Genomic DNA, 72,089 nt, shown 5'->3' on the forward strand with positions numbered 1-72,089 from the left:
AAATCACATTGGTGAATGGGAAAGGATAATTCTTTCATGGTAAAGCTTCTCGATTTAATTCTAGATAAGTTGGATGGATTAAATATCCATTGAGAAAAACATAAAAGTTGTGCGGGAGAGAAAGGAAATCTTCTATGAGGAAAATCCTCATGGGAGAGAAAGGTGAGCTTTTATGAGATAAGCCTACGCAAATGGATAAAAAGATCCATAAAAGCGAGACACCGCTAATGGAAACCATATCATGAAAGAAGGTATTAAATACCCATTGCATAGGTCAATTGGAGGCGGTTGATCCATGGCAAGAACCTCGACTTGGTGGTGAACTGAAGAGTCATTTCTAGGTTGGGTAGCGGTGCTCTGTTTTCCAAGTGTCGTTCTCTCTTTTGATCTAGTTTGACTCACTTGCGTGGATTGTTCTGTATGTTGGTTTCTTACCCTCTATGTTATAAATTCCTTAGCATATGAGAGAATTTGCTTGAGTTTTAAATGCACTGCATGTGGCGTTAATGAGATGATTTTATGGATGCACATAAATGAAATTCTAATTACAGTCACAGTATGTGGATCTTATGTAGAATTGGTGTTAACCTATCTTTTGTTAAGATAGTGAATAGTCGTGCTTGAGCCGCTATGCAAATTTGTTAACTGTGGTTAAGGCTCGACTGTATAAACTATGGTACAATTTATTTGTGCTATGCATCCAATGCTGCGCTTCTGATTAATTGTGCATAATCCCTAAGATACACATGTTAACGTGTCATGCAACTGTGGCAGACGGATTATTGATTATGTATGATAAATGATTTTGTTTTGAAACGGTAGAGCCTATGGTTCGGGTTATCTAATATATGCATTATGCATTATAGGATGAATTGCATCCATTGAGGCGTTCTAATTATTTATTCGTATTGCGTAAGATATATGTCGGTGGTACTTTCGGCCATGACAATAGGAATATGAACATGCTATATGGCAAATCTAGTTATTGTAAATGGATGACCTGATCTCCATAAATGTTGGATTGAATCCTCAAAGGAGGGATACTCGAATGCGGGATATTGAATAATATTGATTGATTCCTCCTCTGTGATGTGATGTAGGCATGGGTAGAAGTGCTTGTGTTAGCTTTGTTATGAGGTAGTTGTATATGAACGCGTGTGACAACCATTACATCTAAATTTATTACAAGCTAAAATTAGTAAAGGAAACCAATATGTTGCCTTTAATACTGTGGCTAGGAGGTGTCTACTAAAAGAGGACCCAAAGTTGATCATAATTCATGGAACAAGGTACCAATCAACCTTAAGCACAATGCAAGAATAGAATGAAAACCTTAAGCATGACCACCAACTCATCGAATGGCCTTGAGGCTGCAATATGCAAGAAGAGGATGAAAAACATTGACTTTGAAAGCTTTTACAACCAGAGAACCTTAAAACCCCAACTCCCTCCTTAGGACAAGTGTATTTGAGTTTACCAAGAGTTGGCTTCCAACACACCCAACGCTCAATTCCAAACATGACATGGTACACTAAAACACAAAGACCGTAAAACCTTTCAACATATCGACAAAGTACACATTCTTCCTTGAAATACACATTCTAAGGAAACCCACAAATGACTTCTCCTCATTTTGAGGATGGTACCTAAGTTAAATTGGATTGCATAGGGATTTCTTAACACAGGGTTCAAAATTATTACAACAATATACTCATTAATCACTAAATATGTCATTTGTAGGAATTGCAGTTAGGTGGGGAGGATAACACTCCTATCGATTTTTAAAGCTACACCCAATTAATAAGTTCTCCATGTGCCACAATAAATGCAATTTTTATGACTATAGTGACACATCCCTCGAGATTTCCTTCCACACCAACACTTTTATCCATGAACTAAAGAGTGACTATTTCATTATTATATTATACATACATGTTAATATAAGCATTAAAATTTGTATTCCTTTGTAAAAAATGCTAGTCCAAGAGATACATTTGATCACCTTGTCTTGTATGCAATATCCAATGTTGACCCCTATATCCTTAGATCTAGAGTGAAGGTTTCATTTCTAATGTTGTGTTTGAGCTTAAATTCTAATTAAATATTTGGGTTAGCCAAGGTCATTACTTAACTTAATGGCTTTGCAATATACAATGTATCATATTTTTTTTAAGTTCAATTGGTGAGATATGTCTGGGGGATTGAACTTTCGATCACTTGGATACACAAGGGCTTGCCAACATGCTTTTTTCCAATTGTGCTACTACCCTCAGAAAATATACAATGTATCATATTAACATCCACTTAAACCAAATTGACTTTTGGGACACATGTCTCTTTGATGATGAAGGGAATCCAATTATGTGATGTCAAACACATTCCCTCACAAACACTCACAAAGACCCTACACTTTTTAGGGTTCGAACCTAGGTTGTCTGTTATGAAACCAACTCACAAAAAGATAGAAAAGATAGATAAACAACTTAGAAATCAGCCTCTTCGAGGGGGCAACCTCCTTTACATTACACAAAAGAACAATTATTGGATGATACAAATGACAAAGCCACATTTCTATATATAGGAGTCTAAGGGGTCACAATATAGTCAAAGTCAACATAACAATAATAATATAAGGGCACAAAAATAACAATAGTGGGCTTCTATGGGGCACAATAATAACAATATGGGGACAATAAGGGCACAACAATAACAGTAAGGGCCATAATGACACTAGTAATGGGGGAATCACTAGTGTTATAGGGACCTAACATTGTCTATATGGAAACACTGTATAATTTTGAATTTATTTATTGTAGATTTGTACATAGATGGATATTCCTTTCTTTGCATTTATCCTTTAGAATTCTTGCTTTCACCAATTGATTTAGAGCTTATGGAGTCTCAAGTAGCACCAATCCCCTTGCTTCTATTGGATTGAATAACATGATTTCTCTTTTGAAATCCATAATATCTCATTCACATGCTTCCTATTTCTCCGATAAGACTTTAGCACAGACTCCATGATCATGTTTGTGTCCCTCTTAATAACGCACTCCTTGGAAGGGGCCATAAAATCTTTTATTAGGACTAAACTTTGATGTCTCTTCTTTCTTGCCCTTTGATTCTTCATTCAATCATACCACCCATCAACTTGTTATTTTTCCATTTTTCTTATAATGACCTTTGTTGTTGGGAAGGTGCCTTTCAAGTATTTTGTCTTTGCATATAGATACACATAAAGTATCATTATTTTAATCTAATGGACGTGGTTGTTAAAATCACCAATATTTAATTAAATATGCATTGTTATACCTTTGCTCAAGTCAACTTCAATTCAAATTCTAACACGTGTGTATACCCTTCCTTGCTTAGTTTGTATATTGTTGTAAGTCCCCAATATATTTATGTTGGCTTTTGAAAGATCATCTCATCCCAAAATAAGTAGGGGGGATTCAATATTCAAATCTGGCAGAGTGGGGTTGAAGAAATGGATATTGAAGATGGATTCAATTATAGAAACTATCTTTTGAAAAAAGGTTAGTTTTGCCCCAAAAAGAAAGTCCCTCCTTTGAGACCTTGCCACAACTTCCATAGTTGTGAAATTTTACAATAATAGAACCTCTAGAGTAGAGGTTTACCATATACTTAGAACTTAGGTTGGAATTGATTTGATTCTTGAACTCTTTAGATGATGACTAGAGATCATTAAATACATAGTTTGAAGTGTTTGCTTGTAGTTATTAATGAACTTGTTAACCATCCATAGATGAATACTTCCCTTGCACATGTGCTTGATTTTGTCAATAATGAAAGAATCCTACTATGTTTTTGGTATATTCGACAAGACTACATCTTTAAAATAAAGAAGATTCAATTCTTAATGCTTTGCAATCCTGTAAGACGGAGGGACAATCGAAGTCACGCAGGAGGAGGTATTCCCTTTGTTTAGCGAAACTCTACAGAGATAAAGCACTAAATGCAAGATTAGCCCCTTGTTTATGTGATAATTAGGGAATGTATATCTATTCTCTCAAAGATTAGTCTTATATATTCAAAAAGAATTTCTCATTTATTCTAAATAACACTTAACACTGTTTATAGAATAATTTCTCACCATTACAATCACAATAATCATTTTTCAAGGAAAAAACTACATCAAAACTTTTTGAATATGCAAGTAGATAATCTCCACAAATGAAGATGAAAACATATTTTGAGCATGTTTAAAGTGGATTAAAATATAATAATAAAAGACACAACAAAAATCTTGATACAATAATAGCTCAAATAATTATCTTTAACAAAAATCTATTAAAAATTACTATAAAATTATAAAATGAAATTAACATTAATAAATAATCAATTAATTTATATAAAATCCCAATTTAATAATGAATAATTACTTAATTCTTTAAGTTCCACTTCAAAGAAAGCATTGACACATCAGCTAGAGAAGGGTGCATTATTGTTTTGGAGTAAGAGAAGGGTGCATTATTGTTTCGGAGTTCTATGTCCGTCGCATCAATATTTTATTTGATGTGCCCAATTATTTTTCCAAAGTAAAACTACTATTCAGCTTAAATAATAGAATGTATAATATTTCAAATTCTATAAAATGTATAATATTTCAAATTCTTTGAAAATTTGTTTTACTGAAACACAAATATATGGCCGTCGATGACATGATCGGACGGTAGATATTCTATCCCGCCTTTAAATTCAAATCCTCTTGGTAGTTTGGCGCCATTGCGCGTATCCCTCTCAACGAGTTCAGTAGCTCGCATATGAACAATCATGGTTTGCAATAGCATAAACATTGCCCCAGAATCGATCCACGAGCCACCAGATCTCTCTCTGCACGACTTCCAACAGTTCATCTGTGTTTCTTCGTGGTCAAAACGATTTCAGAAAAGGTATTTTTCTGCAAGAGAGTGCTAAAATTGCAAAGCGCCATTATTTTCTTGTCGTCGTCATGAATCCTCTACGACTTGTCCTAATGAAATTATTTAGAGTTCTTGATTGGAAAAAATTTCCATATTTCAACTTTCTGGAAATATTTCATTAAATAAGCTACCATATTATCTAAAATAAATCTGAAGAAAGAGGCCATGCTCAAAATAATGTTTTAAGCAGCAAATTTCACAAGGGTTATTTCTGGTTCAGTTATTCTGAGCTTTCAATGGAAAATTTTGACTCTATTTTGGCTTACAGGCAAGATTTCATAAACTAACGCTCTCTATAAATGGACTAGACAAGGTTGTGCTCAAAATTTTGTTTAAAAAATGGCAGAGTTTGGGAAGAAGTTCTTCAAGTTAATGGATCAGCATTCAGATGCATTTCGAGTGGATTGATTGAATGATTTCTGTCTCAGTTCCGCACATTTAAAAGTTTTGGAGAATGGGAATTGATAATTCTGGTATTTGATGGTGTTCTATTCAAATTACACAGAAGAAGATAGAAAGCTAGGGCTTTTAGAGGCTAAGCGTACACAATAGCACAATCTTTACAGGTTTTCGTGAGATTTTTAAGACAGGAAAATAGGATAGAAAATTAGGGATTTCACTAAGCCAAGAAAGCTAATGCTACATTCTTTACAAATTTACTTCAGAGTTTTGAGATTGAACATTTTTGATGTTCAAGTGGTTCGTAGATATCTTCATGCAGTTTCTATTTCCATGGAACCAAGAATTTGATACCTCAACATGAAATACTGTGCTCCGAAGGGTTTTCCCTTCCAGCTCATCTTTGTGTAATGGAATAGAATCGTTAATGCTCTTTAGTGTCTGGAGAAGTCAAAACTAATGGATCAGGAAGCAGGGGCTATTGGAACGGTTAGTAATTGAGGGAAACACTATCCTTCACAATATAACAACGTAGAGGAAAACTCATGGTACACTTTGTAGTTTTGGTTAGATTAGGCCATCCAAGCACGCCGTTAGAGATTTCAGAGAGAAGCTCTTTGTTTTCTTTAGCACCGGCTGAAGGGGAGAACTTTTGCCACATTCCGGGGTCATCTCTGTTCATTATAGAAGGAGGTCTTGTAACCTGCTCCAAACTGCCAGTTTCTCTCTTTGAAAGTTTGTATTGAAAACCAGTGCTGGGTCGAAGGTTTACTCATATGAAGGATGCAGAAAATGAGAGTCCTTTAGTGAGTCCATGAAAAAGGCTTGGCGAAGATTTGGGGCAAAATGATACCTGCAGCAGATCCAACAAAGTTCCAAAATTAGAGCCAACCTCACCAATTAAAATCTGCAAACAACCTGGAATCCTATCTTTAGGACGAGATTGTTTGAAGCACCCCGAAAACTCAAGTATGTTATTACTATGCTACCTTTCTATAGACTGGAATTATTTCTTTTATTGCTGCAATATCCGTGATATAGTCCTGGTTCAAGCAATTGAAAGATAGACTTGATTTTTCTTCTAGTTGATTATGAGACTCTGTACTCAAGGTCATAAGAAAAAAAAATCCAAAACTTTTTAGCTAGTGAAGTATAAGTTCCTGAAAGTTAAATAGTAACTATCTCTATCCAATTACCCACTGTGTAGGCAGGCATATCATTGATTTTAGCAAGCCTTAACATTTTCCTGTCTACCTGGATAAGGAAGCAAAATACAAACGAATAACTATCTTATCCCTGGTTGAACAAGACAGGTAAAAACCATTGTTTCCTTAAATTAGTTTCATCTTTTACCCCTATAATAAGTTATTGTGTCAGGTTTCTGAACTCTCCCCTGACCCACATGAAAGTCACATGCAGTTTGAACAATGGTATTGATAAATTATAACAAATTCTTGTACAAGAACATTCTTATAGTCGTTGCCTCTTAATGCCAAGCAGATGTTGCAATGAGAATTTTGTCCAACCATCCAAAATAGTAAATACATAGTTTTTCCTTCTTCCTTAGTCTTATAGCTATTGCAATATGATTAATAGAGCAAAGATTTAACCGTGTCCTTAACATTAGCACTGAGATGATATACACTAAATCCTGCCATAGTCACTCTAGCTCTCCATTTTCCTGTAACTTCATACCTCTCAATCCTTTCTTCTCCCTCACAAGCAATTATGTTCACTGTGTTGAACTCGAATGAGGCATCCTCTCAAGAGGGGTTATTGGCCCACATAACAAAGGCACACACAGCAAGAGGGTTATTGAGCCTACACAATGAGGGCATACAACACAAGAAGGTTATTGAACCTATATATCAAGTTTTCCTAGGTTGGAATTAACCACAAACCTAGTTTCAAATAAATCAAATTAAATATGGCCTTACCCATAATTACACGTATGATACCTACAAATGATTTGGGGCCACATGTATAGATACACCAATAAATTTCAACCACAAACCTGTAAATTTCATTTTCCTTCACACCTGTAAAATTGTTGAATGCCTTTCCTCCATAACAACTGAACAACTCTAGCATAACAAGTGAAACAACTCTTTAACAAAATGGAGAGGGGAGGTGCAAGTAAAACAACTCTTTCAAAAAATGGAAGCTCTCTCAAATCGGGCAATGATGACTCCAAGGACTGCCTTTTGAGTTCTTTAATTTCCTTTGAACTCTCCTCTCCTTTTAGCAGACATTTCAAGGGCAAAGATAATTGCATTTCTAGCCTTCCCATTTTTTGTTCCTTTCTTGTGGTGGTTTTCCCAACAATTTCCACCCTAAGTAGCATTGTTTTGGACGAAGTTTACTATTTTCTTATAAATGACATTTTGCTCCTTCCTTCGAATGTTTCGAACAGCTTTAGGTACCATTGTTTCCTTTAGAAATGACGGTTCCATGTTTAATTCGTTGTTTCGTTATGATGTCCTCTCTTTAACCGTGGTGATCTACGTTGCGTTGTATTTGGTATAATGGTGTCTCCTAAAAATTGTACCTATCTCAGTTGTATCGACTCTGAAGGTCTGGGAAGTATTTGATTTGCTTGAAATTTCTGCTATATTTCAGTCTCACTCTCTCAAGCAACAATTGTCTTGAAAACAAGTTAGCAATTCTTTTGGCAGCTTTATACGGTTCAGTTTACAATCCCCTGCCATACTTCTCAGAGTACCAAGATAATTTATATGTTCTATTTTTTGTTTTAACTGTCTTCTGTGTCTGTTGATGTATGACTAAATATAATAATATAGTTGAACTACTCATATTTTAATGTTCTCATGTAGTTTTTACTACACGATAGAGTTGAGGTCTCTCGGGTTTCCCCGTAATCTTACCCTTGGTAGTCTACCGACATCTTTGAGGTCTGTTCATAGGTTCCAACCAAATCATGTTACAAACCACACATGATCAAAGTGACATGTTGACTAGCTAAAGAGGAAACCAGAGCAGGGTACCTCCTAACTGTTATTCTACCCCGGATTCAGAGGAGCAGCCAGGATTTTATCCATAGTTTCTTTCCTTCCAACTTTAGATGGGATCTCACCTCAACCTTCTGCCTTGGTGGTCAATCAACATCTTTGACACCTGTTAGGGGTTGTGCCATATTAGGTTACAGATCATACATAATCAGACCGAGTTATGGACCAGCTCCAGACAGATCCAGAGTATGGCGCCTTCCACCCATTAGGGGTAAATCAGCTCCAGACTAATCCAGAGTATGACAACTTCCACCTATTAGACTAGGCCATACATAATCAGAGCGAGTTATGGACCAGCTCCAAACAGATACTTTGCAGATCCAAAGTATGGCACCTTCCACCCATTAGGGGTAAACCAGCTCTAGACAGATCCAGAGTATGGCACTTTCCACCCATTAGGGGTAAACCAGCTCTAGACTGATCCAGAGTATGGCACCTTCCACCCATTTGGGGTAAACCAGCTCCAGACTGATCCAGAGTATGGCACCTTCCACCCATTAGGGGTAAACCAACTCCAGACTGATCCAGAGTATGGCACCTTCCACCTATTAGACTAGCCCTACATTCAGCAGAGCAGAGATAATATTTTCAAGAGTTTCCTTGCTTGGACATTAGATGATAGGAGATCCGAGCATCATCATTCCTATGCCTCCCGTAGGATCACACAACTGGATCCTTTCTTAAGCTTTTGGCAATTCCAACAGTGATCCAATAGCCTGGTTCCCACCACCATTGACATCATCCCATCCCTCTCTCCAGACTTTTAGTGCAGACACTCTGTTGTATCCCTACATTTATGCTACTATTAGATAGTTTGATGGTTTTTTTTTCCCGTTTTGATGCCTTGAGACGTGAAGATTCAAGAAATTTGATCGTTTTGATGCCTTGAGACATGAAGGAATTTGATCTTGTTGAAGGCTGAAGCTCCGCATTTTTTAATAATTCTTTTGTGCCAATGGGCTGTGTATCACTGTTTGGAAGAGACGTGCACAGTAGCTCTTAGAATAATCATTGAATCACCCACCACTGTTGCCTAGCAGGCCCCTTGAGCTTCAGGAAGTTGGAGGCCTTTGAAGAGGGCTTGAGCCTTCACTTGTTTGTTCACGAAAATACCAACCTGCCGTAATATCGACTCTCTTGATTTCATCTGAAGTCAATGAAGGCTCCCTGCCCCTGCCATTCCAGGTTTCTTTTAAAGGTGCCATCTAGGAAAAGGGTTTTTATACCTTGATCCAGCATCCAGGGTTTCACGTCTTAGAGAGACACATCTTGAGAAATAGGTGGATGGTCCATACTGTCTTCCCAAGCTTAATGCACTTGCCATTGTGTGGGATACATGATAAGTGTTTCCAAAGGAAACGGGCCAAGGACTCGCAGAATGGCGAGACAGGGGATCCTTTTATCACCGACTTTGTTTGAAATAGTTATGGCGAAGTCCATCTTTCCACCAGGCCACTTTGTCGGACAAATATTTCAACAACAGTTTGGCTTCCATGGCTTGGTTAGATATCATTGGATCTCTTATTGCCAAGCCCCATTACTCTCAAATGGGGCTCAAACCATAATCCAATTGATTAAATTGAATATTTTGTTGTCCGCTGTCTCCTTTCTATAGGAACCACCTTATCTCTCTCCCAAGGATATAGGTAACCTACCGGTGCCAAGAGGGCTGAAATCAGGAAAAGTGACAATACATCTTACCTGGATTATCATATTGATATTTACTGTGACTAGATTGATTCATTATCCTTTTGGTTGTACTTACCCATGGGTTTTATTTTGTTCTTATTACATTCCCGAAAGATTTGCGGAAGATCTCAAAGCGCTCTTCTTTGTTTAATCCATCTGTAATGATTGTTTTCCAAAATATGCTTGCAAAAATATGCTTGATCTCGCAATTGACTTTTGCCCCCACATTCAGCAGAGTGGAGATGATATGATCAAAAGTTCATTAGATAAGAAAGCAGAGCATCCTCATTCGGGTGCCTCACATAGTATATCATACAATTGGATCCTTTCATGAGCTTGACAATTCCAACAATGAGCCAATAGCTTGCCCCCCCTGCCCCTCCTCATCAGGGTTAGAGGACATTGACATCATCCCATCACTCTCTTTTTCTTAGCACCAAGCTTTCCAGATTACCAGTATAGACTCTCCAATTGTATCTCTATGTTTATGCTACTTTTAGATTTCCAGTGCATTATATATCTATATATATATATATATATATATATATATATATATATATATATATATATATATATATATATATATAATTAGTTAAACTGTGTTTAGGTTGAGATCATCTCCAATGGTTGATGGAAGAATGATTTGTCTAATTGTAGGATGTTGTCAATAGGTTTGTGCAAGGCTCTATCTCACTAAGTGCCTTACAGAATAATTTTTACCCTTCACAAGTGGCTCCCACTCTCAACCCCTCTCCATTAAATCGACCCCTCTCCATTAAATTTGAACATGACATTTCATGAGTTAAATCCAACACAAACTACTTGATCCACACTAGATAGGTTTATTCTATTGTTAAATTTGAAAATGACATTTTATGGGCTAAATCCGACACAAACTGCTTCATCCACACTTGATAAGTTTATTCTATTGATATATATATATATATATATATATATATATATATATAGATATTTGTTTTGGTTACACTTAAACTACACAATTGTCATTGTTATATTTTTTTAACTTTATTTTTTCTCACTTTAGGAGTTACTTTTAAAACAACGCATTTTATTTATTCTATTGTTGTATATATATTTTTGTTTTGGTTACACTTTAACTACACAATTGTCATTGTTATATTTTTTAACTTTATTTTTCTCACTTTAGGAGTTACTTTTAAAAAAACACATTTTATTTATATTGGATATATTTTTTAATTCCATTGATTTGTTTGTATCATCATTGGTTGAAGATCAACGAAAGTAATGTGGTGTCCGTGGCAGAATATGAGCTAATGCGCATTCTCATATTGATGCGAAACTTTGTGCCTAGATATAAGCAAATTGTTGAGGGTGATTGGAAAGTGGCAGCAATTTCTTACAGGTCATATGATCTAGAAGGGAAAACTATTTGTTCTATTGGTGCGGGGCGTATTGGCAAAGAACTACTTAAGCGTTTGAAGGTATTCATTCTTAGGATCTAGTACTACTTCATGATGTTGCAAACTTCTTTTCAAAAATCAGTGCTCCATAATTCTTACGCATGCATGCTGTTTGTTTCAAAATTTCAATCTAATAATAATAAACATTACATGATGTTGAATTGAATTGCGTTCCTTTGTACATCCCTTCAATTGTAAGCTTCTTTACCACGACCGTCTTTCTATTGGACTCGAATTGGAAAAGGAAACTGGAGCAAGATTGGAGACAAATCTTGACGAAATGCTACCTAAATGTGATGTACTTGTCATTAATATGCCTCTTTCTGACAAAACTAGGTGCGCCTTATCACAATTTCATAAATAATCTCTCCCATTATTCACTCAAACATCAATAGCACCTATATATTTTGTACAACTTGTGAACAAAAACCTAATTATTGTTTCTCTTTCCCTTTCCTTTTGGTTACAGTAGGGGAATGTTTAACAAGGAAGGTGTTCTCTACCAAGCCTAGCTTTTCTCTCAGAATCTTAACATCCCCTTTGCAAAGGGTTTCATTAGAATGACAACAACCCGCATTTAAAGAATTTCTCCACCCATCCTAATTAGAAATACAATTTTGGGTTCTCTACTAATTTTCTCCACACCCATTTAATCTAACAATGGACATAGAGCATGTATATTTATACTTGTGTGTTGGAAATACCATTTTATACTTTAATGTTTATTATTTTTGTTTTATTATTATTACTTGAATTTCTTCTTAACAAGTGGTTGTGTTTCTTTTGGTTTTAGTGAAAGTATGGGCTCCAATGTTGGCTCTCTTATTATGGAGTATAATTCATCTTTGAGAATTTTTCAATTATTAAAGTAGGTTAGTCGATTGCTTAAAATATTAGATTTATTTCAAAAAGTTTTTGTTACTTTATAGGTTAGACACTAGCTTGAAATATTAAACTTATTTCAAAATGTTTTTGTTACTTTATAGATAAGGCGTAGATTTCTTGTCTCTATGATGAAAATAATGAAGGGAAAATACATGTTAATATGTTACTTGTGCTCTTTGACTGAAAAATACACGGTGAGAGAAAAATGTATATTATGCTAATTGAGGAATGTTTTTCACTTGTCGAACTTATAGTATTGAATTTAACACACTAACACTTTACAACAATGAACTAACAATATTCATGATGAAAATAGCAATATGGAATATTTATCTGCATAATGAAAAAGGCAATATGGAAGATTCCGATCACGTTCCAAGGCATTTCTTAAAATGTGGATGTGACAAAAGGTTGTTGTGGAAGTTGTTGTTTGTATATGGAAAATTTCTTGATCATTGTGTATAATCCTAATGTTGATAGATATGTCTACTAAATGCTTCCAGTTAATGGGGCATTGATTTGAGCATTCAATATATTTTTATTCTTTATCAAAGTATTCTTTTGTTGTATTTGTATTTTTCAATTTATGCCTTACGGCGTTTCCTTTGCAACATCTGGTGAAAATGCTAGTATATCTTACCTCATTTTATGGCTAACATTGTATAACAAAAACATGCGTTGTGTTATGTAATTAATACTAACATGTAATATTGATTTTTTTTGTCAGAATGCTATAGGTAATGATTGCCAAGACGATGATCCAAATTATGTTCAACATATATCAGGAGATGATGAGGATGAGGATAAGGATGATGGTGGTGAAGGAGGAGATGATGATGATAGTTGCGGTGTTGGTGATGATGTGGATCAGAGTAATGAGGATGGTCAAGATGATCATGAGGATGATCTTGCTGGTGGTAGCTAGGCATGCACATGCATTGTTTTTTATGAAGAAATTATTGTGTAGAATGACATTGTTATGTTTAGATGGGTGTTGTGAATTTACCCTATATCAATGAGACATTTTGATTTTGTAATCATACGATGAGTTTGATTTATGTATGTTGTTAATTTATCGTAGAATAACGATATTCATGAAATATTTTGATTTGTTAATCATATTTGAATTTTACTTGTTTTGATTAAAAATAATACTGATTTTATTAGTATTATGTTGCTATTTTATGCATGTTTTGAAAATTGTTAATGACACATTGTTATTTTTTTGGATGGATGTTGTCAATTTCTCTTAAATTTCTTTAAAAATGATTTTGAATTTTGATATCTGCTTTAATGATATTTAGAAACTATCATATATTTCACTATGAATCTATAAAGGGTGTCATATATGTAAAGAAAAATATACTCTATATAAGAAGTCAAATGCGGATGTAACCATGGATGCAAAATTGAAAGTAAAATTGGATGTTAAACTAGGAATTAATACAAAATGCAAACAGTTGACATACAAAGTGTTTTAAATTAGAAGTGAAAAATTGTGCAATAGTTGACACAAAGAAGGGAACAAAACATGGCATACAAAAGGATATCAAATTGGGCAAAAACAAGGACACATAAATGGGCACCAAATTAGATGCAAAAAAGGACAACAACTAGATGTAAAATAAGATGCAAAGTTGATCGTTAAAAATAAGCAAAAAACGTTACAAATTAATATGCCAAATGATGATGCAAATAATGGTGTAAATTTGGGATGCAAAATTGGGTGCAAAAAAGGAAAAAAAAAAGATGTAAGAAAAGACATAAAACAAGATGCAAAAAGGGGCTAAAAAAAGGTGAAACCAAGGATGCCATATTGGATGTAAAAAATGATTCTTAATCACATGCAAATTTAGGCTCAAACTCAGACACAAAATTATATGCAAATGTGGACACAAAATGAGGCAAAAAAAGATGCAAATTTGGATGGTGAAAACGATGAAAAACTAGACACCAAAAAAATGCAAAATTGGATGAAAAAGTCGGTGTAAATAATGGTGCAACATTGGACACAAGTAGACACAAAAAAATGGTGCAAAAAGGGGCATAAAATAGCTTAAAATTGGATGCAAAACTTGGTGCAGAAACAAATACAAAGATAGACGTAAAAAATGGCTCTAAATTGAATGTACCATTAGACACAAAATAAGATGCAAAGGTGGACACAACACATGACTCAACATAAGATTCAAATATAAATGCAAATTTGGATGCTCAAAATGATGTAACATTAGATGCAAGAGTTGGTGTTAAAAATGATGCAAAATTGGATGAAACAAATGATGCAAAATATGGTGCAAAATGAGATGGGAAAAATGGAGACAAATCAAACGTAAATGTGGATGTAAAAAATGGTCCAAAAAAAGATGCAAAAATGGGCACAAAAATGGATGCAAAATTTGGTGTGAAATCAAATTCAACACATGGTGCAAAGATAGGCACCAAAGCTGGTGCAAAAATAGAAGCAAAAACTAGTTTAAGACTAGATACAAAACCTGGCGTAAGACTAGATGCAAAAACTGACACAAAATGGATGCATAAAAAGACGTTAAATTGGATTCAAAATACAGTGTAGACTTGATGCAAATGATGGTGCAAAAATGGAAGCAAAGAATGACACAAAATAGGAAGCAAAAGAGAATGAAAAATAGATGCAAAAAATGACACAAAACTAGAAGCAAAACCTGTCATAAAATAAGATGCAAATCTTGGTTCAAAATTTGACGCAAAAAATGATGCATAGTTTGGTGTAAAAAATGATGCAAAATCTAGCGTGAAAAAGGATGCAAAATCAGGTGCAAAAAAGGACACTTTAAAAATTGTACAATAGAGCCAGATTTAGCGCCAAGTTGCTCATCACAATTACAAAAAAAATGCACTAAAATCTGGGGCTAAATCTAGCGCAAATCGTTGGTTTTGTTGTAGTGAGAGGGATACCAACTTATTGAGAGAAGATAAGGTTTCCCTTTAAAAGAAGTATTTTAATGCGTCATATTTTGGTTTTCTCACTTTAGATTTTGCCATTATCCCTTCTCTACTAGATTGGACAAGCGTTAACACACATGTAAATCTACACAAAGTTAAGAATTTTACATACCAACATAGGCATGGATCTAATAGTTCCCTCAAGGTTATTCTATTGGATGAATCAAATTTTCCATATAGACATAGCTCAACCTATGGCATTTTCCCAAACAAAGAAGGAAAATAATAGAAAGCCAAGTGTTATGGTTGCAACACTTCTATTTTATTACACTAAAAAGCCTTTTGAGCCGTGCACTTTACACAAGTGTCTTATTTATGTATATTAACCAACCAACAAGATGTGACGAGACATGAATTACATGCATTCAAACAAAAGAAAGAAAAAAATTTGTACAAGAAGTGTAGCTAGTAGACATTAATGAAAGTAATGCTTTAAATATTGGCCATTTATGGGAAGGCATTCAATACTCATTAAGTTTAGCACGTCCTTAATAGCATTATAATGTTGTCAACAAAAACTTTAAAATCAACCCTTGAATTGATAAATAGTGTTAAAAACAACACCATTTATTTCTTTGAAGTTAAAGCTATATTTTCTTTCAATCCTAACTAATATTGTTGCAACTAAAATCTTAAATTCAGTGGCTAAAATTGAAAATTGTTGTGACTAATAGCACCCCAAATCCCCACCTTTTTATAGAAATAAATTTGTATGTTGTTTGAAAATGTGACATTGATAACTACTATGCTATGAATCTAGATCTTAAAATTGAAAATAACTGTTATCAATAACACTTTTTTATTTTTTAATTGCAATAATATAGAAACCAGGAATAAAAAGCAATATTTTTTTTTTAAAATTGTAGTGAAAAAAAACCAAATATATATATATAGATATATAAATAAAAAAATATATAAAACAGTGGCAACTTAAAAATAAATTAATATAGAATTATATATATAATTCAAATAAACCTGAAAATTAAATTTAAAAACCCTACCTATAACAACAATTAAAATAATAATAGTATAAAAAATAAAAGCACAATAAAAAACAACCATTTTTAAAAATGTGTTATAGCTAGAAGGAAAGACCAATCACAATAAGACAAAGCAAAAGATGTTTGATATGAGTGATAATCATAAGGAAACTATCGAAATGTGAGGTGTTTAAATTGAAATTAAAGTCTTGAAATGAAATTAGTTATCTTTGAAGTTTACTATCGTTGTATTTTCATTGTTAGGTCTGATTTGTTGAAGTTATTTCTTAAATATGAAGCATTTTAAGCCATGGATAGTTCACATATGAGGGCTGGTAATAGAAACATAAGTGGGATGTGATGTATTTTTTAATCTGAAGATTCTATAGTAGGTGTGTGAGATTGTTCCTTTTATATTTGTATTTCTTTGATTCACTATTTAAAGGCAATCCCCTGTGATGTGAGATCCAAAATAGATTCAATAGATCAAACCATGGATGTCGCAGATTTCATGGAAATAACTACTTCATCCCATATTGCTATTGAAATTAATGAAAAATTGTGCGCCTATGTGCACTAGCCAAGGTGCTCAATATCAAAGAATGCCTTTTGCAAATGTGCTAGTGATGGTGGGAAAATATCATAAATTAAGAAAAAAATTAAAGCTTCTTAAGGTTGTCTTTTAAAAAACAAAACTATACAAATCTATCTAAGCGGCTTTGTATGGATCACCATGGTTGTTTCTTCAATGGGTGCACAAATTCAACATTTTGTAAGTGAAGTCAACGTAAAGGGCAAACCACTAAGTGAAATAACAAAGTTAGGGAGCTCAATCTTGAGCCACTAATCCACTGAAGTAGAATTGAGGAGCCTTGAAAGGATTCCTCTTATCTCCTACAAGCTCATTAAAAGATCAAATATCATCAATGAGCCAAGGGGAGGCAAGGCATGAGCTTGGGAATATAAATATCACTGAATTTGAGACTATTAGAAGAAAAAAGTTCAAGGAAAGGTGATGCTTCCAAATTGTCTCACAATTGGCATTGCTTTGTGTTTTTAGAGCTCACCATTAGACAAATTTCATGGTACTTCTTGAGGAGATATCGTTCTTGCAAAGAGAGGGAGAATAAGGATATTTGTTTAGAAAATTCATAGGGTCCATTTCCCTATAAAATCCATCTAATGTCTCTAGGATATATTTTCACTCTTTTCATCAAGAAATAAAGATATTTCTTGCTTCCAACTTCCATTTTCTTGTTTTCTTTGTCTTAACATTGTAACTCATGTTCTTTCTTAGATATAGTTTCTTTGTTCATTTGTTTGTGTGTTCTTTTTCTAACGTTGTTATTGGTTGTTTTATGTAGGGAATAACAACCTTGCAATACAATGGATTTTGGGACATCCTTGCTCCAAAAGCCACACAACAAATTAGTGACACCACTTCCTTTTCTTGCTCCATTATGTTGTTTGCATCATCTATCCTAAATTCAATTTCTTTATTCATCTATATATTTTTCTTACATAACCATTTTAGTCATCATCTTCGCCCGTGCATACTAGAAATCATCTTTTTTTTTTTAACCCATCCACGTTGATATTGAAGAAATAATTGCATTGTTTCCCTTACGACTATCAAACAAATACTTGCAGAAGTTTACAGAGTTTGAAATCATTATAACTTTATCCTGTCTCCTAAGTTTGGTGGAAGCCATTAATAATTTTACCCCTCTTTCACATTTTGGAAATTTAGTTAGGTTGATTTTCATTTAAACTAATCAATAGAGTAGAAGTTGATTTATTTTGTGACATGGATGGTCTTTGTTTTATTTATCATATTATTGTAGGATTAGGAATAGGAGTGGGTCACTTCCTTATTGACTATGCTCTTGCCCTTATGCTGATAAGAAATCTAAGATCATCAAAAAAACTTTGAAGCCCATTCTTACCTTCCTTTAGAAATAGTGGTTAAAAATCATAATTTAATAGGATGAAAGTATCCCATTATATTCACATATTTTTCTTTCACATAATGTACAACACACATAACATAATTAGGTTGGAAAGTAATGGATCCCATGATTTCAATATCTCTACATTCTAATAAATGTTTATGAAAAGTAATGGATCCCATGATTTTGATATCTCTATAATCTAATAAACATTTATGATGTTCACTTTGTTAAAAATAACGACAAGAAATTCCAATTTAATTTGTCCTTGAATTAAATTGAAATTCTTTTCTCATAGCAACTTGTAATAGTTAACTAAGTTAATTTGACTTAGTTGACTTTGAAAATTCGAGTTGGAAGTCTATCAAGAGTCATGTAGAGTGATCCCTAAATTTTAGGGGCCCATATTGAGTTCTTTTGAGTTGTAATTAGATCACTGAGTCTAACCGAGTTATAGTCAATTAAAGTAGTTCTAAATATTGGAGGAACTAGTAGGATTATAGTAGTGGGGTAGTGCATTAGTGCACCCTCAGTGCTACACCAGTTAACTGAAGATTCACTCATAAATAAGGCATGCATGTCAGTTCAGAGGAAGACCCAGTTGAGATTAGAGTTAAGGGACAATGTACTATCAATTGTATAATTTTCCAAGTTGTACAAATGGTGCATGCAATCAATTGAGGGCCTATGGATGGATTGCTCAGTTATGGAGAGTGAATTTCCAAATTAAATACAGGCTAATTCTCTTAGGAATTTCATAAGGAAGTAGGGGTTTGGCAGGCAACAGATTTGGATAATTTTTGGCTTGAGCTAACTTCTGAGGCAGACAGTTAGATTGTACTAGTGTAGGAATTGTTTGGGTTGAACAAGCATTGTATTTTCTTCTCAGAACTTCTGGTTAATACAATATAGATAGTCAGAGTTTTTAGCAATTTCTTTGCCCAAAGAAATATTTTATTATGTGCAATTGATATTCTTCCTTTTCTACTTATTATTTTCATCTGTTGAAGAGTAGAGGAGATACTTGTCTTGTGTTTTAGCATATCACATAAGCCGTTGAATCTACAAGTAAAAATCTACATGGTATTAGAGCTACAGATAGTATAGAAGAGGAGAATTCAAGTTTGGTGTGCAGGTGAAATCAAATTTACAAGTTCATACTTTAGAGTTAGCAATATGTCATTCTACGACTTGAGACTTGAGTATGCCTTGGAGGGAAACATGAATTACATAGCTTGGAACGTCAGGATGGAGGTAGTGTCGGAAGACAATGGCCTCAAGGAATGGCTTGTATGGTGTCATTGATGATGGTTAGTGTATGGTACTTGGATAGTGGAGATTCTTTCCACATGACTGATAACAAAGAGCTCTTCAGTAACTTGGAGGAGAAGGATCTCCAGATGTATATCAAGATGGGTGGTGATAAGAGGTATCGCGTTACCAAGCTTGATACAGTTGCCTTTCATAGGGAGTTGGGTTCTCTCCTCACTTTTCGAGATGTTATGTATGTTCCTAGTTTGAAAAAAAACTTGGTATTTGTTGCCATGTTGGAGGATAGAGGCTATGATGTGATATTTAGTAAGGGAAAGGTGTTCCTTCATCACATAGACATAGGACATATGAAGAGGATAGGGGTTTGAGTCAAGAATCTCTGCAAGTTGGAGGTAGAAGATTTTGTTTCCTTGAGCATGAAGGCAGAGAAGGGGCAGAGCCGAGACATTGGTGAGTTGTGGCACAAGAGGTTGGGTCACTTGCACCATGGCGCTTTGAAAATCATACAACAAATTTCTACTAGTCTTCCCAAGGGTACACTTGAGTAGGTTGACACATGCAAAGGGTGTACCTTGGGAAAATAAACAAAAGCTTCCTTTCATGACAACTGTAGTTGAGCACAGGTGATCCTCGATAAATTTCACTCAGGTGTGTGTGGACCATTCTCGACAGCATCCATGGCCAAACACATGTATTATTTCATATATTTTGATGATTATTCTCGTAAGTGTTGGATATTCTTCATGCAGAAGAAAGATAAGACTTTCTCAAAGTTTTGTGAATTTAAAGCAGTGGTCAAGAAAGATACTGGTAGGAAGGTTAAATCTCTCAAGAGTGATAATAGTGGAGGGCATGTGTCGAATGAGTTTAAAAAATTTGTGCAACAGAAGGAATTCGACGAGAGTTAATAGCACCTTATAGCCCACAACAGAATGGGGTGTTTGAAAGAAAAAACAAAAACATTGTAGGAGTAGCACAGGCGATGTTACATGATCAGGACCACTAGACTTGTGGGTTGAGGCATGCAAAACATTTGTTTATTTACAGAACACAAGCCCTCATCGAATTCTTGAGATGAGTACACTGGAAGAGGCTTTTTCAAGGAAGAAACTAGATGTGGGACACTTCAGGATTTTTGGTTCATCAATATACTTCATGTAACCAAAGATACATGGAAGAAGCTTGAGCCAACAACATAGCTAGGGATATTTGTGGGGTACATTAATACACCTCACAACTATCGGGTTTACCTACCAACCAATAGGATGACAATGGTTCATAGACATATAAAATTCGATGAAGAGAATGCCATGAGATGTTCCCTTGAGAGGGAGCTTCAGCTACATGCGGTTGAGGATATTTTAGCTCTTAAGGAGGAACCTCAGGATGATGTGGAGCAGCCACATGCAGAGGGTCAAGGAGTGGAGACAACCGCTCATGAAGAGTCTTCTAGAGATGGGAGAAAGCGCACTAGAGAGGCTGAAATGTTATTGCATGATGTTAGAGATAATGTGGGAGCACCCACATCACAATGCAGGAAGAGGAGGTCACTGAAGAGGTACACTGGCTACATGGCTCTGATGAGCATATGTGTAGAGACTGAGGCATCCTCTTTTAGGGACGAAGTGTTGCAACCTGTTTGGGTTGAAGCCATGGTTAAGAAGTATTGTAGGTTTTAACCCCGTACAGAAATTACCTGCATACGAATTCTAAAACACATAAAATAAACAATGCGAGAGCATAATACATAAAACACATATACACAGAGATTTTCCCCTGGATCCCAAAACCGGGGCTACTAGCTTTTTCATTATCTTCTTTTCAATGTTACAATACATATTTATACATGCCAAAGCATCCAATACCATGGACCAAAAACCATCCTGTCCAAAACCATGGACCGAAAACCGTTGCGTCCAAAAACATGTGCGAAAATCATGCACAAACCCATAGGTGGGTCCGCCCTGTTAGTGTCAGTCTTTATTAATTATTAATAATTAAATTAAAACCTTGAAATTTCTGTTTCACAATTAAAAAAGATAAATTATTCATATATATATATATATATATATATATATATATATATATATATATATATATATATATATATATATATATATATATATATATATAGATATATATATATATATATATCTTAAAAAATAAAAGTGTATAATTCAAGAAAATCAATAGTTTTCCTGGAGATGTATATTTCAACATAATTATTAACTCTTGAAATCTACATTCTTAGATAATTATAATTGTTATGAATATTTTTTTATGAGGTTAACTTAATTAATTTTTTAAATTGAGATTTATAGAGTTGGTTTTAGGGACAATTTTGTATTCAAAGATACAAAATTAACCAAATTAGAATTGACTTTAGTGGCTTTGTACATAAACCATTGTTAAAAAAAAATTTGAAACCATAAACATTCCACACCTAAGTCTAGGGATATAAATCCAAGATTGTAAATTAGATAGGTGTTTTTGGATCCTCTGATGTTTTTCCTCCCATTCGAGTAATGCTAAGATGTTGTTCAAATTTCTCCATCCTCCGATCTAGATACCTCAAGTTCCTATGCAAGTGTTCAAGGGATTGAAGGATGTCCATGTGATTTTCATGTCGGTCTAGAAGAGTCTTTCCTAATAAAAACTTCATCTTCTAGTAAATATCCATTATTTGCATGTACTAGCTGAATTGTCCCCTCATTTTTCCTATGTTTAGGAGATAATCATCCCATTATGTTAGAACCTCCATATGTGAGAGGGGAGTCCTTTAATTTGAAGCTCCCCCTTTCACCTAGGTGATTTCTTCTTGTATGTGAGCTAGAGAGAGAACCCAATATGGTGAGGAAAAATCCTCTATTAGATCGGCCATGTAGGTATGTCCCTGGTGGGCCTGCTCTTGATACTAATCAACCCCCCTTCTAACATGTGTCCACTAACATGGCATGGAGGACAAATTAGATAAATGCATAGGTTCTAGCCAAGGCCAAGAAAACCTAGTGGTGCAATTGAGCAAGGGGGGATGCCAAGTTATACAGAAGCGAGGAGAAGAGAATTCATGAATATAGGGGGAGGCTAGCAAATGCTCGAGGACGTCCAAATGTGAAAGAGAGGGGCAAAAATAATTCTCCTCGGCCACCAATTTCTCGCCCAACACCAAACAAATACATTACATAGATACCATATAAAGAACACTAGTTGGAATATAATAAAGCCAAGAGAGAGGCAAAGACCTAGAGCCTCTAGTAGGAGATGAAAGGCATGACCACTAACTACATAAGGGTGCTACCACTGAAAGTAGGGACAACCGAGCAAGAAAATGGGAGAGACTCACCAATAGTACCAAAGAGGTGAAAGCAAGACATAAAATAACTAAGACTCCCACCCTTACCTAGACACTTTGTTGAACTTCCTGCAAATTAACCAAGATAGCTAATTCAAAAAAAATCTAGGAAACGACACATTATTACCTATTTCCAGATGGAGTTTCAAAGCGCATAAGGAAGTAGCTCCCACCCCTTAATGGAAATCCTACTGGGTGGTCGATTTCAATACCCAAAAAGTTCTTTGCATGATTGCTTGATGTGCGTTACCTCTCAATCCTAGTCCCTTGCACATAAGATGCTCCCTCATTGGTCGTTGCTTACTCCCTGCCATAGGAGTGACATCAGTGCATGTCTGTAGATTTAACATCATGAGAGGAGTAATATTATTCATACTCATCACATGAGTGAGAAGCTCGATTAGAGAAGATTTGTCTTACCACTCTCACCTCTCCATCTTAATTTTTTGCACATTATGAACCCACAATGATGCATTTAACATATTGTAGGGTGTGTTGCCACATGCCCCCATTCATTAGCTAGGTAGGATATTGGAAGCCCCCCCCCCCCCCCCCCCCCCCCCCATCTTCAATAGTCACCCCATCCCGGGTTAAGAATTATTTATGAGCCAATTTCCAACATGCAATGTTTAGACGATAATTTGGGCGTATGTTCCAAGTGGATGCAAATTGTTGAGAGTAATCTAAACACCCATAGTTTGTGAGAAAATCAACAATGTTTTTTCTTGATTCATCACATGTTCATCAAAATAAGATCTGGAATACAAGACATAAGGGAGGAAAATTGTTTTGGGAGGGATTCTAATCTCTAGCTCGACAAGACCTTATAGATGCGGATGTTATTTTGAAGCTTCTGGAACATGGTTATGATGTTTTGTGAATCTCTTTCTACCAGAAGCTTTGTGAGGCCTTGGGCATGAGAAAAATCCAATATGATATGGTGACCCATAATTTCAACAACATTATTACTATAGGTGCCAATCGTTCCAAAATAAATGAAGATTGGAAGGCCTACTTAATCTTGAATTATTCTGTTGTAGCATGTCAGCCTTGGGTTACCTTTGGAAGCTCCATCAAAATTCAATTTGAGGAAAGAGGGTGAGGGAGGAATCCAATTAATAGGACTAGAGGCAGGCAATGGTCGGTGGGTTAGGATGAGGGGGGGAGCGTAACCACATAAGCGACAAAAATAAGAGTTATTTGTGCTTTAAATGTGAAAATACACAATGTATTGTAAGTAATATTTTATTAATGTGATGAATGTACAATAGTGTGAATGTTACAAAGAGGATCTGATTATATACCTAGGTAGGTGCCCCTCCAATGAATGGTCATGTCCCTTAGAACACACCTCTTCATTAACTATTCAATTAATTAACTATAAGTATGTTTACTATATATTCATTTATATTTATTTTATTTTACATAAGTTATATTCATAACATTGCCCCTCTCTTCAAAAAGATTTGTCCTCAAAGCTTAATTGTTGAAAATTTCTTCACTTTCCTACGTCATTTCGTCATGTCAATTTCCTTCCTTGCGAACCCTTTTTTCTTTTTTATTTATTTATATTTAAGCTAAATAATAATTTTTTATTTTTTAATTAAATAATTGTACATTAGGGGATTTTTGATGTCTAAAATAGGCCTCCTAAGGAAATTATAAAATAATAGTGGAAATAATAAAATAAGATTAGATGACATCATCCAATTTTAGAGGGAAAAAATAAAAAACTATGTTTTCAACTTATCTCCCTATGGGTTTACCCAAATTTCGAGCCGAAATATTCATTGAATGCATAATTTGATTCCTCATCCAAGGAGTACCCATGTTGCATACTTTCGATGGACCCTGCTACATGAGAACTGAGAAATACATGGAAAACGTGATTGCAATCATGTTTTTTCATGTATTTCTCATTTTTCATGTAGCAGGGTCCATCGAAAGTATGCAACATGGGTACTCCTTGGATGAGTAATCAAATTATGCATCCAACGAGTGTTTCCGCTCGAAATTTGAGTAAACCCATAGGGAGATAAATTTAAAATACGAGTTGAAAAAGGTAGTTTTATTATTTTATTTTTTTTAATCTTTTTACTTTTTTACTCAAAAAATGGTGAATCATCCCCCATGATTAACATCATCATCTTGAATCCTATTGGTTCTTATAAAGTTTATTTTGGTTGTACATTTTTCTTAGGAGGCCCATTTTAGACCTCAAAAGTCCCATAATGACTATAATATAATTATAACTATTAGTTATATAGTAATTATAATTATTATATAATTACAATCATTATATAACTTATATAATCATATTATGTTATATGTTAATTTGTATAATATCAACCACGATATCAACCAAGCCAATTAATTTATGTATTAATCAATCAACAAGTGTGACTTGAAAGTGGTGTTGGTTTACCATGATAACACGACTTTGGTAGCTTGGACGACAGACAAAGTGGAAGGTATGAGACAACGAGTAGATTAGACATACAAGCACACGATACAGGATGGCATTTGGAAAAAGGAAGGTGACCTTGGGGTTGAAAAGGATAAATTCCCATGATCATCTTGTAGAGAAGAACACCTGCACACCAAATGTTGACGAGCTCATAGTAGCCATTTGAAGCGACGATCTTGGGATCCCTATACTAAGGAGTCCCTAGAGCCTCATGAAAAGCAATGCATTTTTCAAATTCTGTGGAGAGGTCGAAGTCCCCTACCTTGACAATGGGGGGCATGGTCAATGACGGGAAAATGTTGCAACTTAATATCTATTTGCATAACAAATTTTCTATGGCAACGTCCCACAACTTTTATTATATGTCTAAAAGTGGTTGCAACTTCTGCTTCGACACCTACATAATTTCCTTTCTTAGTGATTAGTTGTGACATATATCCTCCCTAGAAAAAATCCATATTCAAATGGAAAAACTATTTGTATTTAAATCTATCCATTGGCTTCATATTGTCGGGCTCTTCTTGCAAGTAATATATCAAATATGCTTCATTTAAAAATTCATCTTTATATGTTTTGAAGTAGCTCGTGTAGCACAATGCTTGTCCAGTGTCTTTGCAGTAACATTTTCTCAATCTCACATTATTTAAAGTCGAAACAAATTTGTAAATATCATGGATTGCATTGATGGGAAATTTGCTTCCCAAAGTAAATACAAAAGTTACCACATATTTCACAAGTTTCTAAGGTAACTTTTTTGACCTGTTATTTGCTTTAAATGAACCATATTTTTTCGGGGGGCTTATGGATGGTTGTCTAACATTTGAAATGGTGACAATATGAGCATTTTTCTGTGCATATGTGTCAAGAATTTATGTTGGAGAAGATTGGATTTGTGGGGATTCATTAATCACCCCCCAAGGTATACAAAAGACTACTTCATCGGGTCCGATTTTCATAGGAGTTGGTGGGTTCTTAGACATCTGTTTTACATTAATTTCACCAATTGTACAAAAAAGCTTTCTTCAAATTTCGTTAATCAACTTCATAGTCATCTTCCTCATTATCATAATCCAGGCCATCTTCATCTTTAAAATCATATTCATTCTCATTATAATATAAAATTGACATAACCTCTTCCTGATCTTCAACAAAATGTAGTGATTCTTCATGAATAATTTCTGTAGATTCATTTTTTCCTCCTTTCTTCATCTTCAGCGGTCATACTTTTCTCTATCAAAACACTTGGCTCAAACTCATTCTCTTTGACATTAATGTCAACTTTTATTGTAGGTGTTGAATTTGTTGTTTTGAAAGACTTTAATGATTATGTAAATAATCTTTTTATTTCTTGTAACGTTCTCAAATTTCACTTATCAAATCAATTGGATATTTATGATATTCTCTTAATTCCATGATTTCGGGAACTAAATTTAATGGCAGATCTTGTCGCAGATAACATCTAGAGGATCTGATGGCTCTCATAACACTGAAGTGACAAAACTTAGAGTTGTTTGTGCTTTAAATGTAAAAATACACAATGTATTGTAAGTAATATTTTATTAATAATATGAATGTACAAGAGTGATTGAATGTTACAATGAGGGCCCACTTATATACCTAGGTAGGTGCTCCTTCAATGAATGGTCAGGTCCCTTAGAAAATGCCTCTTCATTAACAAATAAATTAATTAACTATAATTTTGTTTAATTTATATTCATTTATATTTATTTTATTTTATATAAATTATATTCATAAGAGATGCCAATGGTTGAGAGTAATCTAAACACCCATAGTTTGCGAGAAAATCAAAAATATTTTTATTGGTTCATTACATGTTCATCTGAATAAGAGCTGGAATACAAGACATAAGGGAGGAAAATTGTTCTATGAGGGATTCTAACCTCTAGCTTGACGAGACCTTATAGATGTGGATATTATTTTGGGAGCATGGTTATGATAATTTGTGAATGTCCTTCTACCAGAAGCTTTGTGAAGCCTTGGGCATGATAAAAATACAATCTCATACAGAGACCCATAATTTCAACAAAATTATTACTATAGGTGCTAATCATTCCAAAATAAATAAAGATTGGAAGGCCTACTTAATCTTGAAGTATTTTATTGATCATGTTGGCCTTGGATTACCTTTGGAAGCTCCATCAAAGTTCAATTTGAGGAAAGATGGTGAGGGAGGAAGCTAATTAATAGGACTAGAGGAATACAATGGTGGGTGAGTTTGGAGGGGCGAGGGTAACCACCCACACCAAAGTATCACTTCATTCCCTGAAACTTTCTAGTCCTATGGGGACCATGAGATGGATATGATTAATTTCTTAACCTAGCTTACAATAGAATTGAAAATGGATTCTAAGGGGATATACCATCCTTTAAAAAATCTTTGATTACATTTTTTCTAAATCCCCCACAGAAGGAAACCAGGTGAGAGGATATAGATGCAGTTAAGAACTATTTTGAGAAATGTTTGAGAATTCCAACTGAATGAAGGATTTGAAATAATTGAGGGCTATCAATTTTATCTCATGAAATAGTGATATAATATATTCCATAATACGATAATGAAGGTGCAATTATTAAATAAATGCTCCAAATTCTCTAAGTGTAGAAGACACAGAGGACATCGAGATGGAACTTGATAGTTTTCTTTTAATATTACCCCATGATAATGGATTTTTCTGAATTAACACCTAAAGGAAATTAGAGACATTTGGATAAACATTTTGTTTCCATATTTTAGACCATAGCTCTTCCAATTGCATATCTTGATGCCCCACTTCTAATTGATATGCTTCACTGACATAAAAAGTACCTTTGGATTTATACCCCCATCATAATTTATCCCATTCATTAGAGAAATGGATCAGTTTGTTTTTCAAATTTCTCTAGAAGTTATGCCATAATGTACCATCTGGTAAAGGGTCCCAAGTCTCTGGTGGGATCCATTGAAGCCATCATTAGTCTACCTCTTCATTTGTTCAGTAATCTGCAATTGTGATTCTACTACGAACTAACATATGTTGGATTAAATGTTCTAACTGAATTTCGTCCCCAAATTTGGGAAATTGCTACGAGAAGTCAACCAAGAAGAAATTTATGCGACCATTTTTAATCTCCCAAAACTAATTCTTTTAAATTAGACTTGCGACTTTTTTTCGAGAGTCCATGTCGATGATCCAGGGGATATCGTGTTCATTCTAATCAATATTTGTTGAGATTTTTGAGGTGCATAGTTGCATTTCTGGTTTCTTTTCTAGAGATTGAGACCTCCTTGGAGCCACCTGCATTAGACCTTCACACCTAATACCATTACCATTATGGATGAATCATGTAATATTGGTCCTTCCTTTAGCTTTGGTTGGCACAGTGTGTCCCATGCTACTAAGGGCCATTTATTTTCTAAATACCATCCACCTCAAAGGAAATAGCTCTTCATTATATGAAATACTTTCACAGTGGATGATGGTGCCATCATTGATGAACAAATGTACATAGGTAGAGATTGAAGTACCTCTTTGAGAAGTATTAATCATCTAATTATATTCATATATTGAAAATTTCATCTTACTAATTTGTTGTGAAAATTTAGTGAGAAGCTCCTCCCACAAACTTCGTATGAGTGATATTTCCGCTAGGGGAGCATCTAGGTGCTTTGACGAGAGTTTTCTGATTTAGATCCCTAAGATTCGTGCGCTAGAAAATCACACGAGTATTAAAGAAAACAACATGAGAATTGTTTCTATTAATATTCATGCATGGAAATCCGTACTGAAAGTTTTCAAAGGTAATGATTTATTTATGAAAGATGGACAATAGGTTTTCCATCCTAGATTAGGATTCAGAGACTAACTCGGATGGTTTTATCATGAAATTGAATTTCAGTTGGTATTATGGTTGTCTCTTTAGTACCAAGAAAATATCATCTCATGATTGCAAATATTATAAATTCATTTGATGATGCATATGGGAAACACCATGAAAATGTTGTGGAGGTCCCACTGTAGGAGCTGAAGTAAGCGTTTGGCTTGAACTTTGAAGACCCAGAGAATAATGGTGAGGAATTAGTTATTTCAGTGTGTAATGATTATGTTGCCAACGTTTTTAGAATATTGGACGAGGATGGCTATGGAAGGGTTAACACATATGAGATAATGAGATTTTTGGAAAGATTAAATTTGGAGATTCCCATGTGAGCTTGTGTTTCTCACTTCCATGTAGTTTAGGGATTCTAATCGCACATTGATATTTGTTGGAGATGATGTAGATGAAGAATTTTTAGGATCTGATGATTTAGAGATTAATGATACGACCACATGTGAAGCATTGGTGTGTTCGACCATAATGGAGACGTATTTACAAATCTAGTATAATTCAATGATTTTTTTTATATTGGGGTTCATGGAGGGGAGGGCTCATTTTTATTTCCATTGAATGATTGAAAATGTGCATGTTAATGGGGGCAGGGTTGTAGATTTTTAAGAGTTCAAGATCTTGATAACTAGATGGATTCCCCCCGACATCGAATTCTCTATGCTAATACTATTTAATGTTGGTTGTATAGATTGATGTATCATGCACACTAGGAGTATTGTGGTATCCCAATGATGATTGAAGTGTTATTCCAAGATTTTTTCCTATCATGTATGTCAACACATTACGTTTTTGTGTAAAGACAACTACACTTAAAGTTGTCAATGGAAAAATGCTCGAATTTTAATTTTTTTGTCTGCATATTTTGTGTTGGTGCTTTATTCCATGGAATTTTTAGGTGATTTTTAGTTTAACTATTGTGTTTCTCCAACATGTAAAAATATGTGTTGTCAACTAGCCTAGATCTATCTTAACTCTAGATCCATCAAGCGCCGAGATGGATCAAATCTCTTGAGGTGCAAACCTCTTTTAGAGTGAAAATATATTTGATCCCTCTAAGCAGTTGGTAGATCCAGAGTTAACATGGATCTAAGTTGGTCTTCCCCCCTTTAAATAGACTATATTCCACATGAATATCGTGGGATAATACAATGAGTTAATACATTTTTTTTATTTTGATGTATGGTTATTATTATTATTATTATTATTATTATTTTTGTTTACATAAAAAGATAGGACAAGAAAAGACAGGAATTCCATACTAGGTAGTATGGAGCCTACTTCTCGTTGCAATTATGTGTGAATTTTTTTGGTAATACTACTAATTTTCTTTAATATTGTAATATGTTTTTTTATTATTATTTTTTAAATTGTAATGTATTTAACATTTATGAAGAATAAATTAGTTGGTTTTTATAAAATATAATTGGATTTAAATTTAAATTTAATTTCAAAGGAAAGATGGATGATAGGGGTAACTATAAAGAATAAATGTTTTAAGAGATGTTTAGTTTTGATAAAACCATATACAAACCTAGTGGCAGTATCATTTAGTTGAAGGAATATCTACAAAGAAGAGAGAAATAGAAAAAATATAGTAATAACATAGATCAATTAAATAAATATATGGAAAAAAAGAAAATAGAAAAAAACACATATAATTATTATTTCTTGATTATAAATTTGGTTAATTTACATTTCGGCCAAATTTAATGCATATATTTCACAAAATCTGACACAGATTATTTTTTTGGTATGAGATAAAATATTAGATTAGTGGTCAAGAGTTTGGTTAAATTAAAAATTTCTTCCAAATATAGCATACATGTTTCTTGACATTCGATATAAGATCAAATTATTTAGTAAGATTCATGTTTAATATAAAATAAGCCTAACACACTCATATAATTTAAATCTAAAATATCTATAGATTTAAAAAATTATAAACATCAACATTAACATTATTATTATTATTATTAATTATAAAAGTAATTAATATATGATTTAGAATATATATATATATATATATATATATATATATATATATATATATATATATATATACATTTTAAAAACATGTAACAAGATTATGAGCTATGGAGATTCTTAATTTCTAAATAGGGTTTGTTTTTTAGATAAATATCAACTTTTGATTTATGACTACCATTAAGGATATTATATAATATTCCATGGAAGCTAAATCTCTACCATCCATATACTATTTATTAATAATTAAATTAAAATTCTAAAAACTCTATTTCAAAGCATGCACACCTATCTGTGTAAAAATTAAATAAATTATAACTTTGTTTTAAATTATTATTATTATTAATGATGAAAAGAATTCATATAACTATAGTCTACCTATTATGAGCATATTTATGGCAAGGATTTGTTGGAATCATAAGTTTGAGTTGTGAACTCTACACAACCCAAGTGCTCCAAGGGTCTTTTTAGCATGTTGAATATATGTGTGTTGTGTGTGTGGGCTCGCACAAAACTGCATTTTAAGCAACAAAAGATCATGATTTGACCACAAATTGTTTGGACCAAAAATTCCAAAATGTATAATAGTTAGACAATTCCATTAACATATGAGTTAAATATATATACAATTAGAAAAGCGTGTAACAATATTCTCAACTATGGATATTCATCCCCACTTTATCACAAGAATATTAAAATGGGCATAACTACCTTCCACATAAATCTCAACCCTCTATGGTAATGACCACTTAAATAATTACCATCAATCTATTAATTATAATAATTAAATTAAAACCGTAAAATTCCTATTCCAAAATAAACAAGCCTACAAAGAATACAATATTAATTTCCTAGTTAAGAATGTGGTCAAATTAAAATTTATTCAAATTTAACACATATTTTATAATATTTTAAGATTCCATTATAGGATAAATTATTATTCTTTTTATTTAAACAATTTTTTAACTTAGTTTCAAATTATTTAGGAAAAAATAAATAAGCAGTATATTTTATCCTAATTAGTAACATCCTTATATAAATATATCACAAGTATTTAAAAGACATATTGGTCCTCCTTGGGACATATTTCCATGATAGGAAACCAATATGACTACCAAGTGCTATAGGAAGAGTCTTAAATGTATTATACCAATCTAAAACACTAGACAAATATTCAAAAATATTTTCCCTTACACTTGGATTATAAAACTATAAACCAAATAACAATCTATCGCACCATTGATAATTAAAAAGCATGAATGAAATAAAACCAAGAGATGAATTCATCTAATGCATCGAACTAGTGAGATGAGTTAGAGACCTCTATGTGTACTATATTGCTAGCAGGGCGAGCCAGACTGTGTGGTTTCTAGCCATCCAACGCACCTGCCAGTAGGTTCATGACATCTTGGATAAGTGAAATGCTTTTGAGCTCAACATTCCCCCATTCCTTGGTCTGCACTTTCGATCATACTTTCCACCATTACTAGACACATCAAAGATTGAAAAATATCTCACACCAATATAGTTGAACCCAAACTACATGGAACAAGCCACAACTGATCAGATCATGGACACATAAATCAAGAACACTCATCAATATAGGATCCAACTATATCGGGTTGTAAAAGTTGGCCAACTCCTACACCAATGCAAGTGGCTCACCAGGGACCAAGTTTAGGAGAAGTTTCCACATCACATGGAGGAACTCAATCCAATGACAGTGGTTTGTAGTCGAAAGTTGTAGTCCTTGGATAGATCTTTTTACCTAGGTGTGGTATGCTTCAAGCGGAGATCGTATGCAAAAGTTAGAACCCCAGGAAGTTGTTGTACCAATTTACCCGAACGAGGCCCATAGACTTTTGATGCTTGATCACCTAGGGTTAAGTTTTTGGATGTTGAGGGTTTTCTATTATTTCTCAATAATAAATAGACCTTCGAGGCTCATTGTAACATAGTTCAGAAGACATAGATACTATGATAACATGTGCAAAGAATATAACACACACCCAATAGAAAAAGTGTCTAATATCTTCTTCGAGTTGCAAGAGACATCTCATCCTATAAATCACTATTGTATTATGCTAAGTGAATAAAGAGTGCCAAAACTAAATCGAATAGCTCAATTTCGTTGTTTACTTCTGCATTAAGCTCTAATATAAAAGAGAAAAATCAGTCTAATTTAACCTTATTGTCAAAAATTTGTAAATAAAGTTAAACCCTTTTAATGTTCACATTGAAAATTTACCATATTAATTTTAAAAATGCTTGAAAGCTACTTTACCCATTAATTATATTTAATTATAAATGTAAAGGAAGCCTTAAATGATAATATGATATTCATAACGTTAATAACTTTGAGAACACCTTTACACTTTCTTAAATGAAAAAAAAGAGGGCTTAAATGAGTTTATTGTGATATTCATAACTTCAAAACATATGGGTTTGTCATCATATTCATAACTTTCAAATATATGTAGGCTCACATTTCATTTTTTTCTCTCATTTTCAAACATTTTTTGATGAGGCAAGTGATCGAAAAGCAGGTTTATGGACTCAAAAGAGATCATATGTAGGCTGACATCTCTCTTCTTTTTTTCTCTTATTTTCGCACATTTCTGATCGAGTTAGTTTACCCGATGTAGTTAGGAAGCGAGTGATCCAAATCCAGGTTTATGGGCTCATATCTCTTTTGTTTTTTTCTAGTTTTATTGTCACTTTCATCTATGTGACCAGATTAAGATTATTAATTATTCATTTCCTTTCCTTTACTTAAAACATTTATTTTTTTTCTTTCCTAAAGTTCACCCATGCTCTATATAATTTGATAAATACAACCTGAAAGCACAAAAAAATGTTAATCCATATTTCTGGTATTATTTTATAAGCACAATTAACAATAAACAAATTATTCTGTAAAGTTACTCCGATATTTTAAGCATCTTATTGGGTAAAACCAGGTCATCTTCTCTGAGCACAAAGAAGTTTAAAATTTTCATTTTATTATACTCGTTGTACCTAAATTCTGAAGAATCTTCAGACGTAGATTTCAAAGTATTGATTATGTCTGTAAATATTTTGTGTAAGTCAAAATTGATTTAAAATAAAAAGTCTTTTGCCAGAGCTAGAATTGAAAATACATGTGACTTTCTTGGTTACTTCAGACTGATAAAAATATCAGGAATTAAAAAAAAATTGGTTTGATTCTCATGTAAATTCAATTTTCCAGGTTTTCAACGTTGTAATTCAATACTCACTTTCCCTTTTGAGTGTGAGGTTAAATATATATCTACAATTACACAAGCTTTGAAAAGGGTATTACCTTAATGTTTTGTCAATCCAATCAAATCTTATCCTATCTTTTAACGATGACTCATTCTTTAAATCAAGAATGATAGTCAACAGCTTGACTGGTGAGGTCTTTAAAAAAGAAAATTAATTTTTTTGCACATTGAATCTAATCATATAAGCGGAAATGTCCCAACTTTATGGAGGAGCCATCAAACTTAAATTGTTGAGATATTCATTTTATTAGTCTTATTACATTTGATTTTGATTATGTTGTCTGCTATGTATCATAGACAATTTAGTTATATTTCAATTCTATTTTATAGGTATCTGAGTTCTACTTCACTCATTTGTTATTCATGTATTCATGTTTATAATGTAATCTAATTCTAATTCACTCATTTGTTATTCATGTTTATAATGTAATCTATTGAGTCATTTTAAATATTGAGAAACTCAATTCATTCTTTGTCACAGACTCTCAATAAATGCCAAAATAGAATGTTAACTTTTTAATCTCATAATATCAAATTATATATATATATTTTATATAAAATATGATCTTATTTTAAATGCCCAATCACTTCACCCAAACAAAATTGATTTAATACATAGATTTCATACATACACTGATTTAATACATAAATTTTACATTATGTAAACATGTTCATGTAACCGCTATATTAAATTAATACCAAGATACTATAATTAAATGTCACTGCCAGTGACATAACAACACAATATTACATGGTATGAGAGAGCAGAATTGAGACTTTAGCTGAAAAAACAAGTGAATTCAAATCCAAACTTTACACAACAAACACTTAACATAACCACACTACGGAAAAGACCCTGATACATTATTTTCCAGAAGTGAATCACATTCTGGCCATCAATTAGTGATAACATCCTGATCTAAAGCTTAGGTTCCTGGCATAGCAGGAGCAGGCGATACTCATTTCCTTCTGATTTTAAATTCTTTGCCATGTGTGAAGACACTCTCTATACGTGTGAGGAACCTGACTAAGCCTTGAGGAGCATCCCTCCAATACAGCACATACTTGGATGAGCGATACTGCATCTTGAAATAACTTGTATTCATAATGAGCTCCATAATGGCTTCTATTATAGCACTTCTTCCCCTTTGCAAGCACTGCCTATATTTTTCAGATATTATAGCAGGGTGGTTCACTAATACATTCATTGCATTTTGGCAATCCCCATAAATAATCTCGATCTCGTCTTCATTCCAATCACATGTAGGGCTTGGGAATCGTACCTTTGTTGCCGCCGCGTTTGTCACTGATGCTTTCTTTCTGATCTTAATTTCTTTATCACCTGTAAATACAGTCTCTAAATGTTGGACAAACTTTGCTATGCCTTGAGGAGCATCTCTCCAATATAACACATACTTGGTTGAGTTATATTGTTGCCTAAAATATCCTGTATTCATAATCAACTCCATCATTTTTTCTGTTACAGCTTCTCTTCCTCTTTGCAAGCAATACTTATATTCTTGAGATAGCAAAGAAGAGTTGTCCACTGATTTCATAGCGCACTGGCAATCCTCATACATAATTTTTATTTCATTTGCATCCCAATCTTGTGTAGGTCTTGGATGGAACATTTTGTCTGTCCCCTATCCCAGAAAACTATCTTCAGACTATAATTATTATCAAAAAGATTGATATTTTTTTTAATTGATTAGGCTGAGCCACTGGAGCTGGTGCCACTGGAGCGGTGCCACTGGAGCTTATGGGATGGAAGAAAACTGATCAACTCACATCGAGATAAAGTTCTGCAAGGATTATGCAAGTTCGATCAACAAATTGTACAATTTCATTAAGCTTAAAAGCTCAATGGGATAGTTTTAATTCCTATCCCAGAAAACTATCTTCAGACTATAATTATTATCAGAAAGATTGATATTTTTTTTAATTGATTACGCTGAGCCACTGGAGCTGGTGCGGATGGAAGAAAACTGATCAACTCACATTGAGATAAAGTTCTGCAAGGATTATGCAAGTTCGATCAACAAATTGTAAAATTTCATTAAGCTTAAAAGCTCAATGGGATAGTTTTAATTCCCAAAAATAACTTTTATTAAAACAAGCACTAAATACTAAATTAAAACAACTAAACTAATTTAACAGTTCACACAAAATATTCTCCTATATAACTTCTGACAGTGAAATAACTATGGCATTATATGAATCTGCCTTAAACACCATCAAAGTATGTTTGCCAAGCTCCAAAGATCACAGAATCATTCACAGGCTTTTAAATGTCAAACTAACATTAAGAAATAAAGCTGTTTAAGAGAATACATGCTTAAATACGTCATATGTACCTCCTGCATCGCTACTCTGATACAATCTCCAGTGAGCTCAGCAAGATCGACCCTTGGGAAGACGAAGGTCAAGAGAAGCAAAGCACAGCACAACACAACACAAAACCTGAAACGGGAGCATACTCCCATCGCCTTATCTCTCGCCTTTATATAGGTCTCAGGCGGATTTCAAACCGAGGTTAATACAGAACATAATATCCGATGGTGACACGTGTATGGCCGATCATGCGTACAGACTCTTTGTATATGGAGATAAAGCCATGAGTTTTGAGAGAATATATGCTTAAATAAAGTACTTTTTCGGTCTCATAAATAGGATTCTCTTTGGTTGGAAAAATATGTGCGGGAGATTTTTATTCCAAAATATGTAAAAGGAAAAAAAAAATTCAAAATATGTAAAAGGAAAAAAAAAATTGGAAAAAAAAATTGTAAATGGTTGTGTTTTTTTTTTTTTTTTTTTTTATAAATAATGGAGTTGTTTTTGTAATAATTATTATGGGTTATTAGAATTAATTATTTAGAAAATTTTATTATCTGGTTTGTAAGGGTATTTATTTTATGTTATTAGATTTTGGTTGTAAAATCAGTTTTACACTTAATAAGTTTTAAAAAAATAATTCTTAAAAAGGTAAAATGGGAAGTCTATTTGTAGAACATGTCCAAATCAAAGTTGTTGTTAGAGTGTACAGAGCTAAATTAGTAAGATTGTATACTATATTTTAATGTATATAATATGTGAATATGTATAGATAAATAATAATTTTATAAAAATATTTTTGATATATAGTGAAATTGGGGGTTGGTCAGCTTCCAAATTATTATGGTATTAAAGATTGTGTGACCTGTGCAATTTTAGAAGGGTTGAAAATAAAATACAATTTTTTTTATATTGTTCATCTTATCTGCACATTTAATCTAATTTTCCAAATATTTATCACACTACTAATCTTCTTAATTTGTTAAGTCAGCAACAAATAATTTGAAAGGATTTCTCTATTTATTTTAAATAAAACTAAAATATTAAATAATTTTATTTAATTTTTGCGTATGGGGCTTTGGATTGACCGTAAATGGGTGCAGTGTTAAGACACTCCTTGCAATAGGTCACTGGTTCAAATCCCCATAGGTACTTACCTACCCAAAAAAATTATTTAATCTTTTATTTTTATTTTTAAATTTAATAAACTATATAATATAACCTAATATTCTCTTTCGTTATTATAATTATTAACTTTTTTATTTTATAAATAATTTTATTTTAGAAAAACTTTTGAAATTCATCCTTATAAAAAGGCGAATTTCAGAATACCTTTTCAAATGAACAACTTTACTCTAAAATAACTTTTGAAAAGAATAAATTCTAAAGAGATACAATAGTTCTTTTTATACACATGAAATGGTGTTGATGTGTAAAAAATTATTTAAAATAAACAGTTTATTCGGTCTGGCGTGTATATAGCACAGAAGTTGTTAAAGGTGCATAACATAATTTTGCATATATGAGCACCGAGTGCATGGTTCGCATGGTGAGGGTTGACGATTTTGTCGCACCTCACTCGCGATCTAATCCTGTCTATGTCTATGTGTTGCTGCGCGGTCAGTCAAATTGTGATATGATGTGACAGTTGTACAAAAATCGGGCCTAATAAATGCTTCTGGAGGGACTGCCCTCTTCTAAAAAATAATAATTTTGCATATATGAAATGGTGCGGAGGTATTAACTAATTTCAATTTTGAATAGAGATTTTTAATGTATAAACTTTTAAAAAATGCAATATTTTTACTTTGTGGTTGAAGGATTTAGAAGATATGTCTATAGAATATTTGTATCATGTATATTTACTTAAAAGGATCATTGGTTGGTTTAATCATGGAGCATGGAGCCTGATCTAATGAATGAATTTGTGATCTCTAAAATGCTTTAATAACATGATTTGCCTAATTAAACTAACCATGTTTAATTATAAAAAATTTATTTGAAATATATTTATAATTATTATATTTTAATTTAAACATAAATTGTGTTTTTTAAATAAAAATTATTTTTTAAATTTAATAAATTTTAGTAGTAAAAATTATAATTTTATTTTATTAATATGAAATTCGATATTATTTTTTCAGGATAAAATAATCCAAATTACATTTCTGGAAATCTAACACTCAAATAAATGAATTCAAAGTAAATAAAAAGATTTATTAAAATTCAGATATGATATGAAGGTTGGAGAGAAAATATCGCAGTAATTTATAATTGTGTTTTTTTCTTTGAAAGTTTTGGAAATTTCGATTATATTTTGAAAAAATCTTGTAGGGATTTTTGTAAATCTAAGTAAAAGTTGTCAAATTCATAATTTTAGTTGCTCTAGAAGTTTTTGATGACGCTGAATCTATTTCCACCATTAAAAACATGATTCAAACACTGCATGTATAAGATTTTTTGAATTTTTTTTGCTCTGATTCTAACCACTTTTAACCATCCAAGCAATTCCTCCACCTCCATAGATGACTCCAAAAATAGATAAGGCGATGGGAGTATATAAAGTGAAGGTTGAAAGGAAAATATGTAAAATTACTGTTTCAAAACAAACGTGCCTTAACCTTTAACTTGGGAAGGTGGTTTCTAGGGAACTTTTTCAAAGACCTTTAACTTGGGAAGGTGGTTTCTAGGGAACTTTTTCAAAGAAAAATGCAGGTGTGGGAAAGTGGGCTGAGAGTAACCTCCGAGAGAAAGTGGCCGTCGCGATAACCTTCAAAACGAAGATGTGTGGTTGTTAACCTTTGACCGGGAAGGGTTTCATAAATTTGTTCTTTATGTCGGGTGGGATGGAATCAGAATTAGAATTTGGAAATGAAATAACACAATCGGTGGAACATTGAGGGCGTGACAGCAATTTTTTTCGAATGATGACAAAATCGTATATGTGATAACATTATATATATTTATTTATTTGTTTGTTTTCTAAATTATTTGTATTTTTTATTTTTATTTTTGTAGGTAATAATAAATATTTTTTAGGAAAATTATTTATATTTTTGGGAATGTGAGTTGGTATCACTAATTTGAGGATTGCATTTGGCTTAGGCCACACTAGCCCTTAACATCATTAGATTTTTACCTATAAAATTTTAAATCTATAACTTATTCAAATATTTTAAAGAAATACCTTTCACTATAAAAAAATTACTCATCCTTAAAAAAAATTATAACTAAAAAAAGGTCAATATCAAATAATTTTTAAAAATACCAAATATAAATAAATAACAAAATATTATTTAAAAATTCATTAAAATATAAATCATAGAAAATAAGATTGGATTGATATAACTACCTAGTAAAATGAATTACTCTTATTAAATATGATTAATGTTTTCTATATTAATATTATTTAAAATTAAAATTAATTTTGTTAATTAGATCCAATTTAGTAAAAGTGTTATCTCCACATACCATTTCCAATGAATTAAAATGAAAATATCAATTTAAACATTTTGACCTTAAATATTTTAAATTACTTATATTCAAAGTACAATATCATATTAAAATTAAAATCGCCTTAAAAGAGAAGCTTAACACTTTTATACTCTATGAGCAACGCATTCTAATAATTACTTCATATCAATGGACTTTTTATTTTATATTTTAACAATAACCGGGTATTTTTTTTGCAAAGGGTTTTAGGGAAGTTGCACAATATACTTATTTAAGTAGATTGGTCTCAAAGATGTAAATTATTTTCCTGTATCCAATCTCTATTTTCTTCTTACAACATATTAAAATTTTTAAATTTGTTAATCTCTTTGTATTTGAAAATTATATAATTGTGGATAATTGAAGTTTACTGAGACTTTATATTATCTAATGATTAATCTTCAACTATGTATCAAGTTCATCCAAAGGAAAGGTCATGCTTTAAGTTTAAACATCACTTTGTAAGAGCATAATTGATAGAAAAGGCATCCTTTCAAAGGGAGGGATGTTTTTTGAAGTGTTGTTATAGGACATTGATCTTCAACTAGAGCATTTATCTTTTGAGTTATTATAATCACTTGGTAACAATGAGAGGGTGCACCAAAATGGATGTTCAGAGTTCACTCAACCTTGTGAATATGAGTTTTGAGTTTCAACGTGGCAAGCTTGAGTACCACTCCTCTAACAATCATAAAAGAAGATAACCATTAGACCAATAAGCATCGACCAAAATTTTGATTCAACCATTGAAATTATGTAATTGTGGAGATTTGATGAGGGGAAAGAGACTTTGGTCACTAAGGAGATCAAAAGCATAGCTTCCAAGGAGCACAATGAAAGACGAAAGGAGTGCAAAGAACCAACTTCGAAACAACTAAGAAGGATAGTAAAGGATTTGCAGAGGGCAAAGACTAGAGAACTAAGAAATAGAGAACTAGGATGAAAATAATAGACAAGGAACCTCTATTACAAGTGCTCCAAAGGAGTTGTAATGTTAGGGTAACAAAGCATGGGTGGAGGAAATCCCAAAGAGGAGCTTTATAGAGAATACATTGTTGAAGTGTGCTTCCTGTAAACTGTGATGGCCACCTACAAGCATCAATGGTGTTAGAACCTTTTTTTGTTCCAAAAATCATGTTGTGGGGAGTTCTATCATGTGGAGTACCAAACCACTTTTGGTGTTCATTCCTCCTATTGACCTAGATGTAACACTGAAACAGTGGCTGGAGATAATTATCCGTCATGAGTAAGTGATTGGAATTGTACACATAACAATCATTGTTAACCTTATTGTGTGTCTTGTGTTAGAAAATTATATATTACAGAGCAATGGAACACATAAAATATTGCAGAAATATAAACACAGAAAACACATAAAATAAGAGAGACACAGATATACGTGGTTCACCTAGTTTGGGCTACGTCCACGGACAAACAACCAGTCCTTCCTTTTATATTATCCAGCAAACAGAAGAGACACAACCTACAGTAGATTCGTTGTAACACCCTCTTCGCTCTCAATCTCCTTTCTCTTTCTCACTCAAAATATAGATCTACATAGACGCAATACAATTCCCTCATATATAGTGAGGGGTTGCCTTCTAGGGCAAAAAACCCTAAATTAAACATAACTTCTACCGTCAGATCTCTACCTAATGAACGGCCCAGATTGACTAGAAATTACTATACTTTTACAAGGTAATTTTACATCTATTCTTAGCTTCGGGAGCGCTGCCCCCGAAACCCCCCACCAGGGGGGTTCCCCAAAGGTCGCAGCCGCCCCCCCTAGACCCCCCCTTAGCAAATATTTTACGGATGGCATTACCGCCCCATTTCGAACTGGGGTCCAATGTGTCAATACCTTTGAATACAGAAGATAATCAAGCTCCACACCCAACTTTTTGTGCCTTAGTTGCATACTTAAGGATCTATGAGAAGTCTCATGCATAAAATGTCACATAGTTGCCTCATGTTGAGCAATGAAGCACCAAGGTGGACTTTGTATGACTCATTAGTATAAAAAAAGTTTGACCCTATGTGATTCATGTTTTACATTAGGGAAGAGGGGTCATTTAGGCTTGCCCTTGGAAAAATAATTCTACTTTAGAGAGAGTAGCTCCAAGTTTGGCTAGATCATCAACGACTGAATTGTTCCCTCTAAAGACATAGAAGTACTATCTTTTGGGGATGACATAGAGCATTTTAAATACTGTTTTGATAATCTGAGCAAGTTTGAGATCATTGGGAAGAGATCTATTTAGGATCCGAGATGGTATGATGAGTGAATCCCCAACCACTATGATATCTTAAAAGTTTAAATTCACTACTTATTTTATCCCCTGATAAAGAGCATAAGCTTTAGCAAAAAAACTGTTGCTTCTCCCAATCTCCTGGAAAATTTGATTTCTAGATTGTTCTCGGGGTTAATAATTGTTGAATTTCCATAACCCTGGTGCTATGATAGAACCTTAAAATCTCTAACGCTATCAAACCAAGAATCTCAACAAAGCTACTTTGCACAACGGAATATAAACAACAATAAATCACACATGCACAAGTATAAACAACCTTTTACAAATTTTTCAACACAACTTCGTTATATTAATCAACATATAACACAAGAGTCTAGGGCTCCCGTACAAGGGATAATGGCCCTCGAATATCCACAAGTACAAGAATACAATATACAATGACAATATCGCTACAATCTTAACATCTATGTCGTAGATCGTCCTATCAATCCTTCGCTTCCATTATTCTCTCTAGATGCCCCTTAGTCCATCAAGAAACAACACATGGGGACTCCAGGAGGGCTGCCACCTATCATTGTTGCAAGTCACTTCTGCTTCAATGAACATGGGCTTGTTGAATTTTCTCCTCTAGGCTAGCCAATACCTGAGCTTCAATGTGCCAGTCTAGTAGCTTCTTTCTTCCATAAAAGAGCTACACATTAGGCTCCACTATTCACCCAATGATGCAAAAATCAATGTCCTTCGTGTTTGTTGTTGTAGGGCTACTTTGGGATACCTACATGTTTCCCTCCACTAGTCCAACGGTGCCCAATCCAATCACTGTAGAATTTGTTCCTAGAAAAGGCTTCTAACCTCCACGTGAAGCCTTTCAATTGGCATCCACAGGCTACAAAGTAATATCATCAAATCTGATCTAACTCTAGACCTAACATAAGGAAAAAACTCAATAAAAAATACCTTTTGACTACTGCTCTAAACTAAAGTCACTTGTTGTAGATTAGGCTGCATAGTTAGGGCTTCTCATAGCCACATGTGAGCCCACTATTCTGCCTTCTATCATCCTCCTACAACTGCAACATACATCCATCTTCTTGTTGTTGACTCATGCTGCTTTGTAGGGCTAAAACTAACTGTTTTTCATACCTAACAACCCATTATTTTGGGCTCGACCTTCCTATACAAACACCTATACAATACGCAGACCTAAATAGTGAAGAACCATGACACAAATACCTCCACAAATAACTCAAAATTATCCTTCTTTAATGTGGCCTTCCTCTTGGTTATCTCACACTCAAAAACATTCTTGGGAGAGGCCCTAGTGTCCCTTCTTCCTTCATTGAAGTAGCACTAACCTGGGACCCAAAATAGAGATGCATCTTCTCCCTTGAACACGTTTCTCCTCTCCTTCTTCGCTGCCTTTGTCTTGAACTCTTAGATTCTTCAATTGATCCTTAATCACCTCATATTTATATCACATAATGAGAGCTTCAATGAATCCTTTCCAACTATCAATAAGTCCTAGAGCCAAGCCGACTTGTAAAAAAAATGACAGTGACAAACAAAAATTATTATCTCACGATATAGAGCTCTGATTTGAGTGATTCTCGATGCAATTGATTCGTCTCAGCATCCTATATCACCTCAAATTGTGCCATTCTCAAATCTATCATGGATTTGACCCAAACATAAATGGGTGAAAAAACCCAACCTAGTGTTCCAAGCCAACAAATGACTTTTTTGGTGCTCCAACCTCCAAACCTTGAATCCTAGGGCTGGGAGTACCTCCCAACCTATCAAAAATCAACATTTCCTCTTAGCGAGGGAGGTACTTCCAATACTAGGAAGTAACTCATCATCATCATCACTACTCACAACACTCTCCCAACTCCTGATGCTCACAACTACAACAATCCATGTAGTATGAACTATGCCTCTCTCGAAAGTTTTGATGTCACTAGAAGTGTTATGCTTCTTCTTCTTCTCCTGAAATGTCTTCCACTCTCTCCATGTTTCCTTCTTAGAAGATGTAGAAGCACCCTTGCTCCCCACTGACCATGCGCTCTTCTTGGGCTGCAAAGTCTCCCTATGAACCTACAAACTCCCACTAGAACTTGACTCTCCCTGAGTCTTCAAAACCTGCACCTTCTTTTATGGAACCTATACCTATAACTCTAAAGCCCACACCTGCAAATGCTTCTCTGGAACTTGCACATGGTCAACCTGCTTCTTCTTCCCATGATCTATAGGCTTTCCTGTCAGCCTGTATAGACCATTCCCTTTAACTCCAAGCATAATACCTGGAGAGCTAGAGCCTCTGGGCTTCAGTCTTGCCTTCCCATCTTGGAATAAGACCTCAAACCCCTTCTTCTCGATCATTGAGATTGATATCACGCTATATAAGTCATGGTATAAATAGTACATTCTGGACTTGCATCACTTGTCCTAACTCCATCCTGAATGGTACAGCTGCTGATCCTAAGATCTCCTTCTGACTCTTGTCACCCAACACCATGTGAAACTTCAAGTCCCACTAAACTAGAGTCTCAAATACCACCTATGACCCTGTCATATGCTTTGATGCACCATTTTCCACATACCATCCATCCTCATTGATGGTACTCTGTGAGAAATGAGAGATCATAGAAAAGTCCTCCTCCTCCAATCCCCTGGTGAGAGAATCTATCTTAGTAGAAGTGGAAACACCGGTGACCTGTTGCCCTTTCTTCTTCTCATAATCTACCATCTTCTTCTTCATCAGACATCTCGATGAAAAACGACCCATCTTGCCTTAGTTAAAACACTTCACATTACTCAAGTCTTTCTTCTGCTTACCCTTCATTAATTCTACAAGTTCTACGTCATCATCTAAAGCCTTATTCTTCAGATGAAGATCCTCATCTTGCAACTCTTCATGAATGAAGTCATCCCATAGCCTATTCCAGTCTAGAAACTTCTCTCTAGTAATGATCCCTCTGATGAAGGGCTTCCATTCTTTAGTGAACCCTTTCAAAGCAATCCTCACCAAATCCAAATCTGAAATAGTCACACTGATGGCAGCACACTCATGTTTGACCTGAGACAATCTCGTCAGATACGAAGTTACTCCTTCAACCTGTATCATCTTGGTGGACTTCAACTTATCCTACAATACCAGTACCCAGTTCTCACTCTTATTTTGGAACAAATTCTGAAGAGCCATCAACATCTCACGTGCAGTGTTCTTCCCAGACAAATGAGGTATTAGGGGATCCTTCTCACCATTAAGGATGATCAATCTCACCCTCGTAGCCAATTCCTCATACACTTCCATCTACTTAGGGCCAGTTGGCTTCTTGATCTCTTTCTCAGAGAACTCCATATCCTATTGACCTACAATACTAGATTGATCATTCCCTTCCATGGACTATAGTTGGAGAGCCCTTCCAACCTGTCCTTATACAAGAGACCAAACTCCAACTTCAACATTGTAGTGAGCCCTTCACCTATAATGTGACCAACTCCCTCTTAAGCTATACTTCACTGTGGACACTTTAATTCACTATCCCTCAAAGTAGCTCAGATATACACTGATACCATGTTGAATTTCCATGACCCTAGTGCTAGGATAGAATCTTAAAATATCTAATGCTACCAAACCAAGAATCCCAAAAAAGATACGTTGCATAATCGAATATAAACAATAGTAAATCACACATGCACAAGTATAAACAACTTTTTAAAATTTTTTCAACCCAACTTCATTATATTAATCAGAATATAATATAACCATCTAGGGCTCTTGTAAAAGGTATATTGGCCCTCAAATATCCACAAGTACATGAATACAAGATAAAACAACAATCTTGCTACAATTTTAGCATCTATGTCGTATCTCATCCTATTGGTCCCTCGCCTTCATTATTCTCTCTAGTTTCGCCTTAGTCGATCAAGAAACAAAACATAGACACTCTATGAGGGATGCCACCTATCACTGCTACAAGTTACTTCTACTTTAGTGAACACGATCTCATCAAATTTTCTCCTTTAGGATTGCCAATTCCTGAGCATCAATCTTTTAATTTAGTGGCTTCTTTAATCCTTTTGTTGCTCAATCAAAAAATATGATAAATTGGTTATGTTGAGAGATCCATTTATTGAATTCATCTCTTGTACTTATGATTTTCTATGTCTTTTTAAGATTTTAGAAGCCTGTAGGAATGGTTGGGATGTTAAAGATATTAAACCATGCTACATCTTGGGGAGAAATATTTTTGTCTTTGTCTTTTATTTGTTTGGCCATTTAAATTTCCCCTATGAATCCATTCACTTTTATAGGGAATTTGGTGTTGTTTTCCTCTTCATTGATGAAGATGATTTTGTTCATGGCTAGCCAAATATTCCAACACACTATTTTTATAACGGATTCTCATATTCTTTCATTTTCTTCTTCCTTGTAAAGGATCTCGTATAATGTTTTCCCATATTCCAACAAAATATGGAATATTATGGGGTGAGTTGAAATTTTTCTGGAGAGGGTGGAAGAGCAAGCTCAGGGCATCCAAAGAGAATGAAAATTCGAGGAAAAGATGGTCTATAGTTGCCTAATTTTTTTCATAGAAAACACCATGAAGGACCTTCTATCCCTTGCTTTGAAATATTTTTTTGCAAACAATACTATTTTATGAGCCAAGGTCCAACATGAATCATTGATATTGGTGACATAATAAAGATCCCATATATTCCTCCATAATCTGCAATATGAATACACTTTTCCAAGATTGAAGAGGTAGTCGTACCCATTTTTACACCATTTTTACTAAGGATTATAACCACAAATGCATGATTCTACCTCTTCAATTGGCACTAAAGCCTAACCTGCTAGGAGCAATTCCAATTCATTGCTTTCCCTATTTAGCCCCGTAATACAAACCCGATTCTAGGAATACCATGAGCCATTTTCTGAAGAAGCCATGACATCCTTGAGGTTCGATTTGTTATTAGAAGAGATCCAATCTAAAAGGGGGTGAATGGAGGGGATTAGTTCTAGAGGGTGACCCCCCATGATACTTTCATGTTGAAGGCTTATTTTATTTCCATTTCTCAGATCTGGGTTAATTTGGATTGGATCGAAAGGATAGATGCTTCTATGATTTTCCATATACATGAATTGCCCCTATTTGAGAGTGGCTGAAAAATGTAAGAGTATTTTTCTCCGAAATAGTATTTGATAAGAAAAACTTGTTTCCACCAATCTTGATTCCTGGTTATTATATGTTGGACCAATTTATCTCCCATCACAATGTTCAAGTGGGTGGGATTACTAATTCCCAATCCTCCTAGATTTTCAAGAAGGAAAATTGTCTTCCAGTTTATATGATGATATTTTTAAGAATTTATTCTTTCCCGTACTAAATAAATTTTATGAGTGCCTACGCCATTTATTGTTTGATAGAAATTAGAGCTAAAATATTAGATAATTGATAAAGAGGTAGCTAATAGGCCTTTCTTTAGGAAAAAAATAGAAATGAAAAGAAAATATTAGTGCAACTCATTGAAATGAGGGTGAGGAAAAGAGACAAACCATTCATTGAATGAGGAATCCTAACTATTCATCCAACTAACTAATATTTTCCATTCATCTTATTTTGGTATTGTTGCAATATTGAAGTGATATTCATTATATTAAGGTGTTATGGGTTTCCTGACATGACACATCATACATGACACATTTCTTGATGGGCGTGGATTATACCTATGTTTAGGAAATATTTCTTGGTATGCATGCTCTATATTTAATTTCCAAATAGTAATTTTATGGCCTGTTCATTTCATAATAGACTCTATTATATAGGTATGTTTTCAATATTATTATGAGTGTAAATCTCCTTAACTATGAATGATCATGATATAAAAAATAAAAATATTTTTTAATTAGCTTATTGTTATATATATATATATATATATATTTTCTTTTAGTACGCAAGAGGAAGTAAGTTTTCTCCAATCATCAATTAATAGTTCACCTCATAATTCACTAATAAAATAAATCACTTTCCTTTTGTGTGCACATCATAACCAAGATCAATATGCAAGTAGTTTATTAAAATGCAAATCTAGCAACATTGTGAATTTGGTGTGAATGAGATCCAATTTGCTAACACCATCTTATTTGTACACTTATAATGAAAAGTTTATGCACGGCACTCAATTAATCAAATATATGCTTAAATTTTTGCATTTAAAGTTTCATGGAAGATCATATATATATATCCTCTAACAATTTGTTAGGAATTCATACATGTGAAGGGATGTAAATTCTTGGTTCAGAGGGTTTAATATATTTATATTTGGAAAGAGACATGAGAGTGACTTATATCACTAAATTTATTAAGAATAGAGAGAAAAAATATAAAAACAATGATAAAATTTAGGGAGATGCAAAGCATAATCCAAAGGGAATGGCTGGAAGGTAGGAACATGAGCCTAATCAATTCTTCCAAAGCCAAATTGATCATGATAATAGTGCCAAAATAATAATCTAAGGAAATCAAAGACCAAATATTTTTAGGAAATTGATTAGCTCAATGAACAATAATTCCTTTTAGAAAAATATATTTTTGATTCAATTAAAATACAAACTTCAATAAATTAAGACAACAACTTAGAGAGGAATCAAGTTATGTAAAGGTGTTGTGGGTTGGTTTTACACCACCCATAAATCATTGTAGGTGATTATTAGTAGTGCCCCAAAATAATAAAGGGACCAAAAGGGATTTTGATACTAAGGAGAACATGAATGAATTAGTGAAATTTGCATTAATTCCCTTAATAGACATTGATTCCTTCTAGCAAATTCTAATTTCAATGTAATTAGTATGATAATTCCAAGGAACCCAAAAATCATTTTTAGTGACTATTAATAATGTCCTCATATAATAAAGTGATAGAAAATGGTTTCAATAGCTACAAGAGTCGGAATGACTTAGTGAAATTTGCATCTACTTAATGGAAGAAAGATCTCAAACAAACAAAATTAGACTAAAACCATGATAATCCTTCATAGAGAAAATTAAGTAATCACATAGTATTAACAAAAAAGGATTTATTTTATCAATAAATTCCTTAGAAAGGGTGAGCCATGCATAGTTATAAATCTTATGCATCATTACTCACTAAAAAAGCTGCAAGTCGCCATGGCTTAGATACACATTCATTCTTAGTGGATAGTCTCCTGGACTCTTTCATCATCTATTATTCAAGTAGGCTACACTCTTCGAGTTGTCATATTTTCTCTTCAATATTCCCAATTTTTCTTTACATCTACCCATTTATTTCCTTCTTTACCACAAATTTCACTTTTAATGTGTTTCCTTGCAAGACAAAGCATCACAATGGTTTTCTTCAAATTCCTAGTAAATTTGGGTGTTTTCCAACTTTTCCAAAAAAAAACATCTAAATGGTTATTACATAGTTTAGAAAAAAATTTAGTGACAGTCCAATTTAAATCACACCTTCCCATTTGTAGGTTTTATATTCCCAATAACATCAACTTTCTTTGGTATCCTTTTTCTTTAATCATCACATAGACTCTATCAAATCTCCAAGTAAAAGTGCTCCCACTATAACATGGAAGATAAAAGTTGAATAGGGGATGTCTTTGGCATAAGCTTGATGTTCATCTCATGGATAGAGATGATAGCCACTACTAAAATGGGTAGTTGGAAAACTATTGCTCCTTGGGCTACAAGTGCAAAGAACTCTTTTTTCCCCCATTAGCCTTTACTCCCAAAGGACTTTTCATGACTCTTTGTTTCTTAGAATAGAGTTCCAAATCAAGCCTCCAACATTTGGATTTCCAATATATAGTCAATTCGTAATATTGACATTAATAACATAGTTACCAAATTAACAAGAACCTTCTATATTTCTCATTTTTTTAGATATTATATCTAGTAGCTAATTTTGAACCCGTTTCACAAGTGGTTCCATGGGTAGCACTTTTTTGAAGGAGTAATTAAAATTACCATCATTTCAACATGTTTGTAGCACGTCCTTAATAGCATTATAATGTTGTCAAAAAAAACTTTAAAATCAACCCTTGAATTGATAAATAGTGTTAAAAACAACACCATTTATTTCTTTGAAGTTAAAGCTATATTTTCTTTCAATCCTAACTAATATTGTTGCAACTAAAATCTTAAATTCAGTGGCTAAAATTGAAAATTGTTGTGACTAATAGCACCCCAAATCCCCACCTTTTTATGGAAATAAATTTGTATGTTGTTTGAAAATGTGACATTGATAACTACTATGCTATGAATCTAGATCTTAAAATTGAAAATAACTGTTATCAATAACACTTTTTATTTTTTAATTGCAATAATATAGAAACCAGGAATAAAAAGCAATTTTTTTTATTTTTTCTTTAAATTGTAGTGAAAAAAAACCAAATATATATATATATATATATATATATATATATATATATATATATATATATATATATATATATATAATAGAGGCAACTTAAAAATAAATTAATGTAGAATTATATATATAATTCAAATAAACGTGCTAGCCAGGAAGGCTTTAATATTAAGTAAAAACCCCAAGATACAAAAGTTCAATGAAAACCACTAGCTTCAATAGTGGAGCGTTAGAGCCACTACTTTCTCCCAAAAATTACTAACTCTGTCTCTCTAATGCCTTGCGGGAGGAGCCAAGGTTAAAATTCCTTTACATGAGAAATGCGGATCTATTTAAAAATTGAGGAATGACCTTTCACATCCTCATTTCTCTTGACTTTATAACTTCTAGTAACGTTTGGACTTTTACAACCTTTGAAATTCCAAATGACTCTTGGAATTACATATAACTTTTGGTATTACATGTCTTTTAGAGTTCCATGACTCTTTGGTTCATACATCGCCCTTGGTATTCCAAGTGTTTTTCCTTTGCAATGATTATAATAATACATCATGAATTCCACATCATCACATGATGATACTTGACATGTCACTATATTTGATGACTGGGACTGATAATGATCGATGACATGGATTTTTTCTAATGGTGACATAGCCTCCAATTGTATTTTCATTCTTCGTGCACTTTCAATTGTTGATGCCCTCTATCCTCCAAAGGGCCTTTGATAAAATGGAGTTTTCAGGGTTGCTTCGATAATCAATATTCAAGTGTGTTCTCCATTCTTTTTTAGCTTCCTTTATTTTTTCTCCTTGCCTGATATTCCTCATGTGTGCTTGCCATGTTATTTTTGGTATACATGTATCTGTAAATCACTCATGACAAGCAACCATTAGCCTAAAAATATCATATTCTACCATGTTTCATGCATATTTTTTGTTCATTTATTTCCAGTGCACTTAAGAGGAAAAAAAAGGGGTTTTAGGGTGCATGGGCACACTTTGAAAGGCTGAAGGGTTGAAGACGATAGCCTTTGAGGCTTTGGCATGCACTGATGCGCTCAAAGGGAGAAGACAATAAGGGCAGGGTGCATGGCGCAAGTCCGAAGGAAGAAAGAGAAAGCTTCAAGCTTCCCAAGGGAAAGATCGAGGGGACAGGATGCACTCCTGAAGGCTGAAGGATGAAGGTTTCAAGGATTTGGGGTGCTCTCATGCATTCAAGAGGCCCAAGAGGGCGCAAGGCACTCTCTTGAAGGCTAAAGGTTGAGGCTTCAATCCTTCAAAGTGCACTCATGTGATCAAAGAGTCCAAGAGGGTGCATGGCTCATCAGAGAAGGCTGAAGGGTGGAGCTTAAGGCCTTCAGAGTTCACCTATGCACTCAAGGAGGGTGTGCTTGTCCGAGTTGAAGGAGTGTGCTCAAGGAAGACTTGGTCCTTTGAAGGGCGTAGTTTGGAGTAAGGAAGGGGAAATAGGGTTGAGGAGTGTGCCTAGTTCTCTTAGAGGATGTGTGGCACACTTTCAAACAATGAAGGATTATTCATAAAGGCTTTAGAGTACACTCATGTTCTCTTGGCCTTAATGAACTCACTTTGAACCAAAAATTTGTCTAAGTCTCAGATATGGGATGAGGGTTGAATAAGATGAGTTTGGAAATAGAACCACGTGTGACACAAACCAAATCATCAAGAGAACTTAGAAAAACATGAAAAATGGTAAATATTAATTGAAACACCACTTTATAACCATTCCCCAAGTACAATGGGTGAAGTATGTAGGATTGCGACCCAAAATTGTCATTTTATGACAACAAAGATGTTATGACAACAAAATGCACTAAATGATGTTCTTATTAATGCGACAACACTTGAGCATTCAAAGAAACTTGAAAAACATAGAACATTAAATGACACTTGAAGATGAAAGTGACTCTAGATTTGACAATGACAGTAGGCTCTAAAATTTGAATGTAGTTAACTTTTGGAGAGTGTTGTAGCAGCGACAACACTTGGCGACACACTAGGAAAACTTCAACATCTTTATCTGGGAATATCTTTCAGTTAAGGGTTAAAACTTTAGGAATTATTTATTTCTTCGATATCCCCTTTTCAACCCAGTTTTATACCTAGCATCTTCACTTTTCTCTACTTTGTCGAAACACATACAAAAGATACACTATATCACAATTATTTCAGTATAGGAAAGGGTAACGTGCGCAACAATTTTATGGCATTCATAGTATGAGTTTTCATCTCTAGTGTTGCTTCGTTTCCAACACGCCTAAACACTACCCTGACAGAGTCACTTTAGGAGCACAATTGTTGCTTCGTGTCCATTGAGCCTGGATAGTACCTCAGCGAAGTCACTTGCTTCACCTCCCTGCGCAGTAAGCCTTTCTCTTCTTTCACCCTTTATTTATTTATTTAAATAGAAATATACATTGGCACTTATTATTGCCAACACGCAGAAGAGGGATACCAACTTATTGAGAGAAGATAAGGTTTCCCTTTAAAAGAAGTATTTTAATTTTTGGTTTTCTCACTTTAGATTTTCCCATTATCCCTTCTCTACTAGATTGGACAAGCGTTAACACACATGTAAATCTACACAAAGTTAAGAATTTTACATACCAACATAGGCATGGATCTAATAGTTCCCTCAAGGTTATTCTATTGGATGAATCATATTTTCCATATAGACATAACTCAACCTATGGCATTTTCCCAAAAAAAGAAGGAAAATAATAGAAAGCCAAGTGTTATGGTTGTAACACTTTTATTTTATTACACTAAAAAGCCTTTTGAGCCGTGCACTTTACACAAGTGTCTTATTTATGTATATTAACCAACCAACAAGATGTGATGAGACATGAATTACATGCATTCAAACAAAAGAAAGAAAAGAAATTTTACAAGAAGTGTAGCTAGTAGACATTAATGAAAGTAATGCTTTAAATATTGGCCATTTATGGGAAGGAATTCAATACTCCCATATAATGATTCAACTTGAGGGAATTTTGGCTGAGCTTTTCATAAATAACAAATGGTCCAATCTACAAAGGTTGGAACTTTGTGTGTTTCCCCTTTTCTTCGTGGGGTTTATCCCACTTCATGACTAGGTCAACCACACTAAAGCTCTTTGCCACTATGGACTTCTTATCAAACGAAAACTTCGCATGGTTCTAATGTATGGAAAATAATTCTTTGGCCTCACACCTTTCTTCCTCAATTTTAAGTAGTGTATCTATCTTTCTCTGAACCAAGATGCACGGTTTACCTTGTGACACTTGAGAGAGTTGTAAGGCTACAATATACAAGTTCAAAGGAAACATATATTTTTTACTGTAAACTAGGAAGTAGGGCGAAGTTCTCAAAGAAGGATTCAGGGTAAGACGGTTAGCCCCAAGAGCATTGGTAAAAAATTTATGCTAGTTCCTTTTTTCAGAGAAGATATTTTTCTTGATTATAAGTATAAAATTCTTATTCATGGATTCATCCAAACCATTTTCTTGCAGAAAATAATTAGATGCATGCTTCAATATAATTCCACTTTCTAATGAAAATTTATAAAGTTTTAATTGTGAAAAATATGTCATATTATCAAAGACAAGTGACATAGGAATGCCAAACTTGGTCATAATATTATGTTGCAAGAAGTGGATGACCTCGAGGTCATTTACATGTCTGAGAGGAACTGCTTCTGACCACAGAGTGAATTGATCTATCATTGTTAAGATATATCGGTGTTGCATTGACAAATGAGGAAAATTTTCTCCAATCACATCAAGGCCCCCTGTTGGAATGCTTCTTCAAATTCTACTGTTAGTAGTGGGGTGGTTGACTTCTGATCAAGGTTGACACATCACTGACATGCTTGGAACTTGAGGACATAGACATGAGAGTCCTTAAATAGAGTGGGCCAATAATAAACATCTTGCATAACCTTATGTGTTGTGGTGTCTCCGGTATAGTGGCCACCTGTTGGTCCATCATGCAAATCTTTCTAGACCTTCTCTGTATCTTGATGCTCAAGGCACCTTAGTAGGACACCATTGTGGTGCTTCTGGAAAATCACTTCATGAATCAATTGGTAAGATAAATATTTTAAATGGATTTCCCATTTATTCTTGTTTAATAAGTGTGAGGGAAAGGTATTGTGCTCCAGAAATATCTGCATACGAATCTATTCTAGACATGGACTGAGGAAAATATTCAATACTGTACATTTCGATCTTCTGCTCCCATCTTGGAAGATCTTGTTAGATAGCATCTCTTGCTTCAACGAATAGATTACATTGGCCATAACCCTTTATTGTATGAACTGATTTGAAATCTAGATCATACTCTTGAAGATAGGTCATCCAATTATCCCTCTTCTCACTGAGCTCTTGCTACACGAATAACTTTCTTACTACTGGATGAGGTACAAATACAATTGTGTGATATTTCAATATGTAGGGCCTAAAATACTTAACTTCCTTGTATATGGCATACACTTGTTTATCAATGGTAGGATAATTTAATTCAGGCCCTTGTAGACTAGCACTCATAAAAGAGATAGGCCACTCATTTCCTTCAATATCTTTTTGAGTTAGCATGACCACATCTGACGAATCTAAATAAAACTTATAGAGCATAAAATATTTTCCATAATATAAACTAAATAGTGCGGGTGCATCAACAATAACATGCTTAATCTGAGAAAAAGCATCATTTTCCCATTTATCCCATTTGTACACTACAACTTTCTTGAACATATCCTATATGGGTTTGACTATCTAAGCATAATCAAAGATGAATTTTCTCAAAAAAAAAAATTCCCTGAGAAAGACTGCATGGATTTCTTATTCACTAAGAACGATATTTGTATGATAGATTTGACCCTTTCGGGATCAATATTGATTTCTCTCTTTGCTATGATGTGCCCTAGTAGGATCCCTTCATACACACCAAAAACACTCTTCTTAGGATTAAGAGAAATCCCATACTTTTGACACTGCTAGAAAGTTTGTTTTAGATGATGCACATGATCTGATATTTTTGAGAAGAACATAGTAACATAATCCAAATAAAGAACAACACTCTGACCTATTAGGGTGCGAAAGGCAATCTCGATTTCTCTTTGGAAAGACTCACCTGCGTTTATAAGTCTAAATGGCATCCTCTTAAAAGTGAATGTTCCCCATTTGGTTTGGAAGGTAGTTTATAGTTGGTCAGGTTCTACTACTAGCACTTGATTATAACCTAAGAAACCATCTAGTAGAAAAATATTTCAGACTCAGATACTTTCTAGAGCATCTGCTCCAAGGATGGCACTCGATAGTTATCCTTATTAGAATCCCAAATAATATTGCGAAAATCTACACAATATTATCTCTTTGTACTTCTTTCTAGCTGGGACTAGATTGGAAACCACCATGGAATGTTCTACTTTAAAGGTGATCCGAGCATCCAAAAACTTTATCAACTCCTTATATATAAGGGGTTCCAGTGTTGGATGAACTTTCTGTAGTTTTTGCTAGAACGATCTCACCCCTTCTTTTATAGGGATGGCATGTTGACTAATATGAGTGTCATAGGTATTTAAATCATCATATGTCCATGTGAACACATCAAGGTACTTTTTTAATAAGTAGATAAATGTCTACCATTCTTGTGGAGAAAAAAAAGTACCGAGTGTTGGATTATAATCCTAACATCTACATTTATTTTTTAGCCTAAGTATCCTTGACTTAGCCACATGCACTAAAAATCAGGTTCACACTTGGTTTTTGGTAAACTAGCTCAGTGGACCAACTTTCCCTTGTTTTTTGACTTTAAAGGGTTAATATTATGGAAATATCGGTCCAACCTCTTTCCTGAACCATTTAAACATCTAATTTCATGTTCACACCTAACCACACCTCATCCACTTGAGTTATTTGAGGGTTGGTGCCCCTTATGAAGATTCCCCCTTAAATTAAGGGATTTGGTCCCCTGGACCATTTTAGCATGTTTTAAAGTTGCCTTCCTTGGGAAATGCACCCCTCATTATGCTTTCCTCATGGCCGATAGTTGGCATAGGTTGTCTTGATTCATTGTTGCTATTTTAGGCCTCCCTTTAGCTTTTCTTAACCTTTTCTAGTTTTTTACTAGTTTTTTCCTAGCTTTCTAGATTCGGAAATTCCTATATAACCACCTCCCTTTGGGATTAGAGGTTTGGTTTCTCATGTATTACTATTGTTCATTAATTTAATACATTGATTTTATGGAGAAAATTATTTCTCTCCTCTCCTGAATATCAGCAAATTACTTGTGTTTAATTTAACTAGAATTCTAGATCTATTGGAGTTTCTGCAGGAATTCTACATGGTATCGGAGCTAGTTTGAATCTAGTGGATTGTACATGGTTTCATTTGCAGGTATAGATCATCAAGAGGTGTAGAAAATAGCAATGGATCATCTCTCTCAGCCCACAAAACCCGTTCTAAATCCTTTCAATTACTTTGAATGGAAGACAAAGATCATTCTGCTCCTCCGAAGCAAAGGGCTTTACAAGGTAACAATGGGAACGGAGACTGAACCGAATTTTTAAGCGGAGAAGATATTTCAATAAATTAGATGAATAAATTGGGCTAATATGCCTATCAATTTCCAAATAACTCCTCTTTCATGTCAGTGGAGCCACTACTCCCGATGCAACCACACTAGAAGGACTATTTGGCAAGCATGATGAAATGAGAGTGCATCAACTGGAGAATGAACTCATATCCCTCAGTCCAACTCATTTTATCAACCTGCAAGAATAATTCACCAATTTTTAATCCCTCCTCGTTGAACTTGATGCATGTGGAGTCAAGAAAGAGGAAGATCAACTCATCCTTTCGATTCTCTCGAAATTAGGCCCTGAATATTCCGTATTTTTATCGTCTTTTCAAGCATCTAAATTGGCTCAGGAAAAATGGAAAATGCCTCCATTGAATGACTTCATTGCAACGTTGACTCAAGAGCAAGCTAAGTTAGTCCAAATTGGTGCCATCAAGCATTCACAGAACCAAGCACTTGCGGCTACTGGTGCTCCAAAGAGCAATGGAAGATACAAGCAAAATGGGAAGGGTAAATTTAATGAATCGAAGAAGGAAAGACCCGTACAATCTTCAGAGAGCTCTTATTTGCATAAGGGTAAGAAGAAGAAGTAAATAACACTTTGCAACTACTGTTCCAATTTTTTCCATCCCAAAGTAAACTGCATGAGGAAAACAATCAATGAGATGGTTAAGCAATTGCAGCAACACAATCTCACTGTGCCCGAGAATGCAAAGAAGAAGGATGATAATAGAATGGGAGATGGGAGAGGGAGAGCATGAGATGGTCATTCTTTATGTTTGTCACATCCACTCCATCAACTTGGATCCTTGATTCAAGTGCATCGAACCATATGGCTACATCAAAAGATGATTTTTCCTCCATTGAAGAAAGCACCAGATCCCCAATTTACTTGGGAGATGTCACACCCGTAAAGGTGTGTGGAAAAGGAATTGTAGACCTTGAAGAGGGCTACTTCACAAATGTGATTCATGTTCCCTCACTGTCCACATATCTTCTCTCGATATATCAGATCACTCATTCTGGCTTTGGAAGGAAGGTGGAGTTCACTCCGGACTTTGCAGTGATTACAGACATTTCCACAGGCTCATAGCTTGCACATGGAATTGCAGTTCACGGTTCTCATTTGTATTTCTTCTCCCACTTTGTTCCTAAATAGATTAGCACGGTATTTTTGTCACAGTCTAGTGATATCAACAGGTTATGGCATGAAATATTTGGCCATCTAAACTATAAGTACTTGCATCAACTCAACAAGGAAAACATGGTAGAAGGATTGCCTGCTATTAAATTCACAAGTGGTGTATGTCAAGGATGTATTCTTGGAAAGCATCCAGAGTAAAATTTTGACAAAGGGAAGGCACAGAGAGCTTCTTCACCTCTTGGGCTGATTCACAATGACATCACTGGCCCATTCCTGTAGCCTTCAATCAGTAAGTCTCAATATGTACTCACCTTCATAGATGATTTCTCTCGCTTTAATTGGGTGTTTTTTTTGAGATTAAAATTAGAATTATTTGAATTCCTTATTGAATTAAAAGCACTTGCTGAGTATACAACTTTTTATTGATGCAGGTATACAGCTACAACACACAGTGTGACATACACCACAGCAGAATGGTGTCACAGAGAGGAAAAACCGATCGTTAAAAGAGATGGCCAATTATATGCTACAGTCCAAATCATTAGCTCCTAAGCTATGGGCTGAAGCTATTAATTATGAAACATATATTTAGAACCACATTCCTCACAAAGCACTCAAAGGCACCACTCCATTTGAATGTTGGACCAGTAAGAAACCAAAAGTGTCGCACTTTCGCATTTTTGGTTCACGAGCATGGGCTCACATTCTGACATATAAGAGGAAAGATTTGGAGCCTCAAAGTATTGAATGTACCTTTTTTGGATATCTTGATAGTGTCAAAGGATATAGATTTCTGGACTCTCACACTGAAAATTTCCTCGTAGCTCGAAGTGTGAAGTTTGAAGAAGAATCACTGCATGATTTTTCAACAGACCCTGCTGAGGAACTGCTTGTTTCCACTTATGCATAGGAGTCTGAAACTTCTTCGAGCACTTCAAAGAAGCCATCACAGAAGCATCTTGGGTCTGATTCATAGGATGAGGATCATATCATGGCTGCTCCAACTCAGGTGCCAACTTGGGTAGAGAAAACCCTGCAAGAAGCGGGTGAACTAGTCGGTGATCCTGCAGATGCGAGAAGGAATAGATCACAGTTGTTTGGGGCTCGTCAAGCCCTAGATGTCATTGAACCATTGCTTCCCATACATTGATATATGACACTTGGTTCATATCCAGAGTCACAGTCTGAGGTTGTTGGAAACCCGCTTAGGGAGGCTGCCATGGATGAAGAGTACTCTGCTCTCATGGAAAAGAACACATGGGACTTCGTTCCACTTCCGAAAGGAAGAAAGCTTGTTCGATGCCGATGGATATATCAAACAAAGATTGCTGCAGATGATGAAATCAGCAAGTACAAAGATCGACTTGTTGCAAAAGGATACTCATAGGTACATGGCATAGACTACACAGAGACATTTTCACCTATTGCAAAAATGGACTCCATTCGACTAGTTTTAGCCATGGTTGCTTCTCGCAGATGGGAAGTTCATCACATGGATGTGAAGAGTGCATTTCTTCATGGAGATCTCAAGGAGGAGATATATATGGAGTAGCCACAAGGATACATTCAAAACTCTTCCCTCGTTTGCATATTAAATAAATCTTTGTATGGCCTAAAACAAGCTCCCATAGCCTAGTATGCAAAGATGGATTCTTTCTTACTTTCCATTCGATTCATTCGATGCAAATCTGATCCGAATGTTTATTTGCTGCAACATGATGATACTCTTTTTTTGATAGTACTTTATGTAGATCATTTACTGATGAAATGGAACCTTACCTCAGCTGTTGATTCGGAAAAATCAGCATTGCACAATTGATTTTCCATGAAAGATTTGGGACTGTTGCACTACTTTCTTGGTCTTAAAGTTTCTCAGTTTACTCCATGGATCAAGATGGCATAGTCTAAGTATGCATCAGATCTACTTGTCCACTTTCAGATGATAGAATGCAAGCCAGCAGCATCTCCCTTTCTTTCGGGGATCAGATTTGAGGATGCGGGTACTACACCTTTGGTGAACAGTACACTGTATCAATAGTTGGTTGTGAGTTTGTTGTATCTTACTCACACCCAACCTGATATATCTTTTGTAGTAGGAGTTTGTTCCATATATATGTAGAAGCCCCATGAGCTTCACTAGAAAGCTACAAAGAGAATCCTTAGATATGTGAAAGGTACTTCCAGTTTTGGTATCTTTTATGCTCCAGATTTCCCACTTTCACTGATTGGGCACACAGATTCTGATTGGGCTAGCGATGGTACAGACCCCAAGTCCACCTCTGATTATGTTTTTAGCTTTGGTTTAGGGCCTTTTTCTGGTCTAGCAATAAGTAATCCACGATTGCTTTATCTACAACCAAGGCAGAGTATAGAGTTACAGTGAATGCACCTACATAGGTTGTTTGGTTGCAGGGGCTTCTCTTCGAGTTTTGTATTCAGTATCCACTTCCAACTGTCATATTTTGTGACAATCAGGGGTCCATTTAGATATCGAATGATCCAATTCAGAGGCAGAGGACCAAGCACATCAAGATCCACATGCATTACGTCCGTAAGCTGATCTGTGACCGAGTCATATCACTGTAGTACTGCCCCATTGAGCAATAGGTTGCAGACATCTTCACCAAGTCTTTCACTGAAAAGAAATTTTCAAAATGAGAGCTATGCTTGGAGTGGTGGAGACAGCTGAGTAGGCCCTTTTGGCCACTTAGCCCTTTTTTCCTCTTTGGTTGGGGGGGGGGGTTCCCATGAGGTTTTCCCTCTTTCTTCATTTTATGAGGATCTTTTATTTATTGTACCTGAGTACCTAACATGGCATCTTGGCCGAGACTCAGTTTAGATAAGTGAGTTAGGATGAAAGGGGGGTGTTGGAATATAATCCTAACATCTACATTTATTTTTTAGCCTAAGTATCCTTGACTTAGCCACATGCACTAAAAATCAGGTTCACACTTGGTTTTTGGTAAACTAGTTTAGTGGACCAACTTTTCCTTGTTTTTTGCCTTCAAAGGCTTAATATTATGGAAATATTGGTCCAACCACTTTCCTAAACCATTTAGACATTTAAGTGCATTTTCACACCTAACCACACTTCATCCACTTGAGTTATTTGAGGATTGGCGCCCCTCATGAAGATTCCCCCTTAAATCAAGGGATTTGGTCCCCCGGACCATTTTAGCATGTTTTAAAGTTTTCTTCCTTGGGAAATGCACCCCTCCTTATACTTACCTCATGGCTGATAGTTGGCATAGGTTGTCTTGAGTCATTGTTGCTATTTTAGGCCTCCCTTTAGCTTTTCTTAGCCTTTTCTAGTTTTTTACTAGTTTTTTACTAGTTTTTTCCTAGTTTTCTAGATTCAGCAATTTCTATATAACCACCTCCCTTTGGGATTAGAGGTTTGGTTTCTCATGTATTACTATTGTTCATTGATTTAATACATTGATTTTATGGAGCAAATTCTTGCTCTCCTCTCTTGAATATCAACAAATTACTTCTGTTTAATTTAACTAGAATTTTAGATCTATCGGAGTTTTTGCAGGAATTCTACATCGAGGTTCACATACTTTGGATATTCGGCAGTTCCCAAATTGACTTGTTCATATGATAACTTTGAACTCTGATTCTTAGTATTGGTTGCCCCCTTAAATAAGTTTTGTAGGTAATATAATTTATCTAGGGACACCACATCTTTAGGCATAGTGTTTCCTTTCATTGCATTAGACACCTCCTACAGAACCTACTTGTGCTCATCTTCCTCTATGGAAACATCCTTTAATATGTCAGAATTAACCAGAAATTGCATTATCTATTGGTCATCATTGAAAGCACGTAATTTAGTGACATTATCTGGCACAAATGGTTTATATATAATTTCAGCAGAAAAACCAATTTGAAATGGCCACATCCTAGTGGCTGGATTTTCTAATATCTAGGAACAAAAACAACATTGAAATCTTTGAAATGATTTATAAAATGTCATACCTCCTACTGGTATTTTTTAATATGAAGTGAAAAAAAATTATAGTATTTCATACCTGATGAGTGATCACCTCTGAGTCATCAATTACCTTTATAATTTCTACCTTTAGGTGAATAGATTTCTTTAATCCAAGTATGAGCACTTCATATTCAGAAATTTTATTGGTGCAGTCGAACTCCAGAGGGCATGAAAGTACATGCTTCTTATTGCATAGGTTTGTAAGAACACAACCTGCTCTGGAACCATCCTGTGTCTTTGAACCATCAAAATATAAATTATAAATACTATGAGCTACTAAGCTTCTTCCTATACAAATATTACTATTATTACTATTATTATGTACATTTAAATTACATGTTTCATTTGCACTAGCTGGAGAATAAGGAAGGACCTCCAGCTATGCATTTGGTGGAATGGGTGATGGTTGTTCCTAATAACACCCGAGATTGGTTTCAAGAAAGTAATTCCCAAAAATCAAATCGATAAAAGTGAGAGGCTCGTTGTGGCCCTCAAGTTGTGTCATAGTGTGTTTCGTGTACGACTTAATGTTAACTCGAATATGATTATTACCACCCTTATATGGAGGCCACAAATGTGACTATTTTGTTGCAAAATATCCCTGTAATTTTTTAGACCAATCTCTTCTAAGTAATACACCATAAGGTTCTGGTATGTCCACAATTACAATATTTATACATTATTGAACTCGATCATCTTTTGATAATATGATAAGCACATTATTAAGCTCACCAATAGCCTGGACAAGAAACATGTCCAGCTGAATAGTCTATGTGTCAATTTTCTCCCATTTTTCATTTATTTTATTTGTTACTCATAATGGCATGACATTCACAAATTCACCAGAATATACTAAATAATTATGGACATTCTAATTAAAAATTTCAAATGTTAATAGAAACAACAGGCAGAGAGTGTTAACTTTTAGTTTTAAAGCATTTACTGCAGATTCAAGAGGACCAAAAGAGTTACCTAACACCTTTTGAGATGAGAAAGCTTTACCACCTATCGAAGGTTGCAAAAAGGTCTGGACAATGAGTTCATGCTGGCCTTCAATTTTTTTGCTTGCTCATAGATGGAAATGTTGGCTTACGTTTTCTTCATATGTTCCGCAATGTTATAATCAAGTGTTTCACCAATAGCAGGAAATGTTGAAGGGTCTAGAGGAGTGGCTTTATTCAATACTTTTGCAATGTTGGACTCACCCTTTTTACTTGTGGAAGTGTTCTTGGACTTAGATGCCTTTCTAGGCTTACTTTGTGCATTCTAAACAGGATTGACTAGTCATGAGATTATTCTAAGCAACTTCTCTTATAACTTTTGTCTAGTCAATTCCTATTAATAGATGGGCCCTTTACTCCTTAGACTATATCAACTAGTTTTCTACTAAGGAGGGGGCTCACTCTGTGGTGGTTCTTCAACATCCTTCTTATAAGCATTGTAGATACAATCATATGCATTCACTGCATGTCCAATGCTTTTTCCTTCCTCAGTAACTGCAGGTTATTCTAATTCTTCTAGATATTTTTTCTGCTCATATGCCAATAGAGTATCCACGATGTGCATAGGCAGATTGTTCATGTTGTGGTTCCATTGAGGGCATGTATTTTCCGAGTCATATTCCCAATGGAAAAAATAGTAGTTGTCCATGCTAATACTTTCTATGTTCATCATAACATTCAAGCTTTGTGCAAACTTGGTAGGTTGATTGTTGTTGTTACAATTGTTCCTTAGGAAAGGGAAGGAGTTGGGTGACTTGTTGTTGGTGGAAGTTTCACTTGACCTTTCCTTTAGTTTTGAAATTTAATTGGTGAGTGTCTTCACCATCCTGGTCATGGTTTCGATGTCTGGTGATTCCTTATCTTGGGCCTTAATAGAAGAATTCTATGACTTCCTACTAGTATCTTTGGAGTCTTTTGATCATCATCATTCATAATAACCCCAATCACGTGTAATTCCTTCTCAACGAATATCGCTTCTGCAAAGTTTGATTCCAATGTTTCCTTTGCAGCTCTCTTTACGAACTAGGAAATACTAGTGGGCAAGGTAGCTTTGTAGTAATCAATAGTAATTGAATCATATGGTTGCGTACCTAGGGTAAATTTATTCAATATGATTGAATCTCTGATTAAAATATTTCTTTTTCTCCTTTTCACCCATTTTCATGCTTCCGAGCTCTTTGACCAACATGGTGGGAGTTTTATCATCAGTAAAATTCTCAAAAAGTAGATTTTTAAACTCCCTCCATGTGTGGATTGAATTATCAGGAAGACTATGGTACTATGATGTCGCTCTGTCTTCTAATGTATAAGGGAAACAACTACAAGAAACATCATCATACCTCACCTCCATCATTCATAAGTGTAGGTAAAAATCATCGAGATGATCTTTTGCCTTCGTCCTTCCATCTGGATCATACTTTGAGAGTAGTTATTCTGGATGTCTCGAAATCCTATGAAAGTTATACAAAAGAGAAAGATTCCCTTGGGCCATCTAATCTAAATCCTGGTCTTCTATATTCTCCTCTCTTCATTCTTTTTCCTTATCAGAACCTGAGGAATATTCACCATCTAATCCATCAAAGAGGTCGTCAGAAAGGACAATTTTATCATCCTTTCACCCTTCGTTAAGAGGTGGAAGTTGTTCTCTATGTTCAACATTGTCTACAGAATATTCCAACCCCTCAAGAGTGGCAAAAACCAAATCTTCCAATGTAGAAACCAACATACCAGTTCCAGTGGTCTCTTTATTCTTCGGAAAATGTGGAATATTTTGCACTCCAACAATTAATCTGATAGCCTTCACGAACCAATAGGTTATAGGTCAAATTTCCCAGATCTTCTCATAAGTAATTTCACAAGTTGGTTCCAAGCCAACTGAGAAAATCCTCCTACTTCCAATATCAGAGTAGTTCTCGGAATGTAGCTATCTTTACGAGAAGAAGAACGATGAGGGTGTGCATAGTGATCAGCCATAAAAAACTAGCAGCCCTCCTTCTAGCTAGTCATCACATTATTTGATGTATGATTCCCATCCAAAATATGGATCAATTTCCATTTACTTAAAGATATGCCTTGGCTTTAGCTATTAGCATGAGAGAGAAGTTCAGTTGTCCTTTCGAGTGAGCAAGCTAGTATGCCCTATGAATGTTCGATTGTCGATGCATCAAGATTCTTCTACTATGGGGGAAAATTAAGTGAACCTCCATGAGAGAAGTAATAGTATTACCCTAATGGAGACACACGTAAAAGAAAAAGGTTCTTCTATTGTCAAGAGAAATAGTTCACAAGGATGAAATGATCGTTATAAACATAACAACACATTTCCAACAAGAAGCACCAAAGTAACAAAAATAGTTCAATTAATCTAGTACTAATGAAAGAAAACATGAATCATAAACATTGAATCAATATTCATGGAAACATTCAAAATCAATGTGTGAAAATGCATTGTCCTGGAAGGCTTCAATATTAAGAAAAATTCCCAAGCTACATAAATGCAATGAACACCACTAGCTCCGATAGTGGAGCACTAGAGCCACTACTTACCCCCCAAAAGTGCTAAATTTGTCTCTCTAGTGCCTCGTGGGAGAAGCAAAGGTTAAAATTCCTTCACATGAGAAATGAGGATCTATTTATAACTTGAGGAATGACCTTTCACATCCTCATGACACTTGACTTTCTAACTTCTAGTGACGTTTGGACTCTCACAACCTTTGGAATTCCACATGACATTTGGAATTACATATGATTTTTGGTATTACATGTCTTTTGGAGTTCCATGACTCTTTGGTTCATACCAGATGCTTGCTATTCAACTTATTTTTCCTTTGCAATGATTACAATAATACATCATGACTTCCACATCATCAAATGGTGAGACTTGCCAAGTCACTATCTTGGATGACTGGGACTCATAATGACTGAAGACATAGAATTTATGCAGTGGTGACATGGCTTCCAAGTATATTTTCATTCCTCATGCAACTTTAATTGTTGATGTCCTCTACCCTCTAAAGGTTATTTGATCAAATGCATTTTTCATGGTTTATTTTATCATTGAGATTCATGCGTGTTCCTTTTTATTTTTAAGCTTCCTTTGTTTGTTTTCCTCACCCATTCTTCCTCATGTGTGCTTGCCATGCTATTTTTGGAATACTTGTATTTACAAATCAATAACGAAAATAAGCCAGGAAGGCTTTAATATTAAGTAAAAATCCCAAGATACATAAGTTCAATGAAAACCACTAGCTTCAATAGTGGAGCGTTAGAGCCACTACTTTCTCCCAAAAATTATTAACTCTGTCTCTCTAATGCCTTGCGGGAGGAGCCAAGGTTAAAATTCCTTTACATGAGAAATGCGGATCTATTTAAAATTTGAGGAATGACCTTTCACATCCTCATTTCTCTTGACTTTATAACTTCTAGTAACGTTTGGACTTTTACAACCTTTGAAATTCCAAATGACTCTTGGAATTACATATAACTGTTGGTATTACATGTCTTTTGGAGTTCCATGACTCTTTGGTTCATACATCGCCCTTGGTATTCCAAGTGTTTTTCCTTTGCAATGAGTATAATAATACATCATCAATTCCACATCATCACATGATGATACTTGACATGTCACTATATTTGATGACTGGGACTGATAATGATCGATGACATGGATTTTTTCTAGTGGTGACATAGCCTCCAATTGTATTTTCATTCTTCGTGCACTTTCAATTATTGATGTCCTCTATCCTCCAAAGGGCCTTTGATAAAATGGAGTTTTCAGGGTTGCTTCGATAATCAATATTCAAGTGTGTTCTCCATTCTTTTTTAGCTTCCTTTATTTTTTCTCCTTGAATGATATTCCTCATGTGTGCTTGCCATGTTATTTTTGGTATACATGTATCTGCAAATCACTCATGACAAGCAACCATTAGCCTAAAAACATCATATTCTACCATGTTTCATGCATATTTTTTGTTCATTTATTTCCAGTGCACTTAAGAGGGAAAAAAAGGGGTTTTAGGGTGCATGGGCACACTTTGAAAGGCTGAAGGGTTGAATATGATAGCCTTTGAGGCTTTGGCATGCACTGATGCGCTCAAAGGGAGAAGACAATCAAGGCAGGGTGCATGGCGCAAGTCCGAAGGAAGAAAGAGAAAGCTTCAAGCTTCCCAAGGGAAAGATCGAGGGGACAGGATGCACTCCTGAAGGCTGAAGGATGAAGGTTTCAGGGATTTGGGGTGCTCTCATGCATTCAAGAGGCCCAATAGGGCGCAAGGCACTCTCTTGAAGGCTAAAGGTTGAGGCTTCAATCCTTCAAAGTGCACTCATGTGATCAAAGAGTCCAAGAGGGTGCATGGCTCATCAGAGAAGGCTGAAGGGTGGAGCTTAAGGCCTTCAGAGTTCACCTATGCACTCAAGGAGGGTGTGCTTGTCCGAGTTGAAGGAGTGTGCTCAAGGAAGACTTGGTCCTTTGAAGGGCGTACTTTGGAGTAAGGAAGGGGAAATAGGGTTGAGGAGTGTGCCTAGTTCTCTTAAAGGATGCGTGGCACACTTTCAAACAATGAAGGATTATTCATAAAGGCTTCAGAGTACACTCATGTTCTCTTGGCCTTAATGAACACACTTTGAACCGAAAATTTGTCTAAGTCTGAGATATGGGATGAGGGTTGAATAAGATGAGTTTGGAAATAGAACCATGTGTGACACAAACCAAATCATCAAGAGAACTTAGAAAAACATGAAAAAGGGTAAATATTAATTGAAACGCCACTTTATACCCATTCCCTAAGTACAGTGGGTGAAGTATGTAGGACTGCGACCCAAAATTGTCATTTTATGACAACAAAGATGTTATGACACCAAAATGCACTAAATGATGTTCTTATCAATGCGACAACACTTGAGCATTCAAAGAAACTTGAAAAACATAGAACATTAAATGACACTTGAAGATGAAAGTGACTCTAGATTTGACAATGACAGTAGGCTCTAAAATTTGAATGTAGTTAACTTTTGGAGAGTGTTGTAGCAGCGACAACACTTGGCGACACACTAGGAAAACTTCAACATCTTTATCCGGGAATATCTTTCAGTTAAGGGTTAAAACTTTAGGAATTATTGATTTCTTCGATATCCCCTTTTCAACCCAGTTTTATACCTAGAATCTTCACTTTTCTATACTTTGTCAAAACACATACAAAAGATACACTATATCACAATTATTTCAGTATAGGAAAGGGTAACGTGCACAACAATTTTATGGCATTCATAGTATGAGTTTTCATCTCTAGTGTTGCTTCGTTTCCAATAGGCCTAAACACTACCCTGATAGAGACACTTTAGGAGCACAAATGTTGTTTCGTGTCCATTGAGCCTGGATAGTACCTCAACGAAGTCACTTGCTTCACCTCCCTGCGCAGTAAGCCTTTCTCTTCTTTCACCCTTTATTTATTTATTTAAATAGAAATATACATTGGAACTTAGTATTTTCAACACGCAGAAGAGGGATACCAACTTATTCAGAGAAGATAAGGTTTCCCTTTAAAAGAAGTATTTTAATGCGTCATATTTTGGTTTTCTCACTTTATATTTTCCCATTATCCCTTCTCTACTAGATTGGACAAGCGTTAACACACATGTAAATCTACACAAAGTTGAGAATTTTACATACCAACATAGGCCTGGATCTAATAGTTCCCTCAAGGTTATTCTATTGGATGAATCATATTTTCCATATAGACATAGCTCAACCTATGGCATTTTCCCAAACAAAGAAGGAAAATAATAGAAAGCCAAGTGTTATGGTTGTAACACTTCTATTTTATTACACTAAAAAGCCTTTTGAGCCGTGCACTTTACACAAGTGTCTTATTTATGTATATTAACCAACCAACAAGATGTGACAAGACATGAATTACATGCATTCAAACAAAAGAAAGAAAAAAAATTGTACAAGAAGTGTAGCTAGTAGACATTAATGAAAGTAATGCTTTAAATATTGGCCATTTATGGGAAGGCATTCAATACTCATTAAATTTAGCACGTCCTTAATAGCATTATAATGTTGTCAACAAAAACTTTAAAATCAACCCTTGAATTGATAAATAGTGTTAAAAACAACACCATTTATTTCTTTGAAGTTAAAGCTATATTTTCTTTCAATCCTAACTAATATTGTTGCAACTAAAATCTTAAATTCAGTGGCTAAAATTGAAAATTGTTGTGACTAATAGCACCCCAAATCCCCACCTTTTTATAGAAATAAATTTTTACGCTGTTTGAAAATGTGACATTGATAACTACTATGCTATGAATCTAGATCTTAAAATTGAAAATAACTGTTATCAATAACACTTTTTTATTTTTTAATTGCAATAATATAGAAACCAGGAATAAAAAGCAATTTTTTTTTTTAAATTGTAGTGAAAAAAACCATATATATAACCATATATATATATATATATATATATATATATATATATATATATATATATATATATATATATATATATATATATATATATATATATATATATATATATAAAACAGTGGCAACTTAAAAATAAATTAATATAGAATTATATATATAATTCAGATAAACCTGAAAATTAAATTTAAAAACCCTACCTATAACAACAATTAAAATAATAATAGTATAAAAAATAAAAGCACAATAAAAAACAACCATTTTTAAAAATGTGTTATAGCTAAAAGGAAAGACCAATCACAATAAGACAAAGCAAAAGATGTTTGATATGAGTGATAATCATAAGGAAACTATCGAAATGTGAGGTGTTTAAATTGAAATTAAAGTCTTGAAATGAAATTAGTTATCTTTGAAGTTTACTATCGTTGTATTTTCATTGTTAGGTCTGATTTGTTGAAGTTATTTCTTAAATATGAAGCATTTTAAGCCATGGATAGTTCACATATGAGGGTTGGTAATAGAAACATAAGTGGGATGTGATGTATTTTTTAATCCGAAGATTCTATAGTAGGTGTGTGAGATTGTTCCTTTTATAGTTGTATTTCTTTGATTCATTATTTAAAGGCAATCCCCTGTGATGTGAGATCCACAATAGATTCAATAGATCAAACCATGGATGTCGCAGATTTCATGGAAATAACTACTTCATCTCATATTTCTATTGAAATTAATGAAAAATTGTGCGCCTATGTGCACTAGCCAAGGTGCTCAATGTCAAAGAATGCCTTTTGCAAATGTGCTAGTGATGGTGGGAAAATATCATAAATTAAGAAAAAACTTAGAGCTTCTTAAGGTTGTTTCTTAAAAAACAAAACTATACAAATCTATCTAAGCGGTTTTGTATGGATCACCATGGTTGTTTCTTCAATGGGTGCACAAATTCAACATTTTGTAAGTGAAGTCAACTTAAAGGGCAAACCACCAAGTGAAATGACAAAGTTAGGGAGCTCAATCTTGAGCCACTAATCCACTGAAGTAGAATTGAGGAGCCTAGAAAGGACTTCTCTTATCTCCTACAAGCTCATTAAAAGATCAAATATCATCAATGAGTCAAGGGGAGGCAAGGCATGAGCTTGGGAATATAAATATCACTGAATTTGAGACTATTAGAAGAAAAAAGTTCAAGGAAAGGTGATGCTTACAAATTGTCTCACAATTGGCATTGCTTTGTGTTTTTAGAGCTCACCATTAGACAAATTTCAAGGTACTTCTTGAGGAGATATCGTTCTTGCAAAGAGAGGTAGAATAAGGATCTTTGTTTAGAAAATTCATAGGGTCCACTTCCCTATAAAATCCATCTAGTGTCTCTAGGATATATTTTCACTCTTTTCATCAAGAAATAACGATATTTCTTGCTTCCAACTTCCATTTTCTTGTTTTCTTTGTCTTAACATTGTAGCTCATGTTCTTACTTAGATATAGTTTCTTTGTTCATTTGTTTGTGTGTTCTTTTTCTAATGTTGTTATTGGTTTTTTTATGTAGGGAATAACAACCTTGCAATACAGTGGATTTTGGGACATCCTTGCTCCAAAAGCCACACAACAAATTAGTGACACCACTTCCTTTTCTTGCTCCATTATGTTGTTTGCATCATCTATCCTAAATTCAATTTCTTTATTCATCTATATATTTTTCTTACATAACCGTTTTAGTCATCATCTTCGCCCGTGCATACTGGAAATCATCTTTTTTTTTAACCCATCCACGTTGATATTGAAGAAATAATTGCATTGTTTCCCTTATGACTATCAAACAAATACTTGCAGAAGTTTAGAGAGTTTGAAATCATTGTAACTTTATCCTGTTTCCTAACTTTGGTGGAAGCCATTAATAATTTTACCCCTCTTTCACAT

The 72,089-nt window shown here is 34.4% G+C and overlaps 1 long non-coding RNA gene across 1 annotated transcript; it reads right to left on the bottom strand.

Annotated features, from left to right (window-relative positions):
• Positions 1 to 35,330: 35,330 nt before the first annotated feature.
• Positions 35,331 to 37,036, bottom strand: LOC149159715 (uncharacterized). Its single transcript, XR_016261762.1, has 3 exons — positions 36,902 to 37,036; positions 36,498 to 36,559; positions 35,331 to 36,349 (listed from the first exon to the last, which is right to left on the bottom strand). It is a non-coding gene; the product is annotated as an uncharacterized LOC149159715 (long non-coding RNA).
• Between the last annotated feature and the right edge of the window lie 35,053 nt (positions 37,037 to 72,089).

The sequence above is a fragment of the Pinus tabuliformis genome, chromosome 5_2 (assembly GCF_031772625.1).
Source record: "Pinus tabuliformis cultivar Carrire ecotype Pingquan chromosome 5_2, CPIR1, whole genome shotgun sequence".
Classification (NCBI taxonomy): Eukaryota; Viridiplantae; Streptophyta; class Pinopsida; order Pinales; family Pinaceae; genus Pinus; species Pinus tabuliformis.